Here is a 71,401-nt window from a genome sequence, read left to right as displayed (position 1 = left end):
TAAGAGCAGAATTTGTTTGTGGAGAGAAGATTATCCATATACCTCGCGAAGACGGTGTGTCATTGATTGTATACGGAGAGAAAGGTAGCCCAAAGTTGAACCTTATTAGTTGCATGAAGGCACAAAAAGTAATGAGAAAATGACGTTGCTATTTTAGCGCATGTGAAGAAGTTAGAAACCAAGGAGAAGAGCGTTGATGATGTACGAATTGTGAACGAATTTTCCGACGTCTTTCCAGAAGAGTTACCCGGATTACCATCGCCGCGATCAGTGGAATTCCAGATTGATCTAGTACCAGGAGCTGCACCTGTAGCTCGCGCACCTTATCGACTTGCACCTTCCGAAATGCAAGAGTTGCAGAGTCAACTACAAGAATTGTTAGACCGTGGATTTATCCAACCAAGCTCTTCACCTTGGGGTTCTCCTGTTTTGTTTGTAAAGAAGAAGGACAGATCTTTTCGCATGTGTATTGATCACTACGAACTCAACAAGTTGACGATTAAGAATCGGTATCCCCTTCCCAGGATTGACGACCTATTTGATCAGCTGCAAGGATCCAGCGTTTACTCTAAGATATATTTGCGATCCGGTTATCACCAGTTGAGGGTGAAGGAGACCGATGTACTTAAGACTGCGTTCCAAACCCGTTATGGTCATTATGAGTTTCTTGTGATGCCATTCGGTTTAACCAACGCACCTGTCGTGTTCATGGACCTCATGAATCGTGTATGCAAACCATACCTGGACAAGTTCGTTATCGTCTTCATAGATGATATCCTCATCTACTCCAAAAGTGAAGCGGAACATGAGCAACATCTCCGACTCGTACTGGAACTCTTGAGACAAGAGCAACTTTATGCTAAATTCTCCAAGTGTGAGTTTTGGTTGAAGAAAGTCCAATTTCTGGGTCATATTGTGAGCGATCAGGGTATCAAAGTTGATCCCGCAAAGATCGAAGCTATCAGCAAGTGGGAAACCCCCACTACTCCAACTCATATCCGCCAATTCCTATGCCTCGCCGGTTATTACCGAAGGTTCATTGAAGGTTTCTCTCTAATTGCACGCCCATTAACCGCACTGACTCACAAAGGAAAGAAATTCGTTTGGGCAACCGAACAAGAGTCAGCATTCCAAACCCCGAAGCAGAAGTTAACAACTGCTCCTATTCTATCCCTTCCTGAAGGCAGTGATGACTTCTTGTGTATTGCAATGCCTCCCGACAAGGTTTTGGGTGTGTACTAATGCAACGAACGAAAGTTATTGCTTATGCCTCTTGTCAACTAAAAATTCACCAGCGAAACTACACGACTCACAATCTCGAACTTGGAGCCGTTGTCTTTGCATTAAAACTGTGGAGACACAATCTTTATGTAACAAAAATTACTATCTTCACCGACCACAAAAGCCTCCAACACATCTTTGATCAGAAGCAACTGAATATGAGACAGCGACGATGGATCGAGAAGCTGAACGACTATGATTGTGAACTCCGTTACCATCCTGGAAAGGCAAATGTTGTAGCCGATGCTTTGAGCCGAAAGGAAAGAATGGTACCTCTTCGTGTCCGAGCCTTGAACATCACCATCCATTCGAATCTCAATAGCCAAATCCGAGTAGCCCAAGATGAGGCTCTCAAGGAGGAGAATATTTCTCAAGAACATTTGAACATTCTCGTCTCTCGATTCGAGGTTAAGGAGACTGGACTCCGGTACTTTTCCGGAAGAATCTGGGTGCCTAGTTATGGGGATTTACGAAGCCTCGTTCTAGACGAAGCCAACAAGTCAAGATATTCGATTCATCCAGGAGCCGGTAAGATGTACCATGACCTCAAGGAACAGTATTGGTGGCCAAATCTTAAGAAGGATGTTGGTACTTACGTTGGGAAATGTTTGACTTGTTCAAAGGTTAAGGCTGAACATCAAAGGCCATCCGGGTTACTTCAGCAACTCGAAATCCCGCAATGGAAGTGGGAAAGGATAACGATGGACTTCATCACAAAACTACCAAAGACGGCGGGCGGATACGATACCATATGGGTTATCATTGACCGTCTTACCAAATCTGCACACTTCCTAGCCATGAAAGAAACTGATACGATGGAAAAACTCGCTCAGCTGTACATAAAGGAAATTGTATCTCGTCATGGTGTGCCCTTATCGATTATTTCAGACCGAGATGCCCGTTTTGCTTCTAGATTTTGGCGTTCCTTACAATAATCTTTGGGAACACGTCTCGACATAAGTACCGCATATCACCCGCAAACCGACGGACAAAGTGAACGCACGATTCAAACTTTGGAGGACATGTTGTGTGTATGTGTTATTGATTTCGGAAAAGCTTGGGAGAGGCATTTACCGCTAGCCGAACTTTCTTACAACAACAGCTATCATTCGAGTATTAATGCCGCACCTTTCGAAGTGTTGTATGGCCGCAAGTGCCGTTCTCCTATTTGTTAGGCCGAAGTGAGTGAAAAGCAAATCACTGGACCCGAACTCGTTCATGAAACAACCGAGAAGATTGTTCAAATTCAAGCGAGGCTCAAGACGGCCCGTGATCGCCAAAAGAGTTATGCCGACCATAAATGAAAAGACTTCGAATTCAACGTGGGTGACCACGTTATGTTAAAAGTCTCACCTTGGAAAGGTGTAATCAGTTTCGAAAAACGTGGAAAGTTAAATCCGCGATACATTGGTCCTTTTGAAATCTTGGAGCGTATTGGACCCGTTGCTTACCGTTTGGATCTTCCGACACAATTGAGCTCCGTTCATCCTACTTTTCACGTGTCAAATCTGAAGAAATGTCTTGCTGAACCAGAAATTATCATACCACTTGAAGAACTTACTATCGATGACAAACTCCACTTTGTTGAAGAACCTGTTGAAATTATGGACCGTGAGGTTAAGACCTTGAAACGTAACAAGATTCCAATTGTCCGAGTCCGATGGAATGCAAAACGAGGACCTGAGTTTACCTGGGAACGAGAGGATCAAATGATGCAGAAGTATCCTCACCTTTTCCCGACTCCACCATCTACCTAAGCTTAAATTTCGGGATGAAATTTTCTTTATCAGGTGGGTAATGTAACAACCCGACTTTTTCGACTTTTATTTATATTTATTACTTTTATGAAACTGCGTGTTTGTGCGTACTGTGATAGATTATATTCTGGGGTCATTAATTATGTTAATTACTTTCGTTAATACCTTACAACATGATATTAAGTTCTTAACATGATCCTTGAATGCATTTACGACCGTTAGTGTCACTTACCGTTTAAAACGAGCTACGTATTTGGTACACGTTAAACTTTGGTCATAATTGGAATATTGTGACTACGTAAACATATTTGTTATTTATTTATGACAATTACCTAGCTTTATGGTTCCTTAATTATGCTTAGTGGTTACTAATGCTTACTAGTTCGTTTTAATGGACCTAACACCTTAATGGACCAAGTTAATTAAAGGCCCAATCTACTTAACTTAATGGACTCACTTAATGGACTAGTTAGCCCATTACTACATGAGACAAAGTCCATTAGACATTAAGACAAGTATTAAGCATGCTAGTGTACCATTACTTACATGTTTTAACATCTTTTGCCATGCCACCCAACATGTACAACCACCACCATGTACCACCATCCAATATCAAGCAAATGGTCCCCTCCCCTTGCTCCCTTAAACCGTCGGCCACACCCCCACACACCACCATCACCATTTCATTTCAAACACTCTCATTTCATTTCAAAAACACACACTTCTCTTCTCTCAAATTGTCTCTAACTTTTCTCTCAACTTTTCTTGAAGAACTTGAAGGTTTTAATTCTTTTTCTCTTCTTTTTCTTCCTTCAAAACCGTAAATCATCATCATCATTAATTACTTTTGGATTTTGCTTTTTATAACTTCAATCCTCATGTTATATTGCAACCTTTGATCACTTTTATGATAAAGAAGCAAGAATAAGGATCAAAGCTTTGTAGCTTTTGGTTCTACATGAACTTGTAACAAATTTAAGGATCAAATACTTTAAGATCCTCTTTATGTTCAAGTATTGGAACTTTAAAGTTCATTTCATGGAGATTCAAGTTTGTAACTTGATATCTTTTTATATAAAGGATCCTTACTTGAACTTGTTTATTTCTAACTTTTTTGTCATTTATGTTTGTGGATTTTGATTTGTATAAGTTACTTGGTCAAAGATTACTTGTTAACTTTGATCTCATAAATCTTGTAACCAAATCTAACTTTGAAAGTTCAAGAACAAGAAAGTTTAAGCTTACTAGTTTATAACTTTCACTCATCTAAGATTGATCTAAGTTCCATAACTTATGGTCATCTAACTTGTTAAAACAATAGTTCATTAATTTGTGCTCACCTTACTTTACAAAATCTAAGTTTCATAACTTATGGTTGTGTAAAGTTGAAAGTCTAAGTGTTTTGACTTGGGGTTTCACCAAGAACATGAGATCTAGACTTTTTAGTCTAAGATCTTTAATATCTAGTTAAGATCTAAGCTCTCTAGCTTAAGGTCTTGATTATTTAGTTTGATTCAAAGTTTATAGCTTAATAGAACTTGTGATTGTGTTGAAACTAGGAAATTGATGTAACTTTGGTTCATCATCTTGCTCAAACTCTTACATAAGTTGTATTTTGTTTCCTAGTCTTAACCTTGTGTGTTGATGGTTAAACCTTGGTCAAAGTGATGCAAACACATCAACGAGTTGTACACTTGAAGCTACAAGCATCAAGGATGAGAACCGTGATGAGCGTCAAGCACCAAGAATCCCACCGGAGCACGTACTTTCTGTTTTTCAGGGTCTGATCAGACTCTCTGGGCTACTGTAAATCTAATTTTCAGTTAGTCCGGTTCGAGTAGATGACTTTTCGTTTAGGCCTCACCTAAATCCGATATACGGTTTAGGATTTATAGCCTTCCGAAAGTCACTACGCCCTTGTAACATTGTGCTGAAATTTCTGACCTACTCGCACTTAAACCGTCGCCATGGTCAAACAAAGACGAGTTTGGTTCTTAAAATTGGTCAGTGATTAGAGGACTCATATACGGAGCCATGACCACTAGCCTCACGTCATTTCAGTTTGTATAGAGGTCGTAGCAGCTGAACGAATTCAGCCTTTGTTTCGGTCTCTATTATTGATTGAAAACTTACTTTACTTTTTACATATGATGTTGATGATGATGACACTTAAGACTTAAAATACGTATTTTTAAACCCGTTGGGACAATTTACTGACTTAGTAACTTTTAACTTAGGTTGACGACCTTTTGGACTGACTTACTTGCTTACTTACCTCGTATCGACTTTTACTGCGCATTCACTGTGAGTTATAGCTCCCTTTTTACTACAACTATTTTTGGGACTGAGAATACATGCACTTTTTATGTTTTACTTACTAGGAACGAGTACTTAAACTTTATACATGTGTGGGTTATTTAACGGCATAAACTTTCCCCTCAGCTCGGTAACGTTTAGTCATTGGTTTTTGAACCGGTGAACGTGAATCTTAGATATGGATCCATAGGGTTTGACATCCCCACTCGGGCTAGTCGCGCTAGCATTTAACGGGTGTTTAATACTTCGTAAATTTACGCACTCGCCAAGTGTACTTTTAGGGGGTGATATTTACGTTAAGTTAGTTACCAAGTGCCCACGGTTAAGCATATACTTTCATACTGTTTTGAATACGAAATCTCGTGGCCTACATTACATTACTGTTACAATTAAACTATAGCTCACCAACATTCGTGTTGACTTTTAAGCATGTTATTTCTCAGGTGCTTAGACGTTTGATGCTTCCGCTGTATTAGTCTCGCTGTTAGACTTTCTGTGTAGACTCCCGCTGCTTTTGTTTAGAGATGCCTCTGCATGAAACATTTACTTTGCATTCACAATCTATGTTACTTTTGAACAATGAATTTGTAATGACCTTTGAGTCTCGTACTTATGTTATTGCTTTCTATTCGTAGAAGCACACTATCGTTTGTAAAACATATGACGTCGATAAAGACGTTACCCCTTTTTATGAATGCAAACTTATTTTTAAAACAGCATATAGTGTTTGACATTGTAATGATCCTGTTGTTGATGATCCGTACACGTTGGTTTTGTACGGGGCGTCACATGAGTGCAGTCCAGCTAGGCCATGCGATCGCATGGCCATTACACTTCTGACCCATGCGATCGCATGGTGATAGGGGTGAGGCCAAGTCTATAAAAGTCGACCGAAATCAGTTTTGGCAATTCATTTTTCCTTCATCTCGCACAACTTACACACATATATATTATTAGTTATTATTAATATTAAGATTATTAGTATTACTCTTACTATTATTGATATTAGTATTATTAGATAGTGTTATTATTAGTATTATTATACATAAAATACTACGACGGAGTTATGAACGAGTCATTTCAAAACAAATTTTTCGAGCGGGATAGAGCTAAGGAAATTATGGGTTATAGCTATGGAGGTTATGGGTATTGTTCGGGGGTATGCTCGTGAGGTCAATCTAGTGTTTATCATTTCCGTTGCTTCTACATACTTTTCTGCAATATTGAATTACAATATTGATACGTGAGCATTCATATCTTATCTTTTATATATTAATAGTGTATCCCTGACTAGTGCTCGAGTATATATGATTATGCATGCTTGTATGCTTAGTTTCGTCGTTAAATAGTTTATGATAAATCATGAATTTAATACATATGCTACTGAGATAAGGTATATGATATGCATGTCGTTGGAAAGCTGGCGAAAAATTAATAACTTTTCATTTAGAAAGCGTATGGTTTCGATGAACGAATTAAAAGATATAGTCAAATGAATTATCATTAATTTTAATATTATTATTAAAATGGTTATTATTATTACTATCGTCGTTATTATCGTTGTTATTATTAATATCTAATAATTATTATTTTTATTATTATCATTATCGTTATTAATATAATATTATCATTAAAAATTGTTATTGTTATTATTATTACTATCGTTATTAACATTAAGGTTATTATTAATATTATCATTATTATTATTATTAATATTATTATTAGTATTATTATAATTATTATTATTAGTATCATTATCATTAAAACTGATATTAGTATCATCTAATTATTATGATTACTATTATTATCATTATTATAAATGCGATATAAAAGAGGACTAAAAGGTATTAAACAAATAGATTAGGAAATACTGAGTATAAGTATCATGATGAAATTAAAATATTGTAAGATATTGATTTAGATAAAAATATCATTTTCATTATTTTTATCATTATTATTATTATTATTAAAAGTATCATTAATATTAAAACTATCATTTTTATTAAAATTATCATTTTTAATAGAAATATCATTGTTATTATAAAATATCATTATTATTATCATTTTAGTATTATTATTATTATTGAAAATTATCATTTTGAATAGAATTATTATTTTTATAAAATATTATTATTATTACAATTAATATTAAAAAGTATCGTTATTATTAAAATTATCAAGATTAGAATTATTATTTTATCATAATATCATCATTAGTAAATATAAATATTATTATTATTAGTAGAATAATAATAAATATTATTATTATTACAAAATAATACAACTTTTAATTATTATTATTATTATTATTATTATCAATATTATTTTATCAAATAAATATGTGATACGAAGATATTTTTACCACACGAAATATAATTAATAATACATACCACTATATTTTTATGATATTAAGTGAACTTTATAAATTTTATTACTTAAGATATATAAAAGTATATTTTTATCATATATAAATTTTAATATAAATTTTTATTAATAAATGACTTTTATTATTTACTCTAATAAAATCTGATAAATATATAAAACGACTATATTTAAGTTATATAATAATCATATATAGATTTTGAAAGTGATTTTTGGATTAGATGACTTTTGTTGACTTTTGCATGATAATCTCGAGCATTAGGATTGTGATACACTACGACTTGACCTAAATTGTTAGACAGATATTGACCAACATATAAATATATATACTTAATATAGGTTCATGAATCCGAGGCCAATCCTGCACTTGTTCAGTGTCGTCATATGCATTATTGCTACGAAATACAGTATAGTGAGTTTCATTTGCTCCCTTTTTAAATGCTTTTGCAATATATATTTTTGGGACTGAGAATACTTGCGCTGCATTTATAAATGTTTGACGAAATAGACACAAGTAATCGAAACTACCTTCTATGTTGGATTATCGAACCGAATATCACCCCTTTAGCTTGGTAGCCTAAGAATTAGGGAACAGTACCACTAATTGTCGCGAATCCTAAAGGTAGATCTACGGGCACTAACTCCCCCATACTGGAAAATGGTATGCTTTAGTACTTCGAGTTTATATTATACAGACGAGAGGATTCTGTTTTGGGGATATTCTATATGCATCTTGTTAATGTCGTTACCAGGTGTTCAACATACGAATGATTTTTAAACACTTGCGAGTGTATGATTATTGAAGAAATGAAATCTTGTGGTCTATTAAAATTATGGAAATGATTGATTACGATAAACTAATGAACTCACCAACCTTTTGGTTGGCACTTTTAAGCATGTTTATTCTCAGGTATGAAAGAAATCTTCCGCTGTGCATATGCTCATTTTAAAGATATTACTTGGAGTCATTCATGGCATATTTCAAAAGACGTTGCATTCAAATCATTTGAGTTTAAAAATACTGTTGATAGATGAATGACAGATTAGTCAATTAGATTTAGGAAACATGATAATATCATTGGTATGCATATTTGTAAACTTTCGTTGAGATGAAAGTTTGTCTTTTAAAAAAAGAATGCAATGTTTGTAAAATGTATCATATAGAGGTCAGAACCTCGCAATGTAACCATATGTTATTGTATTCGTCCTTATGGATTAGGACGGGTCGTCTCATATCTTCCGCGGTCAAGTTATCATCTTTAACAGGAGCATTCTTGCAATATCTTTGATAATGCCCCTTTTGATTGCAACCCCAACAAATAACTTCACTTCGGTCTTTCGATGAATACCTCTTCTTGAACTTCCCTTTACTCTTCTTCACACCACGATCAACTTTCCTACCACAGTTGTCGGTACTTAACAAAAAACCGGATAACAATTCCCCCGAACTTCTCCTACGAGTGTCTTCACCGAGAATTAAATCCCTAATTCCTTCATACGCAAGCTTAGTAGTACTGGTAGAGCTACTAACCGCGGTAACCCTACCCGACCAACTTTCCGGTAATGATGAAAGCAAGATTAGTGCTTTTAGTTCATCATCAAACTTGATTTCAACCGACTCTAATCTTGAAACAATATGGTTGAATTCATTGATATGATCCGTTGCACTCATACCTTCCTTCATCTTCGTGTTGAACAATTGTCGCATGAGAAAAACCTTATTCGCCGCCGTAGATTTCTCATACATGTTGGAGAGCGCCTTCAAACAATTAAACGTTGTCTTTTCGTTCATAATATTACCAACAACGTTCTTGGCGAGTGCAAGACGAACCGCACCCAAAGCTTGACGATCCAAGAGCATCCAATCGACATCGTTCATGCCTTCGGGTTTGGTCTCCAACAAAGGTTGGTGAAGTTTCTTTTGATACAAGTAGTCTTCTATTTGCATCTTCCAAAAGGCGAAGTTTTTACCATCAAACCGCTCGATCTTTAATTTACCGTCTTCCGCCATCGTTCCCAACTCGAACCTTGAGCTCTAGATACCAATTGTTAGGATTATAGGACTCAAACAATAAGATTAATCACTCACTACGACAAACGAAAGACAATAAAATAAGAAAATTAAAGAACACGAGATTTAACGTGGTTATATGTAATCGAATGCCGATTACTTTAATCCACGGAGCAACTAGAGAGATTTTTATTGATATAATTCGTAGATACAACTGAGGGTTACATTAGGATGCTTTATATAGGCCAAAACACCTTGGAGAACAAGAAAAACATAAATTTGGAAACTTCTCGCCAGACGAAGCCGCGTCGCGCCTCAAAGGCTACTCTCCGGACAGTCGTTTTCCAAAACTGATGCTCTGTTTCACGTAGTAGGCCGCGTCGCGCCTTCCAAGGCCGCGGCGCGCCTCCCCTGTTCGTCTGAATCCTTTTGTTTTGATATCCTTCACATCCAAACAGTTTGTAGGTTTGCCTTAAAAAAAACATATTATTATATATTCTAAATTATTGTTGTACGAGTATTCGAGTGCTGGGAGTGGGAGCAAGTCTCCACCCCGTCCCCTCATCCGTCGCACGTCTCACCACTCCCCTCCCCCGTCGATTTGCTTCGTCCCCCCATTGTCAGTCTCCCATGCGACGCAAAAATGCAACAATCGACCGTTTGATTAAAAAAAAATTAAAATGTTAATGAAAGTAGCTGTTGGGAGTATTTTTTTTTTTTTAAATCTTTTATATATACATCCATTTTACTCAACTCATATTCACACAATCAAATCCAAATTCTCTCGCCAAATTCAATATATTGCTTTAAAAAATGAGTAGTTCCGACGAAGAAAGTTTGATGAACGCAATGAAAAATATTTTTGCTTATCGAAATAACGTAATGTTTTTTTTTTAAATTTTTAGGAATCGTATGTTTTTTAGTTTTTAGGAAATGTAATTTTTTTTTATTGAAAGTTGTTTCCATTTATGTTAATTTTTATAATTTTATCAATTTATGTTATATTTAAAATCATTAAAATAATAATAAAAATATAAACTGACATGCTCAACTGACAGAGGTCATCACTCCCCACTTTTTCTGACTCAGCAAGTCAGGCCTGACATGCCAAGTGACCTCAGTCACCACTCCCAGTGCTCTTAGTTACTCATACTTAACTAGAAAACAACTAAAGATAAATTGAATTGTCACATCTATTAGGAATCGATTTGGATGAAACCATATTTGAAAAACTCTTGACGTCGACAAAAGGTCGAAACGTAAAAAACCTTATCGGTCTCGGAAACGTGCATGTCATTGCTTTGCCGTTTTATGCTTTCGGCCTAACTATTGGACCTCGTAATTATTGGTCATGTATTGCCTATACGGGAAATTTAGTTTTTTTTTCTATATATGATAATGACGTCACGCTGAAGATATAAATAAAAATACAAACACCATTCGAAAAAAAAAAAAAAGGAAAAAGGAGCAATAGCTTCCCTCTTGTTTTAATATTAACGTTAATTAATTAATAAGTAGTAGTAATTTTATTTTATTTTTTACATAAATAAATCTCCGATTAAGCAATTGGCTATTGACGGAGGACATATTCATAAGTCAACTGTCAACATCTTGATAACTGCAACAGTGGTTGGCGCATGATTAGTTTATTAATCGAAATGCTTTATCGCTCTAAATATAATTTGTCATATAATTTGTCAAAACGTGCATGAACCATTTTTCAAACATAAATTATACTCCGTCCCATATTTATTGTCACCAGACAAAAAACACACAGTTTAAGAAAATTCCACTAACTTCATTTCTCCATCAATGAAATATCTTCTCTCTTTAGATCCACCAATGAAATATCTTCTTTCCTTTCCTTTCCATTTATGGAAGTGGACAATTAATTTGGGACATCCCAAAATGAAATAGTGGACAATTATATAGGGACGGAGGGAGTAGTAGCATAGTATATTTATTATCCTTTTTTCAAATAATTATAAAACTAGAGTAATTTCATCAAAAATGATAGCACCCAACAAAACAAGAAAACAAAACAAATTATACAATCAAACTGTAAGAAATAGGTATACGAAACTGAATAATAAATAATATTACAATAACCGAACATATTAAAAATAATATTAGATACTAGTATAAGGAACTCGTATGTTGCTATAGTGGCTTTCAAAGACAATTATCGTAGTAGAGAACCGGGCGTGTGTTTGACACAATTTTCTTAAACAGATTTTTCCTCTGTTCTCAAGGTACACCGGTCTAAATCAGCGTACTGCTTAATTTGAATTCTTGCCCAAAAGGTAACCTAAACGGGGAGACTTTGTTGTGACAAATAGTAAAACTCACGTATAAGAATGCTTATACGATTTGGTGTGTCTTTTTACAAATCCTAAAGGTCTCTATTTATAGTGGAAACCAAAACCTTAGGTTTGCTCCCACTACCGATGTGGGACAAGTATCAAACCTTCTAGATTTTGCACCAAACTAACAACTTTGAGATTCGAGATCTCATTCACCTTTAATCCGTTTTGGACACACATTTGGTTGTGCAGTGTATGTTCCAATTGCGACACCACAACGTACAAAAATGGGTCCTCAAAGGAGGTTGGGAATATATGTTGGATATGAAACATCTTCAATATTAAGGTATATTGAACCTATGACAGGTGACGTTTTTACAGCACGTTTTGCTGATTGTCATTTTAATGAAACATTGTTCCCTAGATTAGGGGGAGAAATGAAAAATAAAGAAAATGATGTTTCATGGTGTGAACCTCAATTAAAGTATCTTGATCCTCGCACAAAAAAATGCGAGACAGAAGTTCAAAAGATAATGCATATACAAGAACTTGCAAATCAATTGCCTGATGCATTTACAGATACAAAAACGGTGACAAAATCATATATACCAGCAGTAAATACTCCAGCTCGAATTGAAATTCCAAAAGCTGGCAATAACGTCACTCATGAATCTTTGCCACGTCAGAAACGTGGAAGACCAATTGGTTCAAAGGATAAAAATCCTCGAAAAAGAAAATCAGCTGATAATGAAGTAAAAGAAAGTGTTCAAGAAGAACCACAAATCAGTACTCCTACTGCAGAGGAGATTGATGATGTCAATACAGAAATTGCAATCAATTATGCATATTCAAAAATATTATGGAACCGAAATGAAATGAAAAATCTTGATGAGAAATTTTCATTTAATGTTGCATATGACATCATGAATAATGATGATGATCCAGAACCAACATCTATGGTTGAATGTCAAAATAGACATGATTGGGCTCAATGGAAAGAAGCAATACGAGCTGAATTAGAATCACTCAATAAAAGAAAAGTTTTCGGATCCATCATTCTCACTCCTAAAGATGTGAAACCTGTAGGATACAGATGGATTTTTGTCCGAAAAAGAAATGAGAAAAATGAAGTTACAAGGTATAAAGCTAGACTTGTAGCTCAAGGTTTTTCTCAAAGACCGGGAATTGATTATGAAGAAACTTATTCCCCTGTTATGGATGCAATTACTTTTAGGTACTTAATCAGTCTGGCAGTTTCTAAAAATTTAGAAATGCATCTCATGGATGTTGTGACTGCTTACCTATATGGATCACTTGATAGTGATATATATATATGAAGATACCTGAAGGATTTAAGGTACCAGAAGCATCAAATGCAAAACCCAAAGAAATGTATTCGATTAAATTACAAAGATCTTTATATGGGTTAAAACAATCGGGACGTATGTGGTATAACCGATTAAGTGATTACTTGATAAGCAAAGGGTATACAAATAACCTTACTTGCCCTTGTGTTTTCATTAAGAAAACAACATCCGGATATGTGATCATAGCTGTTTATGTTGATGATCTTAACATCATAGGTACAAATAAAGAGATCTATGAAGCCATTCAACTTCTAAAGAAAGAATTTGAAATGAAAGATCTCGGAAAAACCAAGTATTGCCTTGGTTTACAAATTGAGCATATGCCTAATGGTTTACTTGTACATCAAACAACATATACTGAAAAGATTTTGAAACGTTTCAATATGGACAAGGCAAAACCATTAAGTACTCCTATGGTTGTTAGATCACTCAATGTTGAAACTGATCCATTTCGTCCATGTGAAGATCATGAAGATATTCTTGGACCAGAAGTACCATATCTTAGTGCAATTGGAGCTCTTATGTATCTTACAAATTGTACAAGACCTGACATTTCTTTTGCAGTTAATTTGTTGGCAAGGTTCAGCTCTGCTCCTACCAAAAGACACTGGAATGGGATCAAACACATATTTCGATACCTTCGAGGAACTACTGATTTAGGATTATTTTATTCTAACGAATCAAAACAAGATTTGGTTGGTTATGCTGATGCAGGTTATTTATCTGATCCACATAAAGCTAAATCTCAAACTGGATATGTATTCCTAAATGGAGGTACTGCAATATCATGGCGTTCTCAAAAACAAACACTTGTTGCTACATCATCAAATCATGCCGAAGTGATTGCATTACATGAAGCTACTCGGGAATGTTTTTGGTTGAGATCAATGACACAAATCATTACTGATTCTTGTGGACTAGAACGCGATAAAAGTCCAACAATTATCTATGAAGATAATGCAGCTTGCATAGCACAGATGAAAGAAGGGTATATCAAAAGTGACCGAACCAAACACATACCTCCTAGATTCTTCTCATACACTCAAAATCTCATTAAGGACAACGAGATTGAAATGAGATATGTTCAATCCAGCAAAAACTCTGCTGATCTTTTCACGAAAGCACTTCCAACTGCTATTTTCAGAACACACGTTCATAACATTGGCATGAGACATGTTCAAAAGATGTAACAACCGAAGCGATGTCTACTTGAGGAGGAGTCAACTCCATGCTGCACTCTTTTTCCCTTAGCTAAAGTTTTTCCCACTGGGTTTTCTTTAGCAAGGTTTTTAACGAGGCAGTAACTTACAGTTGATCTTCAACAAACAAAATTGCTATCCAAGGGGGAGTGTTATAATATATAAATATATATATATAAATGGATAGTCAATTATTGATACACAAAAGTAATATTATTGTATTACCTAAACTTGTGATATTTTTGCTATAAATAGCCATGAATGCAAGCATTAAACTTGCACCATTTCTCACACTTACAAAGTGTTTCTTTCTTTCTCTCCATTATCATCTTTGTTCTTACACTTCATTATTAGTATTCTAAATCAAGAATCAAATCACTAAAGGTAGTTATAAGCCTACTGAATTATAACATCAAGAATCAAACCACTAAAGGTAGTTATAAGCCTACTGAATTATAACACGTTATCAGCACGATAATCTTAATACTAATTATGGTTGGCTCTGCCACCTAAATGATATATGGTCGGTTATACCACCTGAATAATATATGGTCGACACTGTCGTCTAATTATCATTTATGTTACTAACATTTATATTTCAATTATCTAACATTTATATGGCCGACACTGTCGCCTAATTATCATTTATGTTACTAACATTTATATTTCTATTATCTAACATTTATATGGCCGACACTGTCGCCTAATTATCATTTATGTTTACTAATATTTATATTTATGTTATATAACATTTATTAATGATTGCTTACATATGGTCGACACTGTCACCTACTTATCATTTATGTTATATTAAATTTATATTTAATTTTTATATACTTATGAATATAAAGTGACTATAATTTATCATGTTGTTTGTTTTAATAGAAAATGTCGAATCTGGAAAAGCTTAAATTTACTCCTTTAGAATCAACTGGAAACAACTACATGCCATGGGTTATAAAAGTAAAAATGCATCTTAAATCAATGGGTATTCTTGAAGCCATAAATGAAAACAACACTTGTTCTGAAAAAGAACAAGCAACGGCATGTTGCTTTATTCATCAACATATTGATGAATGCTTACAAAATAATTATGTGACTGTAGAAGATCCCCATGTTTTATGGGAAGGTCTCAAAAGCAGATTCAATAATCAAAGAGAAATTTTACTTCCAGCTGCTATGGAACAATGGAGAACATTAAGGTTCCAAGACTTTAAGAAAGTAAATGAATATAGCTCAGCTCTGTATAATACATGTTCACAACTTAAATTCTGTGGACATGAAATAAGTGATGCAGACATGATGGAGAAAACTTTCTCCACAATGAATGCTGCAAACATCACAGTGCAAAGAAATTTGAGAATGCTAAAGTTCAAAACATATCCTGAACTTAATTCATATCTCTTAGTTGCAGAGCAAAATGATGAGCTATTAATGAAAAATCAGCAATCCCGTCCTACTGGTACACTTGCAATCCCTGAAGCAAATACTGCAAATAATTATAAACAGGGACAAGGACGCGGGCAAGGTCGTGGTTATAATAACCATCACCATCATCATGCCAAAAGCCATAACTATGGTAGAAACCATCCTTATGGTAATGGTAATGGGCGAGGACGTGGTCGTGGTCGTTGCCGTGGTGGTCAAAGAAATAATAATCCACGAAAATATAAATATCAACCACAAAACAAGCCCACTAAACAAGATGTTGAAGAAAATTCTTCTAAAAATTCTGAAGAATCTTGCTACAGATGTGGTAGAATGGGCCACTGGGCTAATACTTGCCGAACATCTAAACATCTTGTTAAGATGTATCAGGATTCGCTGAAAGATAAAGAAAAGGAAGTAAACTTTGTGGATAACGTCGATCCAACAGTCACTGAGAAACCATCTGATTTATATGAAGATTTCTTGAATGTTTAAGTTGTGTGTCTTTCGAAAAATAAACGATTTAATATCGTCTGTCTTTGTCATTATGTTTGCTAAATGTTTCAGTACTATCTATTTGCGTTTAAAATATTGTGTAATATTAATGTACTCACTATTTATTTCTTATATATGAAGTTCAATATGAATTTTGCTGGAATACAACATCAATCAAGTGGTGGAGATCTCTGTATAGCAGACAGTGGAACTACACACACTATACTTAAATCCGAGAAATATTTTATTGATCTAAAACCAACGGAAGGAACTATACATACAATATCAGGACCTGCTAACTTGATAAAAGGTATAGGAAAGGCAAATTTCATACTACCAAATGGTACAAAATTTTTAATAAATGATGCCTTATTTTCTCCCAAGTCAAGCAGAAATTTATTGAGTTTCTCCGACATATACCTTAACGGGTATGATTATCAGTAAGTGACAACAGAAAATGAGAAATATTTAAGTATCACTGACAAGAGTCATGTGGTTGAAAAACTGCCAAGACTTAGTTCTGGATTACATTATACACATATAAATGTACCAGAAATACATATGGTAGTTAACGAAAAATATATTGATCCTGGTGTATTCAGTTTATGGCATAACAGATTAGGCCATCCAGGATCAACAATGATGAAAAGGATTATTGAATGTACTCATGGACATCCACTAAAGGATAGAAAAATCCATCATGATACAATGGTTCCATGTACATCTTGCTCTCTTGGAAAATTGATAACTAGACCCTCACCACTTAAGGTTGAGAAAGAATCACCAATGTTTCTTGAAAGAATTCAAGGTGATATATGTGGACCAATTCATCCACCATGTGGACCATTTAGATATTTCATGGTTCTAATAGACGCATCTAGCAGATGGTCTCATGTTTGTCTATTATCAAGCCGTAATGTGGCATTTGCAAAATTTCTTGCCCAAATTATTAAATTGAGAGCTCATTTTCCTGATTACACCATTAAAAGGGTGAGACTTGATAATGCTGGTGAATTTACATCTCAAGCATTTAATGACTATTGCATGTCTATAGGAATTGTTGTTGAACATTCTGTTGCTCATGTGCATACACAAAATGGTTTAGCCGAGTCATTGATTAAACGTTTACAGTTAATCGCTAGACCATTGATAATGAGAACAAAACTCCCTGTATCTATATGGGGTCATGCAATTTTACATGCTGCTGCATTGATTCGCATCAGACCAAGTGCAAGTCATAAATATTCCCCCCTACAACTTGCTTTTGGTCAAGAGCCAAATATTTCTCATCTTAGAACATTTGGTTGTGCAGTGTATGTTCCAATTGTGACACCACAACGTACAAAAATGGGTCCTCAAAGGAGGTTGGGAATATATGTTGGATATGAAACATCTTCAATATTAAGGTATATTGAACCTATGACAGGTGACGTTTTTACAGCACGTTTTGCTGATTGTCATTTTAATGAAACATTGTTCCCTAGATTAGGGGGAGAAATGAAAAATAAAGAAAATGATGTTTCATGGTGTGAACCTCAATTAAAGTATCTTGATCCTCGCACAAAAGAATGCGAGACAGAAGTTCAAAAGATAATGCATATACAAGAACTTGCAAATCAATTGCCTGATGCATTTACAGATACAAAAACGGTGACAAAATCATATATACCAGCAGTAAATACTCCAGCTCGAATTGAAATTCCAAAAGCTGGCAATAACGTCACTCATGAATCTTTGCCACGTCAGAAACGTGGAAGACCAATTGGTTCAAAGGATAAAAATCCTCGAAAAAGAAAATCAGCTGATAATGAAGTAAAAGAAAGTGTTCAAGAAGAACCACAAATCAGTACTCCTACTGCAGAGGAGATTGATGATGTCAATACAGAAATTGCAATCAATTATGCATATTCAAAAATATTATGGAACCGAAATGAAATGAAAAATCTTGATGAGAAATTTTCATTTAATGTTGCATATGACATCATGAATAATGATGATGATCCAGAACCAACATCTATGGTTGAATGTCAAAATAGACATGATTGGGCTCAATGGAAAGAAGCAATACGAGCTGAATTAGAATCACTCAATAAAAGAAAAGTTTTCGGATCCATCATTCTCACTCCTAAAGATGTGAAACCTGTAGGATACAGATGGATTTTTGTCCGAAAAAGAAATGAGAAAAATGAAGTTACAAGGTATAAAGCTAGACTTGTAGCTCAAGGTTTTTCTCAAAGACCGGGAATTGATTATGAAGAAACTTATTCCCCTATTATGGATGCAATTACTTTTAGGTACTTAATCAGTCTGGCAGTTTCTAAAAATTTAGAAATGCATCTCATGGATGTTGTGACTGCTTACCTATATGGATCACTTGATAGTGATATATATATATGAAGATACCTGAAGGATTTAAGGTACCAGAAGCATCAAATGCAAAACCCAAAGAAATGTATTCGATTAAATTACAAAGATCTTTATATGGGTTAAAACAATCGGGACGTATGTGGTATAACCGATTAAGTGATTACTTGATAAGCAAAGGGTATACAAATAACCTTACTTGCCCTTGTGTTTTCATTAAGAAAACAACATCCGGATATGTGATCATAGCTGTTTATGTTGATGATCTTAACATCATAGGTACAAATAAAGAGATCTATGAAGCCATTCAACTTCTAAAGAAAGAATTTGAAATGAGAGATCTCGGAAAAACCAAGTATTGCCTTGGTTTACAAATTGAGCATATGCCTAATGGTTTACTTGTACATCAAACAACATATACTGAAAAGATTTTGAAACGTTTCAATATGGACAAGGCAAAACCATTAAGTACTCCTATGGTTGTTAGATCACTCAATGTTGAAACTGATCCATTTCGTCCATGTGAAGATCATGAAGATATTCTTGGACCAGAAGTACCATATCTTAGTGCAATTGGAGCTCTTATGTATCTTACAAATTGTACAAGACCTGACATTTCTTTTGCAGTTAATTTGTTGGCAAGGTTCAGCTCTGCTCCTACCAAAAGACACTGGAATGGGATCAAACACATATTTCGATACCTTCGAGGAACTACTGATTTAGGATTATTTTATTCTAACGAATCAAAACAAGATTTGGTTGGTTATGCTGATGCAGGTTATTTATCTGATCCACATAAAGCTAAATCTCAAACTGGATATGTATTCCTAAATGGAGGTACTGCAATATCATGGCGTTCTCAAAAACAAACACTTGTTGCTACATCATCAAATCATGCCGAAGTGATTGCATTACATGAAGCTACTCGGGAATGTTTTTGGTTGAGATCAATGACACAAATCATTACTGATTCTTGTGGACTAGAACGCGATAAAAGTCCAACAATTATCTATGAAGATAATGCAGCTTGCATAGCACAGATGAAAGAAGGGTATATCAAAAGTGACCGAGCCAAACACATACCTCCTAGATTCTTCTCATACACTCAAAATCTCATTAAGGACAACGAGATTGAAATGAGATATGTTCAATCCAGCAAAAACTCTGCTGATCTTTTCACGAAAGCACTTCCAACTGCTATTTTCAGAACACACGTTCATAACATTGGCATGAGACATGTTCAAAAGATGTAACAACCGAAGCGATGTCTACTTGAGGGGGAGTCAACTCCATGCTGCACTCTTTTTCCCTTAGCTAAAGTTTTTCCCACTGGGTTTTCTTTAGCAAGGTTTTTAACGAGGCAGTAACTTACAGTTGATCTTCAACAAACAAAATTGCTATCCAAGGGGGAGTGTTATAATATATAAATATATATATATAAATGGATAGTCAATTATTGATACACAAAAGTAATATTATTGTATTACCTAAACTTGTGATATTTTTGCTATAAATAGCCATGAATGCAAGCATTAAACTTGCACCATTTCTCACACTTACAAAGTGTTTCTTTCTTTCTCTCCATTATCATCTTTGTTCTTACACTTCATTATTAGTATTCTAAATCAAGAATCAAATCACTAAAGGTAGTTATAAGCCTACTGAATTATAACATCAAGAATCAAACCACTAAAGGTAGTTATAAGCCTACAGAATTATAACATTTTTTACATAAATAAATCTCCGATTAAGCAATTGGCTATTGACGGAGGACATATTCATAAGTCAACTGTCAACATCTTGATAACTGCAACAGTGGTTGGCGCATGATTAGTTTATTAATCGAAATGCTTTATCGCTCTAAATATAATTTGTCATATAATTTGTCAAAACGTGCATGAACCATTTTTCAAACATAAATTATACTCCGTCCCATATTTATTGTCACCAGACAAAAAACACACAGTTTAAGAAAATTCCACTAACTTCATTTCTCCATCAATGAAATATCTTCTCTCTTTAGATCCACCAATGAAATATCTTCTTTCCTTTCCTTTCCATTTATGGAAGTGGACAATTAATTTGGGACATCCCAAAATGAAATAGTGGACAATTATATAGGGACGGAGGGAGTAGTAGCATAGTATATTTATTATCCTTTTTTCAAATAATTATAAAACTAGAGTAATTTCATCAAAAATGATAGCACCCAACAAAACAAGAAAACAAAACAAATTATACAATCAAACTGTAAGAAATAGGTATACGAAACTGAATAATAAATAATATTACAATAACCGAACATATTAAAAATAATATTAGATACTAGTATAAGGAACTCGTATGTTGCTATAGTGGCTTTCAAAGACAATTATCGTAGTAGAGAACCGGGCGTGTGTTTGACACAATTTTCTTAAACAGATTTTTCCTCTGTTCTCAAGGTACACCGGTCTAAATCAGCGTACTGCTTAATTTGAATTCTTGCCCAAAAGGTAACCTAAACGGGGAGACTTTGTTGTGACAAATAGTAAAACTCACGTATAAGAATGCTTATACGATTTGGTGTGTCTTTTTACAAATCCTAAAGGTCTCTATTTATAGTGGAAACCAAAACCTTAGGTTTGCTCCCACTACCGATGTGGGACAAGTATCAAACCTTCTAGATTTTGCACCAAACTAACAACTTTGAGATTCGAGATCTCATTCACCTTTAATCCGTTTTGGACACACTTTTGCTCGTTGTAAAGTCCTCGTCAAAGGCTACAAAACACACTAACTAGTCATTAATATATAACACTCTATCATATATTAAATTGTGTCCAAAGTTAGTGAAAACACACTTTTTAAACACATTTTTTCCAACACAAACTCGCAGCTAGAAAGCGAACATACAACCCAAACTAAACAACGAACCCTAAAAGCTATCTTATAGCGAACCATGACGAAACCTAGGCAAAAGCACCAAGCAACACAAAAACGACTAACAACCTAGTAAACAAACCAACCAAATTAACAAACTAAAGACAAAACAAAGACAAGACAATCCGAAACAACCCTAAAACAAAACTAACAAGCTTAAAACCACCCTGAGATATCAAACAACACCAAGCTTCCCGTTTCAATCAAAGCCTTCATACTCTTTGTCCTCGGTTTCTGAAGTTTCCCTTCAACTTTTTCGAAAAGAATTGTCTTGCTCAATCTTGACGAAACGGAAAATAATTTAGGAGAGACATGATGAAAATACTAAAACCGAACCAACCTCAAGAGTATCCTTAAAAACATCTTTATCACCAAAAGCAACGTCATCAACATGATCCCGCATAGCAAAAGATCCCCCGTCACTTGACACCTTCATCTTACTCTTATTCTTGTACACCACGTTCGTCCTTTTATAAGAAGAACCCGAGGGAACCTTCAAAGAGGTCTTACGGTTTCGTAGATTAGCAACTTCACAAATATTACTAATGCAAGGAATTTCATTTATGCACAACCGGTCCGACCTCAATAAACATCAGATTCTTCAACTGTCACCCAAACCATCACCCACATCTGAAACATGAAACTGATCATATGAAGCAATAAAAGTCACACCATCTGCTATCACCTCTACTTCCCCGCTCTTTTCGCTAAGACCCACCCTCACAACATTTAAAGCTGCTTGAATGTTCTCAAGATAACATGATTAAACCCTCTAGACCGGAATATCATTGTCTGGGATGTCATTACCTGGAGAAACTTCTACGTCTACACACTGATTAATCCACACAAAATCGCACAATTTGAAGCCGTAATAAAATCCAAGTATATATATCTGATCAAACATATATATTCCGGTTGGAAAACACATTCTTGATTGCAATAGAAAATGTGTTCATTAGGCGTCAACGACATTAACCTCCGGTTCGTAAACCGTAGATAACCCTAGCCAGGATGATAATCTCTGGAGGGTGGTTAACGATTTGCCTGGTGTCCGATCAACGTGATCGATCGATGGCAAGGGAAAAAATCCTATGAGGATCCGTAGGTAAAAACCCTAGCTCGATAGTAGTCCTACCGTGTTGAGATGATTGTGGTAAGGAAGTCGAGATTAGGCACAAGAATGGAGGTCGTATGCAGCGGAGGAAGTGTTCATGATGTAGGTTTTTACCCTATATTTATAATTGGGAATTAAGGTTTATGTGACTTGTGGACCAAGTTAACGTATAAGTCCTAATTGAAAAACCTTACGTCATGAAATCATATGGTCAATGCACGCCAAATTGTTAAACTCATTGACCCAAATATGGGTATTGGATAACGGGATTATCACCAAAAAGCCCAATTTTTTTTTTTTTACCTTTTTTGTGTGAGAGCCAAAAAAATTATTTTGCCAATTCGCCCTCGCAAGGAGCAAGGTGCCTTGCTCCCTTGCGCCTTGCGACCTTGGTTCCACCTGGGAGCAAGAAGCAAGACATCTTGCTCCTTGCTCCCGGGTGGAAGTAAGGACGCAAGGTGCCTGTTGCTCCTTTGCTTCCACCTGAGAGCAAGGACGCAAGGTGTCTCTTGCTCCCTTGCTTCCACATGAGAGCAAGGAGCAAGGTGTCTTGCTTCTTGTTCCTTGCTCCCAGGTGGAAGCAAGGGAGCAAGAGGTACCTTGCGTCCTTGCTCCTAGGTGGAAGCAAGGGAGCAAGAGACACCTTGCGTTCTTGCTTCCACCTGGAAGCAAGGAGCAAGACACCTTGCTCCTTGCGAGGGCAAATTGACAATTTTTTTTTTTGGACTATCACGCAATAAAGGTAAAAAAATGGGTTTTTTTGGTGATAATCCCATTGGATAACCCTGAAGCAACCAAATAAGCTTCGGTAAAAAAATGGGTTTTTGAGGCCCTCGCCCATGCGAGCACACCCTCACACTTGCAAAAAGCTTATGAGTTTTGAGTTTTGCAATAACATTTCAACAAATACTTTGTTATTGTTATTGAACACATTCGAGTGGAGCCCTAAAGCCATAAAACACAACTTGCACCATTGTCAAATACAAGATTAATAATTTATTAATGAATTATTAATTTCAAAGTTTATGACTCATTTTATTACTTATTTAAATGATTGCTACGTAATACAATTAATCAATCGGTTATTTGTTGTCAAATATACACGCATGTTGCCATGTAGGTCCTATCAAAAAATCATAGACTTTAAAATATAATCTATTCAAATTTAGTATCATCATTCATCATAACCATGTATATACATGTATATAAATATAAAATGCCCGGCTTACAAAGGCACACACACTACTTCACAACAAAAAGAAGAAGGAAAAAAAAAAAAAAAAAGATGTATAATGAAAAAGTGAGTGATTGCCATTTTTTATTAAGAGGTGGCAGAAATGAAGATTATAAAAACAGCAACTTTTGTTCATCTGATATGCAGAGTTTGACAAGTTTATGTGAGGTGATTCTAAAGCCACTTCCTTTGAATTCACTTGATCATGATGATGATGATGATGATGATGATGATGATGATGATGATAACATCGATCATAGCGAAAAAATGAAACAATCAATCCAATTATTCTCTACTCTTTCTGCTTCTCAGTATCCAATTCCTAATAAGGTATTATACAATTACAATTAATATTTATTTATGATAAAGTTTTGATTTTTATATTTTTTATGAAAGTGAAGTTTATTAAAGTGATGAAATTTGGATTCAGGTGGCTAATTTAATGGTGAAAAGGGGATTCTTTGAAGCAGTAATGGTTGTTAAATTGGTTTTGAAGTTACTTTCAAGCAGGCTTGGTACACTTTTTGTTGCTGGTTCTCTTTGTTATTCTGAAAAATGGCCATACATAAACAAATTTTCAGAAATTTCTTTGGATAAAAGGGAACAAATTGTGCAGAAATGGTTAAAACATAGTTTATTAACGCCGATCAGGCTCGGATTTATGCTCATCAAGACTCTCTGTCTTTTAGTTTTCTTTTCTCAGGTGAACTTTTTTCCATTTCTTTGTGGGTTGTTATTGATTGCATCACGGGTAGAAAGACATTTTTTTTTTTTTTTTTTTTTTTAAAAAAGGTGAAACTTTATTAATGAACCACAAAGCAAAAGGTTATACAACACCTAAAATACAAGTAAAACTGAAACAACTAACAACCACCAACAACTAAAAAGCTAACCAAAGCAAGATCAAAAAACAACTATACGTTAGAGCATTCAATAAACATCAACCTAACCGACTTGAGAAAGACATGTTTAGTTGAGTAATAAATGAATAAAAAAGATGTGTAAAAGATAAAAATTAGAAATTGTAGTTCTGGTTTATCCTTGAAAAGAATTTTAAACTTAAAATCATACCCTAGTAGGAAATCCATCTGACACTTGTAAACATATGTTGCTTATCAGTTATCACTCCATTAGGTGGCAAAATGGGTGGGTCAGCCAGTTTGGTAACGTGCAAAGTAAACTATGAAAATGAGATGAAACTAACCCCTCCCGGACGATCGACAAAATAGAAACCCTGCCAAGATACATTGAACTGAAGCATTAGTATATATAATTATGTAAAGTTAGGTTTAAGACATTTATGATACACATTTGTTTTTAACTAACAACATGACCGCACATATTTGATATATCAAAATCACTATGGACATAAAAGATGATTTTGAAACACCACAATTCAATTTGGTGGTCTTACTACCTTTCGTCATCATCATCAGTTCTAACATCATCTTGTGTTAAATATGATGCAAAAAATAAATATATGTTATATCTAAGACGGTTTGTTAAAATAATATGATAGAGTTGGTTGAATGTGTTATAGCTATACTTTGGGTGACTTCAACTCCTTTGACCCATTTCTTTTTGAGCTATTTTATATTTTACTCATTTGACCCGTTAAACAAAAAAGGATCCATATTGACCCAATCTTAAGTTAATGACTTTACTGTGACATCTTTACCACTATAAAACAGCAAAATTAATTCTAATATGATACGAAGGAAAAGATATTGGATGGCTTAAAACAGATAGTGTAGCCTATTCTCTTATAACTGAGTTCATTATGACATTTCAGCTGACATCATCTTCTTGAAATTTTCCAACAGGTTGATGAAAAGGCGAATAATCCTTCATGGGAAGCAATTGGTTACCATCCAACCATTAAACAAAAACACCCCAATGATAAAAAGACAAAGCCTTTACTAAAAGGAATGGTGGAAATCATGAATGAAACTGATGAGACACTTGTGACTTCGCTCATTCAAAAAGGTCTTGATGTGACCGAAGAACTTAAAGAAAACGTTTGCAAGATAAATTGTGACGTGGTAATCGTTGGGTCTGGTTGTGGTGGTGGTGTTGCAGCCGCCCAACTTGCTAAATCGGGAAAGAAAGTGGTGGTTCTTGAAAAAGGAAACTACTTTAGTCAAACAGACTATTCACAATTAGAAGGACCATCGTTGGATCAACTTTATGAATCGGGAGGAATACTTCCTACACTTGATGGGAAAGTAATGATCCACGCTGGATCAACGGTTGGTGGTGGGTCCGCCGTTAATTGGTCTGCAAGCATCAAAACACCATCATCTGTTATAACAGAATGGGCAGAAGACCACAAAATTAAGTTTTACAAGAGCCATGAATATGCTTCTGCGATGAACAAAGTTTGTGAAAGAATTGGTGTTACTGAAAAGTGTAAAAATGAAAGTTTCCAAAATCAAGTTCTCCGAAAAGGGTGTGAGAATCTTGGTTTGAAAGTGGATGATGTCCCTCAAAACGCTTCAGAACATCATGATTGCGGTTCGTGTTGTTTCGGGTGCCGATCAGGAGATAAAAAAGGAACCGATTCGACTTGGTTAGTTGATGCTGTGGGTAACGGTGCCGTCATCATTACTGGATGTAAAGCTGAAAAGTTTTTAATAAAAAAGAACCAGAAAGAAGAAAATGGGAGAAAGCAGAAATGTTTAGGAGTAATCGCACAAGTTTTAAACAAGAAAATATATAAAAGGTTGCAGATTGAAGCTAAAGTGACCATTTCTGCATGTGGGTCATTATTGACACCACCATTACTGATATCTAGCGGGCTAAAAAACCCGAACATTGGTAAGAATCTTCATCTTCATCCAGTTCTAATGGCGTGGGGTTACTTTCCAGAGTACGAATCATCAAATCTGTCGGGTAAAAACTTTGAAGGGGGGATTCTGACAACTATGTATAAATCAGGGTCAGAAAATTACATTTTGGAAGTCCCTTCTTTAGCACCTGGAACATTTGCTGCATTATGTCCATGGGTGTCGGGAAAAGATTTTAAAGAACGAATGCTGAGATACTCACGAACAGCTCACGTGTTCTCATTGGTTAAAGATTCTGGATCCGGTGAAGTGAAAACAGCAGGAAGGATAAACTATAGTTTCAATAAGTCAGACTTAGTCAACATCAAGACAGGACTAAAAGAAGCGTTACGCGTGTTAATTGCGGCAGGGGCAGTTGAGGTGGGTACTCAAAGAAGTGACGGCCAGAGATTTAAATGTAAAGGCGCTAGTGAAAACGAGATTAATGAATTTTTGGAGACTGTAGATGCAACAGATGGGCCGATGTCGATGGTGAAAGATTGGAGTATTTATTGTTCGGCTCATCAAATGGGAAGTTGCAGAATGGGGAAAACCGAAAAGGAAGGTGCGGTTGATGAAAATGGAGAGAGTTGGGAAGCTAAGGGTCTTTATGTTTGCGATGCGAGTATTTTACCAACGGCGGTTGGTGTGAACCCGATGATTACTATTCAGTCGACAGCGTATTACCTTGCAGAAAGAATTGCAAAAGTAGTTAGATAAAATTTGTGTTAGTAAATTGATGCTGCTAAAATGTTTGTTCAATATTTTGTGAAAAATTGAAGGGTTATATAATGATGGTTTTCACATTGTGCCATCAGTTATATATAGAATAAGTAAGATGTCTCATATGATTAATAGTTTTAATGAATTGGGTTGAGATTTGTTGTGTGTTTGAAGAATACTTTACTTAAGTGTTGTTTGTTTTTCAGTTTGCACATCTTTTAAAGAATTGGGCTGTGATTTGTTGTTGTTTGTTTTTCTGTAAGATAAAATAATGTCATTATTATTATTCAAACATAAAAACAATCAGTCTTCACTATTTAACATACAAACATTTAGGTCACATCTTCTCTACAGACATGTGGGATTGGGTTTTGTTATTGTTGTTGATGTTTCTCTACAGACATGGTGTGCATATCTTCAGACAAAAACATCATCTTACTTTACTTAGCTACTTATTGAGTCACTCTTAGTAGTTGTTTATTTTGAACTTATTGAGTAGCATTGTCTACACGCCTTGTTAAATCAATGAAGACTCACCACACATATGGAAGAAAAGTCTCATAGACTCTTTTTCAACACACCGTGTGATGTAGCCCCTAACGCTAAGTGTAATTAATGGTTGAGTAGACGTTTAGATAACGATTAAGGGCAGTCTCATTAGTCATTTATAATGATCTAGTAGTTTATCTAATTTATCAATTCTTAATTATTGTTTGGGTCAGGGGGTACAAGTGGGCAGGACCATTTATGCAACTAGTTGATGTTGTTAGTCGTGGTTTGCAAGAATACCACGAGGTAAGACACTATAAACCATATTATCTGTGTATACGTGTATTAACAACGACCCTCCAAACCTTGGATCATTGACTTTGCCCCCGCTTAGGTTAGCTGTGTTTCCTTAAATATGGGTTTAATGTGTACTTGCTAAGGTTAGCTCTTGTTTATTCCAAGCAAGTACAGTCCCATGGTTGCGTTAAACTTATTAAGAAGTTTGTTTAGTAATAAAGAATATCACCATGATCTTAGTTTTGAAATGTTACTAGCATTGAAAATACTATGTAGCAGGCAGTTTAATTATATTGAAGAAGGAATAGTGTACCTTCACAAACTGGTTTGGAAATTACAAATTCATTACAACTGGTTATCTGATTTTAATTAGATAATATCATATAAATTATAAATCCATTTTCAAAACACACCTGCTTGAGGACTTCCGCTTCTGCAAATTACGCAAACATGCTCTGGACTTTTAACTTTTACAGGCTTACTCCATCAAGCGAAAGGCAATATTTAAGAAGCTTTAGCTTCATTTGAGAAGGCTTCGATGTTTATCCAGATCATGTTCCGAGCCTGATATCAACAACCATTGTTCTCAGAGACCTTAGTGATCAATCGCTTCCAGCAGGGCTGGTCGCGAGGAACTAACTACCTAGAACGAGGTGAAAAAGACCCTTAGGCCCTAACGAATAATATAATCTATTTGCGAAAAGGCCCTTTTGACCTTGCTATAATGCTAGTGGACTTTGATTTCTTCTTTTTCTGGGGCATTTGATTGTTGTTTTTGGGCCTATTGTGCTTTGTCTTTGCTGCTTCAGTTGTGTTTCACACTTCTCAAATATCCGACTATGTCTGTATATGTAAAAAAAATTGGGCCCCTGAAATTGGGCCATGAGCAATCGGTCACTTTGTTCCCCCTCCGGGCCTCCCCTGGTTTCCAATAGCCAAAAGCTTATTAACTGATGCACCAAGGCTTGACACAACAAATCATAGTGCATGGTGTTTAATCTTGATCTGGTTTATATGGCTGGGAATGGTTCATCAGCCTTAGAAGCCGCTGAATTGCAAACATGCTTGAAGAATTCGCACCTGTCGAACCATTCAGATGAAACAGAGCCTCCAGATTGACCCCATCTGTTTAGACACCCCCAAAATCAAAGATTGGATAGCACCTGATGATATTTTTCTATAAAATGGAAGATTAACAGGAAACCATAGACACCACATACAGAGGATACTTGTATCATGATTACATTGACAAATGAATAATTTGAGTAACGATTTTAACTGCAACAAAAAACAACATCATGCAAGGAAATTAAACTACTTTTTGCTAAGATCAATACCGGCTTTCTTTGCAACAGCATCTAGCCCATTTTTCTCTATCGTCTTTAATGCCTTGGTTGACAAACGCAACTTCACGAAACGTTTTCCAGCCTCCCACCATATTTTCTTGTATTGTAGGTTCACAAATTGCAACTTCTTCGTCTTATGGTTCGAGTGAGAAACCAAATTTTTCCTGTTTGATTTCTTTCCAGTAAAAGGGCAGATTCTACCTGAAAAATATCAAGTCTTAATCAACATACTCAAATATATGTGAAAAACTTTTTAGGTTAACAATGAAAAAATCACAAACATTGCATATGTTATATTGTCAAGGCCAGCCATATCAACTTTCAGTGTGTTTTTAAGTTTGTGTTTGAAAAGAGATTACATATCAATGTGATAATAAAGAATCAGCACTAAAACAGATATACACGCGTAATTTTACATTATAAGTTTATAACCACTTTTCATACATCAAATTATCCAAAATATAATCAGTACTAAAATCAAACAAAAAATTTTGCACAATATTATTATTGTGAAGGTCAGCCAGATCAACTTTGAGTGAGTAATTATGTTTGTGATTGAAAAGAGATTACATATTACTGTTACAATAAATAATCAGTACAAATAGGTACAAATTATCCAAAATGTGATTATGTTCACAATAACAAAGGGAAAAATGCACAAGTAGGTACTCTAATTATACACAGTTTCTGTTTAAGGTATAAAAACCTGAAAAAAATTGAAAACTTAAGATATCGAACAATCCTTCTAAGTTCTAAATTTCTAATCATACTTATTTTCATGTACTAAACAATATTCGGAACTTTAAATGTTTATCAAAATCGCGTGTAATTAAAAAGAAATTTTGGACAAGCAGAGTACACTTTTGTGCAATTTTTCCGTTTAACAACCCATTAAAGCTTGCTATAATCCGTTTAAACAAACATCTAAAACTATTGAATTTAACTCAATAAACAATAAGATTAGTTTACATACAAATATTCATGTATGTTGAATTTAACCCAATAAACATTCAAGAAAACGAAAGTTACAACATTTTGTAGCATATAAAAATTCAAGTATGTTGAATTTAACCCAATAAAAAATCAAGAAAACGAAAGTTACAACCTTTTGTAGCATATAAAAAATATATAATCAGATTACTAAGAACTAAAAATCTATAAAAGTTAAAGCATACATGTACATGTTACATTTTATAATACATACAAAATTGCAAGTATGCTACAGTAACCCAATAAACCGAATTTAATCAAGAAAACAAAGATACAATCTTTTAAGCATATTATAACAAATTAGTACTTAATCAAACTAATAAACCAACAGAAATAAAAAGGGAAATTGAAATTTACGAGCAACAGGTTGAAGAGGGAGCTTAATTGTAGAAGAAATGGTGGTGGGTTGTAAAAGACTTTGATTGAATGTAATCTTGAGACCACTCAATTGTGAAGTAACAAACCCTAATTCTGATGAAACCCCATTTGAGTTTGACTTCAATTTTATGGCATAAGATTGTGGTCTTGACAAACATAGAGTAGAAGCTTGTACAGATGACGCTGTTACTAACGCCATTGTTTCTTTTTATCGTTGTTTTGGTTCCTTATCTTCAAGATTTTATAGTTATATCTTCAAAGAATCAAAAAGGTGTATCAAGTTTCTGAAGATTTTGTTTTAAACATTACCTCCCTATAAAGTTTATGAAATACAAAACTGTCTAGTTTTTTTTACAATTTTCCAGTTTTGGTCCCTTGTTGGTCGAGATGGTGATACAATTACCTAAAATTTGATTTTAAATCGACTAAAATAATGTCAGGTACGTGTGAGGCAATGCATTTTTTGTAAAAATGTACTCGTATCATTTTTAGATTAGGATTTTCTTTGTGATGGTTCATGTAGGCTTAGGTCTTTCATCGGAGGCCTTTTGAACGGGGGCAATAAGTCAATCGTATAAGTTTGGGTGACACTTAATTGGCTCATTTGACGACTCAGTAACACAAGTATATTGACATATAATATGATATCTTTGCCACATAAACTGGTTGTGTTTGTTTGCTCAATAAAGGATGTGTGTTTTGAAAATCTTTTTTTTTTTTCTCTGCAAGGTAACTAGAGCCAGCCAGTTTTTCATGAAAAACGCATGATCGTTTTCAATTGAGTCATCTTTCCTCCCGCTCTTTCCTTATTTTTCTTGTTTGTTTTCACTGAACCTCCGTCGGGTGTTGAGTGGTGTCTTCCCCTTCCTAATACTTAATACATAGTTCCGTCTCTGGAGTCTAAAGCTTAAACAATAAACATGGCATAGCAGTAAAGTAGTAAGTTGGCCTAGTCTCTCATCTACTCCCCTCGCTTGTAAGCACGATGGACCCGCTGCCCTTGCTCGATAACTTAAACATTATTTCAATAGTAGACATGACTCGCGCATTGCAGGAACATTTTTCGGTAACTTACAATTATAATATACATAGAGAAAAATTAATACATTTTATTAAATTAGAAGTAAGGAACATTAAAATATAATTGTTACATACATTATTGTTTCTAATTTCGTTTGAAAAAATCGTTCGTAAAGGGTCGTAAATTGTAGAAAAAATATTTTCATTTGCGCGGACATTTACACAATATTGGTTTTTTTAGGTTAAGTCTTATAATACATGGCACTTTGTTTAATACCCTAATACGACCAAACATCACCGTTTTGATTGAAACGACAGCCGTTAAACCACATAATGACCACATTCTCCACGGCATATAATGTATATGAATGCGTGTTGTTACGAGAAGTAATTTCGCTCGATAATTAAAAATTGTTTCAATAGTAGAGAATTCGTTTGCAGCAATACATGATTCCGCTATATATATTTAATTCTTTTTTCGTAGTTTACAATTACAATACAAATATCGAAAAAACGTAAAATCCTCATCATATAACAATGATAGAATGGAGATCTTGACTAATAATTTGAAAGGTAAGATTAACATTTTAGAGAGTAATAAAATAGAATGAGAAATGATACTCGGAAGTAGACTGATAGCATTTTCAGTAAAACAAACGAGTAACATAGTTCTAGTAGTTCTAGAGCAAGTTTAAGTTTCTCTTTGGTCATGATAATGGTGAAGGATTATTCAAATGCTGCGAGCAAATGTTAAAAAAGGTCCAACTGATGATATTAATCAACTACGAACTTTATTTTCAGCTTCATAATACAATTGATGATCAATTAGGAAAGTTTCTCTGACCCAAAAGTAATAATTATTGTATTCTTAATGTAGGGATGTAGTCATTAGATAAAATGAATTAGCCTTTAGCACTAATCAGACAACAGCCCAAAACAAATTAGTCTTTGGCACTAACCAGATCTTAATATTGGTAAGATCTAACAAGATTTTAATATTCACCCAAAGTGATAACTACAACGACAGCAACCACATGTAGAAAAGGGCAGCAGGATTAATTGATGTGTGAAAGTTAGGAAAATTCAAAATTTTGTTATACATCAACGAAAAGTAAATCTCAATCAACTGAAGAACAATAAGAAGATTCAACAATATTGAAGTCATAAACAAGCATCGACTATATCACATGGAATACAACATGTAAATCTCAAATTTCAACTTAGTTTGAGGTAAGAAAAGGCCTGCAAGTTCTTTTTAATGTTTTAATGTAGGTGATATCTTCAACAACAGGACATCATACGCTATAACGACCTTTTGATGTTCTAGTCTTAGAGTCATCCTGCATTACCATATTAGCTGGCATAAGAGACGATTTTAAAGCAGACAAATACAAGTAATGATTACAGCAAAACTATTACAGAGGGAAGACCCGAAACACTTTTGTCCAAATTTAGTGGTACATATGATTATAGAAAAATTATTTCAAAATTAATCTACCTTCTTTACAATAACGATTTAAGGCCCTTCAAAGAATCTAAAACACTTTAGGCAACTTCCACCCGTGCAATTATACCGGGCAATTGAGACCCATACTCTCAAATTTGGGTCAAATGGGTCAAGCTTTCGGGTCAATTGGGTCTTCAAAAATTTAGGCCTGGCAATGTAAACCAAAACTTAAAAAGAGAGGTCCAATGAGTTTTTCTCCAACCTATTGGGTCTTCTACAAAATATAAAAGAACGGGTCAAATGGGTATCAAATCCCAAAGTTCAATAAATAGAGACAGGTCTAGTGGGTCTTGTGAATGGGTCAAACGGGTCGAATATAACAAGTTTCATCCGTCAATCATTTACGAAAGCATTAATGGTTATATCATTTATGATGTATATTAATATTTTCTTATTTATATAATAAATAATAATAACTAAAACAATTTATTAAATGAAAAAATCAAATGTAAAAGTATATGACCCGTTTGGACCTATTTGAGCCAATTGATCCATTACCCGTTTCGACATGTTACCCAAACCGACCCAACTCTGACCCATTTGACATTTTTACCCGTTTAACCCATGCCCATTTCAAACCAGGACCGTTTTGACCCGTTACCCAAACCGACCAAACCTGACCTGTTTGCCAGGTATACGGTGCGATACACATTTCCTTTCAGCTAACATTCTTTTCATTTATATGAGCCATTACATTATGATTAAAACATAACCAAAATGACCATTCCTGAGTAAATGAACCAATATCCCAACCTCGACAACCCACCCAAACTAATAAAAAAGCATTTAAGGTGAGGAATAATGCGGTTTACATGGAAGTTGTAGGTAATCTTGTCGGTCACATCAATAATTTCCTTCCATTTCCTTCCAATGCTCATCTACATATCACAAGTAAAAAAAAGGTGTTACTGCGAATAAATCTTAAAACAAGGATGTACCTTTACAATGTGACATATTGATTATTTGATCTCTTATCAGTGGCCTATTTGTAACAAGTTACAAATAAGTCAAAGACGTTTCATCCTTGTTTAATGCTTTCATTCCCGACAACAACAAACATCAAATCTTTATAAATAAAAGATCATTTCAATTGATGTCACAAAAGTTAAAGCTAATCATTAAGATTGCAAGATAGGTGAAATAGTACTCTACAAAAATGTGATATGGGTTGAATCTAATGATGAATTGGGCGGGCTTGAAGTTTCATATCATCTAAGAGTACTTATTTTAATGCTCACTAAGGGTAGTTAGGTGTTTTCTACATTGCTGTCTAAACACTAATAGGTTCACTTACTATAATTATTATATTAACATCAAAACAACAATTTCGTTATGTACATTTTTTGTTGTATTGACAAACCTTTATCATGTGTTTTTGTTATCCTCATTTAATTGTTTGCATGGTTTCCTAACCGTTTATTTATCATCCTATAGTGGTTGTATATGCAAACTAGCTTCAAGCAGCTGGGACAAGTGACAAAATAATAAACCAGAAGAACAGAAGTGTATATTCAAACATTAATTGAATAAAAAATAATTTAAGATCCGTCTTCCTTTTCAAAGCAGATAAGAACAAATACACTAAATACAGAGCATAATCCTATAATGAATCAGAGTGCATGCTATGTGACCATTTTCCTTGTGCAAATCTAGCAAAACAAAGTGATATGAATAACATATTAATAGTACCTGAACAGCCTCGTTAGCTGCATTCTTAGTCCATAAAGAAAGCTTATCCTGCCTTTGACGAACACTAGCGACGACACCGCATATTTCATCAGCATCATCAAATTGCTCACCAATCAACGCCATTAACTAAACAGAAAAAAACATATATCTCAAAATCAGAAGATATCAACAAACTCAGAAAGATAATAATAACCTTCAGAACTCCTACGTGACCCAAAACAACGTTATCACTCACATTATTTCAACAAATCATATTAGAAGAAAAAGAGAAAAAGTACATACAGTTTCACACCACATAGTCTCGAGGCCAGCTTTTCTGCTACTGGTAACTGTCCACTTACCCCCATTAGCACATTCGGGATCTTCCCATTTGGGCTCAATCCCAGCTTTGAATAAATGGAAATCAGCATTTCCTGGCAGCTTGCTAGGCTTAAATACTTGATCATACAAACTGCAACAACACATAAACACCTTATATCAACCTTTCAATTTCTTTTAACCATAAACAAACTCAAGTAATGTTAACTTCTAGTACAACTATAATGGTGTTATCAACTTATGATTCTACCCAAGCGCACATCTTTGCTCAGATGCATTTATGTTGTTCTGTAAGGTTCCAAGTTTTTTTTTTCTTATAAACTTTAAGCCATATACAAAGCTAGTAAATCAAAAAACACATAAGGAGAATTTAGTAAGAAATCAATATCAGCTCAGCTAACAGCTCCAAACCATAAAATAAACCACAACAAAGGTCTTGTAAACTTTGAAACTCGAAGAACCGTGTAAAAATCGATTTTTCGAATAAAATACTTTTTTACTCCGTATTTATCATTTATGTTTGTATGTATATGTCAGCTGGATTCATAAATTCCTAATCTCCAGATCACATTCTATTACTATTAGATTCAAATCTCATATGTTTCAATTCTATTCTATTAAGAACTTAAATAATCACATAAATACAAATTCGAGTACAATAATAAATAAATAAATAAATAAAACATTCAAATCTACGTATGAAAACAGATCAAATAATACATCTAAAAAAAACTTCATTACAATATATACAAAAAATTATATAAATATATAAACAAATTGAAATTAGGGTTTTACCACCAAAACTCTTCAACAGTATCAAAAGTGTAGACATTACGAAGATTGTTACCCCAAGCAGCACCCTGTTTAGGTTTCGATTGATTATCGAACCAAAAAGTCCACTTCTTATCTAATTTATGTGGCTGTTGTTCAGCCGCCGCAGCTACGCTAACATCCACCGTTGCGCCGTCACTCGCCATGATTCCCGGTTTTTCTATATCTTTTTTTTTTTTTCCCTTTCAAGAGGGGAATTGCAGTTTTTTGTTACGGAAGTAAAGAGTTTATATTAGCGGCCCAAGTTATTGGCCTATGGGCCCATTAAGCATGTTTTAATAGAATTTGGTACAAAGTTCTTTTTCTTAAATAACCCGAAATGTCGTAGGTTTTTTGGATATTTTGTAAGGTAAAATATTTAATTAGGTGGACCTTTTAAGTTGTTTAGAGAGTGATTTTTTTATTCAGATCATTCTAGTTATCATGTGATTGTTTCGTATCATTTGTTTTAACGGCGATTTTTTGACATCAGTAAATCATTTAATTCAACAACCCTCATCATTTGCACGTAACACATACGTTCGGGCGAAAACCCGACCCGATCGACGGTACCCGGAACACTCCATTCGGGCAGTGTTATGGGTAGAGATCTGTGAACGAATCTGGTAAAACCTCCTATACGGTTAATATATACCACCATCATTATTGGTGTTTAATTGGTTTAAAGAAAATCATGTCATCCTTAATGATCGAACACATGACCTCTCTCTATCCCATGACTCAAAAGACATGGGGGAACCATTGAGCTATGCCCGCAAGTTCTTGTTTCATATCATTTTACAGGTCAACCGAGATATGCTACTAGTGCAGCTTGAACCTAAGACCTCTTTTGAGGATATCAGATCTCAAATCATTAGGCTATCATATACTCGTATAATTAGATGGTGAACCTAATTATGTTACTCCTATTAAACATTAAAATTAAAAGTTAATTAACCAATTATCATTAAGTATTTAATTCATTAATATATCTTTTTACAAATTTTCATTTTATTTTAATATAACAAACACTTAATGACTATGCTTTGAACATAGATTGTTATTGACAAGGACACATTATATACAAACCTGTCATTAGGAGCACATGTAACTAGTTTAATACATAACTAGTTACCATTTCTCTAAGCTGGCACTGTGGCACATGATTACAATTTTTCAACAAATATATATGGCCCCATTATTATTGAGTATAGCTAATAGCTAATAGCTATGGATATATATTACTATATGTACATATATATCATATCCTATTTTGCAACGTACACAGGTACAATTCCTGCAAAACTGTACTACATTTGATCAAATCCAAGATTGGATTGGGTAGTTACATCTGAATGAATTCATTCCACTTATATGTGCAAATATATCAGATGCATCCAATTTATCTTCTTCCTTCACTACCACCTGCATGTTCATTAAACACACAATAGTAATTTAGTATTAACCAATAGTAACTTTCTCAATTAGTATATTGTGATAATTGTTTCTTAAAGTTTGAATCTTTAATGACATTTTGTTCTTACATGCATAGATTTCACATCTTCTTCTGTGTCTTCTTCATGGGGGTTTCTAATGTGATGCTCCCCAAATTCGTCGTTCTTGGCAAATCTTCCTCTCACTCGAGGCCTGCTGTCTGCTAGTGTTTTTCGGCATGCATACTGTAAGAAGATTTGGGGTTAATTAGAAGATTATAAAGACACTGAAAGATTAGTGGGATAATTAGTACCTTGATTTTCTTGCTGAAGTTTCTTTCATGTCTTTTTTTCATGTATCGGTTAATCTTTTCTTTTCGTTCTTCGCTGGTTAGTTTGTTCGCCACTCTAAAAGTCTCCGATTCCAAACTTGTGATTTCTGGAGGTGCTAATGCAGGATTACAGCTTGAACTTCCATTGTTGACTAGATGTTGGCTGTCATTACTAAGTGCCTTTAATTCCACAACACAAGTTTCATAAAGTTAGAACATCTATGGAAACAAGATCAGAAATCTTGAAGTCGATCTTATTAATTATTAAGGGTGATGATTCGTACACCACTAAACATTCATTATAATATTGTACTGTACAGCCTTCTAAAGTTGTACAGATAAAATTTGGTGGTGTGCGGATCACTGCCCAATTATTAAAGTACCTGGAGTTCAGTAGAATTATACGGACGTGAGAGGGGATCCTGGCAAACGATGCTAGCGCTATCGCCTTGAAAATCTAGATCATGTGTTTGAATCTCGTTAGGCAGCAACATATTTCCATTGAAAATACTACAACTTTCAACCGATAAAAGGGGATTGGTGTTCGTTAATGGGAGGTACGGATGATCAAGAAAACAATCGTTATGTGATGAAGAGTTGTTCGTAAGCATACATTTGGAAGGTTGCATAGAAGATAGGCAGTCGTCTTCACAAACTATGGGTCCCATCATTGACAAAACATTAGTTTGATCATTTGTATGAGAGTATTGAGGAATCGGCCCATTATTCGTAAGTGATAAATTGTTTTGGAGTAGAGATAGGTCAAATTGATCTTGATTACTAAAAGGATATTGAGGGAGGTTTGAAAAATCTAAAGGGAGCGAAATATCATTTTCTATAAGTTTTTCGTCAAGCACGGTGCCGAAGTTACAATTGCCATTATCGGTTGCAGGTGCAGTAGTGCTGACAGATGCAGGGTATTTGATCATCTCATGAGGAAACGAAAGATCTTTAGCGTAAGATGATTGTTCTTCGTAACAACAATTCGACGCAGATGCAACATCTGAGTTCTGTATGGTCTCTTGGAATAATTCCGATTCGCAAAACTCCAATATTTGAGCACTCAAAGGACTAGATGCTTGTTCCTAGTATCACAAAAACAAGGCTTTTAATTAAAGGAAAAAAAAACATCAACATATGATTAATTACTAGCTAATGTAACAACCTTAAACCATGTTTTAGATTTCATATGAGTGATTAATCATCATAGATCGGCTTTAATACCATGAGTTACACCTAACATCATCGTTGATGGTGACAGCGATATGGGTACCAAAATAAGAGATATTTGTGATTACTACGTCGAAAATGACATATTATAAATAGTTTGGTAAAATGATTGAATTTAGGCATGCGGGCAGAGATGTTTTCTTTGTAGACGTCGATGTACTGATAAACGACAAATTAAAAGAATCATTAAATTTGTCTCTAACCTTATCCTCTAAGTTATAAGATCGACTAGTGAATCTACGACTATGTTACTTGCATGTATTTATCGTAACAAATTTAATCATGTACCATTGGAGGCTGGTCAGGCGGATGTACAACGTCGTGCAACATTCTTTTCGTTATGAAAAGAATTAAGAGTTGTGTGAGTAATCAAGATGAGCAACGACAACCTGTAGCTCCTGAAAACAGTGTCTTGTAGGCTCCAAGTAAACGTCTGAAACCATCCAAAACTCCATGTAAAATATTTTCAGATTTAAAATAATATAAAAGACAAAAACAGAGAAAATAACAGAAAGTTGTTTGTGGAGATAAAAAAGGAGTGTTGTAAGGATGAGAAAGACACACACGAGTTTGATGGAACAAAAGTACGTTAAATTAATGTTGAATGAATGAAGGTTGGTTATATAAGGTCATATGTATAATGTCCGTACATTATATATGTTCTCCTATAACTTCTCCAAACCACACATTGACCATGTCACGTGTGAGTTTGTCCCATTAGGCATCAACCTTAAACCAATTAGTCAAACCCATTCAACTTAGTTGAATTTTGTTGACCCATAAAATTATAAAAACTATTTATGGAAAAAGAAATAATCAAAATTGTCACATTTAGGAGCATTTGGTTCGATATTCTCATAAGAGGTTTCAGGTTTAAGCTCACAAGTAGTATATCTTATCTTGTGGTGGTCAGGAAAAAGGGTCGAAAACGGTCATAAGATAACTCAGTTAGACAACGTACATTTAAATAAAAATATATCCGTTCTCCTTGTAGCCTGAATAAGGAAAACATTATTCAAAAATATCCGAAGATAACCTAGTGGTCGGAATCATGATGGTGGTCTCATGGTCAAACCTAACTAGCACCGTAGTATGGAATGTCGTGAAAAATGGCCGGAAACGGTCACGGAATAACCAGGTTAGACCGCATATATCATAGTAAAATTACTCTCCTTCCCAAAGTAGCATCAAGTGAAAAACATTATTATCAACCCGTAATCCATAATAATAATAATAATAATCGTAACAACATGAAAAACAGGTAATCAATTTCCAAAAATGTGGACCCACTGAAGTTTAGCCACTTATGTCCCAAACCATACTTTAGGTGATGAAAAGATATGGGAGCATAAAGTGTACAAAAATTACAATAAGCTAGACACCACTTCTTTTAGTTATAAGTGCGAAGCTAGCTAGCCATGTCTATATAATCTTGCTTTGTATCACTTGGTTAAGTTGTCACAAACAAAAAAACTATCTTCTTTTGGTAATTCCTTGAACTCGCGTGTAATCATATGGAAGCTAAAAGGAATCGACAGTTCACGAGGTTTTGTTCCTACAAAGATGGTTTTGTTGTCGTGATCTCGCATCTCGCCCAATCATCAACCCCTTCGCATATCTTCCATTTATCTCTTCTTGGAAAGATTCTTTAGGTTTGGAATCTTGATTTGTACGTAGCGAAATGAAGAATGACTAGCTTCGGTGTTCTATATATAGTATGAATTGCCAACAAGAAAGCAATGGTTCTTAAAATGGTAGTCTATGTAGGTATAAATTCCACAAACTATGTCGAAAGTGCTGTTTTATTAGATCATATGACATGACAACACTTAGAGATTTTGTGTAATAAAAAGGGTGCTTGAAAGGTTAAACGTCTAACTCATTCTCACTGTGTGTTGAATTTTGACTCAACGATAAATACGTAATTCACTGAATATTTTTGAAAGAACATTCATTACGAATGTTAAGTTATAAACTCATTAACAGTTATTGAACGAACGCCAAGTTGAATGTTAATGAGTTTAACATTCGTCAGTTGTTATTCTTTCATTGTATTTCAGGGCCGGTATCGAAAAGTTAAGTATCTAGAACGAGGTGGAAAAAAAAAAAACCTTAAACGTAACGAATATAATATAAGTTATTTCAAAGAGACAGTTAGGAACTAACGAATAATATAAAAAATAAAAAATTTTATAAATAAAAAAAGTCCTTTGGGCCTTGCTGGAATGTTAGTGGGCTTTTAATGGCCTTCTAAGCCTTTTGGCATTTTAAAATCACTAGACACAACTTTTAACACAATTGAGTCATTAAAGAAAATTAGAAAATGAAGAATAATGGTTATACAGGCCATCTTCTGATAATTAAGTATTCTACATTAGCAACTTGTATCTCAAATCAGACAGAAGTATAGAAATTGATATTTCATCATGCCTTTAGTTCATCTAAATATTGTACAAACAATTGATGAATCTTGAAATGGGCTAAGAATGATACCGAGACAAATGAGTGAAGCCCCACAGCTGCATTAAGAAGATTACACAAAAAGCCAATAAAAAAGTTAGTCCATATAACTCGACTGGAATAGGGATATTTGGCTGTTGTTATCTCTTTTTTTTACGAGCTCAATAATTGGAGTATTACCTCAACGTTCTTTACCTCAAAGTCCTCGTTATGAGCTAGACATCGATTTCCAAATGTATCGCACGTCCCACTAGTCCCACTTAGCCTTTGTACAAGAAGAAAGTATATCAGTATAACAGAGCATATAATACATAAAATAACAATATTATTATGTAGTAAAGGGTAATCATCTTACAAATCTCCATCCAAACGTAAGGCAAAACTTCCTCCTCCTCCAAATGCTAGCATGTCGTTTAAACACATGAAAAAATACCGATTTGCCCCTTGTCAAGTAAAAAAGAAGTACATAATAATTAGCCTCAACACAGTATTCGCATCACGAAACCATCACAAGACCCAAGATTAAAAAACAGTTTGGGCGATTTTAATCAACATGACCCAAGATTTGAAATAGCCACACATTTCATCAAAATACTTACCGGTTGATCTAAACAAGGTTGGTGGGCCATATAACGTTGTGAAAACAAAGGTTTGATATGTGCCCTGCCATACAATTAGAAAACATAGATTAACCAAAGAGCAAGTATAATAAACCTTATCGTTCAATCTCTTTAACAAACTAACTTGATATTTCCTCGTGGGTGTAGGCGTTAGCGGGCAGTTTAACAGCCCGCCAAACACAGCACCTTTAGTATCTCCAGTAATCTGCATAAAGAACACAATCCATGTCACAACTCACACGTATATTCATATACAACAACAACAACAACAACAACAACAACAACAACAACAAAACCCAATACAGTAGTGTATGGGGAGGTGAGATGTAGACAATTTCATATATTCAAATACCACGTGTATTCATATATTCAAATTATTACACGAAAAGACTATTTCAAGTAACAGATCACATCTTACCAGCAAACAAGGACCAGAAAGGTCACAAGTGCTCCGAATAAGCGTACGAAGTGATATGCCATGTTTTAAGGTACTGCCCTTCATTTCAAAACAAAAGGTAAACAAACACATGTATACATGTCAAAACTCAATTAATAATTAATAATATGCAAAAAACTGGTTTTGTTATTTGATCAATAAGGAGATACATTTAAGGTAGTTTACCTATAAAGCAAAAGCCATTGGCAACCTTTGACTATATTTGGAAGGCAAGATTCGAAAAATATGTAAAGTTCTGAAGATATGAATTCAGAATCAAGATTGATGTTTGGGAGTTGTTTTCTCGGTGTTTGAAGATCAGTGGCATCTTCAAACACTTCAGAACTGTTGGTGCGGGTGCTTTTTCCTGAACCATGGTCTTTATTTTCTTCTTTAGTATTTGAATTTTCTAGAGTCTTGCAACTTATACTCTTTAGGCTACTTGTTGTAAGTGACATGGTTGGTTCAGTCGAATGAAAAAAGAATGAAAGTATCGATGATATATAACTGGCATCTTTAAATGGTAACCTGGTCTGCATATAAACCAAACTGTTAAATATCAGTTATCTGTTAACAGCTATCTTCAAATTATTATGTTTTCATATACTCCGTAGTTTACAGAAAACGGAAACAAGTAATGATCATCATATTTTCATATGAAGAAAGCACATGTTTATCTCACACAATAATCAAACGAGTAAACGGAGAAAAAGTTTCATATTCAGGCTACCCGGAGACGGGTGAGTAATTTCTCTGAAATGTATATGGATCTCTCTATATAGTCGGCCGGCCTTCTAGAAGCTTCGCCAGAAGCGACTAGTCTATTTGGCAAGGTTCGACTTGACTAGAGCGGATCGCATCTAGTTTAATGATCCTTCCCAATAAAACGCGGCATTTTCAAATTCTGATCGTTTTTACGCAACCTAATCAGGTTATCTTAAAACGCACGACCCTTTCCCTAACTATCCAAATGTGCTGGTGAGATTTGAACATGAATATATCATTCATCGGGACGTCAACTATTAGGGCATTCTTTATATGATTTTCTCGCACGATAATATCTGTTAATATGTTCAAATCACCAAACACACATACACATACAAATATTTGATCTGAAATTGGTGGAACTAAATTATCAATTATCAATTACATTAATCAAGATTGCTAAATATTGGAAATCATAATATATAGAGACAAATGTGTTATGTCTCTAACAAATACTCTACCATTAGTTGCTAACTTGAATGAATCATACCTTACCCATTAATTAAATACAAAGTACAATTAAATAAAAGATGACATACATAATAGTTTATAGTTTTTTTTAGAATTGAGCGTGTGAGCCAAATGAATCGAAAAATTCATGTTTGGTTCGGGAAGGGATCATGGCATAACCAAAATCAAAATCAAAATTAATATCTAAATCGAATCAATGCACATATGGGAATGGATAGAGATACATAGAGATTACCTGATCATCATCAGATGATGCAGAGGAATGGGAAGAAGAAGATGAAGATGATGAACAATAAGAATGATCAGAAAATAAGAGGGGTAGCTTTCCTTTAAATTTATTTTTCCATGAAGGCATTTTCAAAGATTACAATAAAAACAGGATTTGATTGTCGTTTTTATTAGTTACTCCGTAATAATTTTAGAACCCTAATATACAAAGCCAAAAAATGTACTTGATGGTTTTTCACGCATGCACAAATTTATGGGGTGATTCACACACCACACTTTTATCTCCTAAAATTATAGTTATGTCAGAGTTGAACTTATATTATTATTAAAAATATAATTAAGAGTAAAACAGGTAATTCGGTATATATGAATTAAAAATTAGTGTGTGAGAATATCTTCCAAATTTATTAGTAAAAAAAAATATAAAATATTACTCCGTAATTAATCAAATAAAGATAAAGAAACAAAAAAGGTAATGAAAATAGATAAGTCGTTGTAAATAAAAGTCAAACTTGTTGAACCAAAAAAAACAAAAAAACAAAAAAGTCAAATGGATGACTCGTAAGGCCACTCCCTATCGTAACTAAACTATTCATCCTCTTAACCTTCCACATCAGCGCCACATCAACACCAATATCCTATAACTAACTGATAACTAAACACTCCCTATCATGGCTAAAACAATACTCCTCTTAATATACAACGTACAAGCAATAAAGCATCAAGTCCAACAATAAAAAGCACTGGGACCCGCAATTCCTATAACTCATCTGTTAAATCCATGGTGAAAGCGGGTAACTAACGCGGGTAACTAAGTGGTGATTAGTTACTAGTAATGAGCCGGTAAGTAGGTGGTCTAATTGTAAATTGTAATATAAATAAAGTTATCCAACCCCAATTCATCTACAATTTTCACCAGATTTTTATGCCAATGAACATTGGCGGTTTGATTACAACTTATTTTCGTTACCATTTTCCAAATCACCCTCGCACTAATTTCTGTTTTAAGTACCAATTTTCAACTAGCCACTTCACGTCAGAAGCAACAAACTTGCATCCATTAGCCTCATCACACAATGCAACCCATCTCGCAGAATCAAAAGGTATAATCAGTCAAAAATTTGCTTAATTTTTAACTATTGTTGTTAAATTAAATGCCAATGATCGTTTAATTGAATGTATTATTCAACAATCGAAATGTTAATTCCACCAGACTGTAATATTTGTAGTGCACTCCAGGTGTTTGCTTTTATGCCTGTACCAACTATGTTTTTTTTTTTTTTTATGGTTAAGCGAGGAAACCCAAGCACATTGGTTCCCCATAGAAGGTAAAACCTCGGGTAATCAAGACCTCGAGCGCGAGACCTGGTACCGGGTGAGTTGCGCATTATGCCCACCCTGTAGTCAACACTCCCTTTTTGAACAATTTGCATAGCCAGGAATTGAACCCTTCTAATTATTCGAATTAACAATAACAATAAATGATTGCAGTTTTATACCGTGTATAAGAAAGATCGTATTTTTCGAATTAACTTTAGGTGTTTAAAGTCCTTTGTAATATAAGATGATTCATTTCATTTTCTCAGGTTTTTTATCGACATCCATGGACGTTATCAATATTGAGAACGTAATCAAACACATGAAATCTTGCTCAAACTTGACACAAATTGAATGTATCTATGCGTGGATGGTCAAGAACAGCTTCAATCAAGATTGTTTCATGATTAACCAGTTCATTACGGCCTGCTCAGGCTTTCATCAAACAGATTATGCAATCAAAGCCTTTTCTCAGATGGATGGTCCGAATATATTTGTGTATAACGCTGTTATCCGATCTTGTGTTTGTTGCTCATCTCCCATTCAAGCTCTTCAATTTTATGCAAAAATGTTGACTGCTCGAATTAGTCCCACTAGCTATACATTTTCGTCAGTTATAAAAGGTTGTGGTTTACAACCACAATCGAGATTTGGAGAAGCTATTGACGGGCATATATGGAAGTTGGGGTTCAAATCTCACGTCTATGTTCAGACTGCATTGATTGATTTCTATTCGAGTTTCGGGAAAATCTTCGAATCGAGACAGGTTTTTGATGAAATGGTGGAGAGGGATGTTTTTGCTTGGACTTCAATAATATCGGTTCTTGCACGATCGGGAGATTTAGTTTCTGCTACACAACTTTTTAATGAAATGCCTCAAAAAAATGTAGCTTCGTGTAACTCTTTGATTGACGGGTATGCTAAAATAAAGGACGTTGAGTCTGCAGAGTGTTTGTTTAATACTATACCTGAAAAGGACTTAATTACATGGACAACTATGATACATTGCTACTCCCAAAACAAATTTTACCAACAAGCATTAGTAACTTATAAAGATATGATTGCGCACGATATTATCCCTGATGAATTTACCCTGACGACTGTTATCTCAGCCTGCGCGCACATCGGGGCACTTGATTTAGGTAAAAAGATACATCTTTATATCAAAAAACATCATTTGTATGTTGATGTTTATGTCGGGTCTGCATTGATTGATATGTATGCAAAATGTGGCTCGTTGGATCAATCTCTCTTGGTGTTTTACAAATTACCTAAAAAGAATCTTTTTTGTTGGAATTCGGTTATTGAAGGACTAGCAGTGCATGGCTATGCAAACGAAGCGTTAAAAGAGTTTCATCATATGGTGAACGAGAATATAAAACCAAACGGGGTTACTTTTATAAGTGTCCTTAGTGCTTGCACACACGCGGGATTAGTTAAAGAGGGAAGGGGGTATTTTGTAAGCATGACACGTGATTTTCATATTCTTCCTGAAATTGAGCATTACGGTTGCTTGGTTGATTTATTATGCAAGGCTGGTTTACTCGACGATGCACTGCAAATGATAAGAGAAATGAGAATGGAACCGAATGGTGTGATTTGGGGTGCGTTATTAGGCGGATGTAAGCTTCAAAAGAACTTGAAAATTGCTCAGATTGCTGTTGATAAGTTGATGATATTGGAACCCGAGAATAGTGGGTATTATACGCTTTTAGTTAACATGTTTGCTGAAGCTAATAGATGGGGTGATGTAGCTAGAATAAGGACAAATATGAAGGATCTTCAAGTAGAAAAAAAGAGCCCGGGATCAAGTTGGATTGAGATAGATGGCAAGATTCATTCGTTTTCTGCTTCTGATAAGTATCATGAATCTTCTGAGGAAATTTATGTCCTGCTGGATGAACTATGTGGGAAGTTAGTACGCTCTCCATGTCAATCTGACCACGTTTTTGATTCGTAAATATTAGCTCGTTGTAAGCAGAAATGTCATTTATTGGCACAAAACTTACGGATTTGCATGATTATGCAAAGTTTCTCCATGGGTATAGATGATCAACATCTATTACATCTTAAACGACTGTAAACTGTAAAAGTGACGGAAACAGATTGAACAACTGGCCCACAGAAGGCCTTGACGGGCCATACGTTACAATTTACGCGCGCCTGAACCATCGTGTCAAAATCTCCATATGGGTCTAGCATTTCGGTTCCCCTAACTTTTTAGATTTTTGTTTTTATAATTATTCTGTATTCTTTATTGTAAATAAATAGCTAGAAATTGGGGATTCTTGTAATCACACAGCTATCTTAGGTAAGGAATTTCTTATTTCAGATACAATTTTAGAAGTCTGGCTTTTCACTTTTGGCTGAACCTGCTAAATATAGTAGTCATATATAAAATAAAATTGAACACGTGTGTACTCTAAAACTCTTGAATCTTGATAGCAACTATGTAGGCCTAAAGGACATCCTAATTATCTTGTTCTTCATGAAAGTTGTGCTATTCGTACAGAGTGTGCCGAGCTTAAAAAAACTGATCGCAATGGCAGTTTGTATCCAAGATGACTCAATGTGGTTATAGTGAGCTAAAAACTATTTTGAAAAGCTCTTTGGTTTGTTTCTGCTTGAAAGGAGAAGTTGATGCCGCTCCGGGATCGACTTGGCCCAATTGACGAGGGCAGTTACTAGTGTTTGACTTTTGATAGTCAACATGCTACAGGAGTTCAAATTCTAATTGCAAAAACTTGAAGCTGATCAAAAGGAGCTTACAATCAAGTATAATGGAGATTGTTTATGGTTTGCTTTGATTATAATCTCCACTTTCAGTATGAAAGATTTAACTGAAGGAAAATACTCCACCAAATATCCAAGATAAAATGGGGCAGAACTCAATTAAGAAGGGCTTTTTGGGCCTGCATTGGGCTCTTTTTCTGGTTTGATAGATATAATCAGGTTAGTTTCTATTTTCTATCCATTCGTTAATAAATATGGCATTGTTTGAATGTTTGGTGATGCAAGTTGCAAGGTTCAGTAATTATGTCTGTCATGCAGCCTCAGATGAGATTAAATATTATTAATTGACCAATCACACAATTCATGCTCAACTACTTTCACTTTACCAACACAGTAAAATTGTTGCAATAATAGATAGATAGTTTGCTAAACTTGATGACAGTTGGACCAAGAGAAAGGACATGAAACATTTAGGCACATATTCCATGAACCAACAGCAACATATGTCCTGTCATTGATCCATAATAGATAACGACGATTAACTACAAGACATAAAACATGAACGCACATAACGAGTATAATTGACCAATAATGCTCAACTTGAGTATGTCATAGACTCAAAGGTCAAACCTAATAAAAGTATTGCTCTGAAATAATGCTTCTTTTAAGGATAGATGTGTTTTTTATTCATAGAATGGTGTCCTAAACTTGTACAACTGAATAATACAAAGTAAAAATTGATTAGACAATAGTTAAGCAAATATATAAAACAGGTGCAGTGATGCGTGATGAAGCCTATTTAATTAGGCAGAACATAAGCATTCTTAGTTTTGTCAATATATAGATAGAATTTGAGTTAGTCATCTAATGATGTTTATATGTATTTTGCCAACATATTGGTTGTTTAGAGTTAAATACTTAAATATGATTTAATACTTAAATATGATTTGCCCACAGTGTCAGGGAATCGATTTAGGTAGTACAAAGTAAAACGAATATTTGCATAAACTAATAAATTAAAATCCTATGGACTCATGGAGAACACAAATCCTTAACTAAAGTAGATTTGTTTGTTTGATTATTTAAAAAGCTTAAAGTATTAAAAAAGGAAAGAAAAAAAAAAAAAAAAAAAAAAGGCAGATAAAAAATATTTAAAAAATAGGTTGATGAGATTTACATGACAGTGGAAATGTGGAATCATCTTTACATTCAGGTGAACACATGAGGGGCACCATCATAAAAGAAGCCTAAGAATTGAATGACTTTGAATTCATCTCATGTGAATATGTGATGTAGGTTGGTAAAAATTCACATTTAATACTTTTTCATTTTCATGAAATATATAAAAACTGTTATAGTATACTTGTTTAATTTATCATCATGAATGAAATAAATGGTAAACGAATAAGCTTTTTTTCCATGCTATCAGGGAAGAACGAATATTTTTACTCCGTGACACAACCGAGTTATCATGTGACCATATCGCACCTTCTCCATAATCACCTAAAATATGTGTTAATATGTTTGAACCTGAGAATCTATCTATACTATAAGGATATCATTATCCAAATTACTAGGCTATGTTATGATGGTGTCACCAAACTAATTGGGAGTAAAATCCTATGTATATGGATTGATTTTGAAATTAATCAAAACGAACAGCTTATACAGTTATACATAATAACTGTATACGAATATAATATTAGAATTTATAATACCTTAATAAACTATACCCAAAATTATAAACTCATACTCTAAAAATTGATAAACATATGAGGTTTTTGATAGAGAGTGCGGGCAATTTTTTAATTAGATGTATGCGATAAAGTTGTTTATTCCTTGACCGTTCTCAACTCTTTCTTATTATCTCACAAGATCTGCCGTCAAGAAGTCATTTCCTAATGTCAACATTGCTTCCAGCCTACATATTCTTATGAATCCTTTAAAATTAAGTTGAATGGTTTAAATGTATGTATTTCTTTTATACGGAGTAACTTGGGAAGAGCAGAATTTGGTTGTTTATTCATGTAGAGCGTGTTTGTGGGGGACATTTGAAGTTAATAACAACATATCTCGTTTTCTTTCTCTTTATAAAGAATAATTTGAATTTGAATTTGAATTGTCTAAACAATATGGTTTTGTTATTATACTATCCAATTAAGTACTGAATAACACCAACGTTTACTAAACAAGTCCACCACTATATTACTCCGTAATGTGTTTTGGCTTTTTAGTAGAAAGTGAAATTTATAGACTTCTTGCTTATAGATATATAAAAATCAAAATGATCGAACATGATAAACAAAAATTAATATGACAACACTATACGTTTACGCGTTCAAGTTAATCGGGGATGATCTATGTTTCTTGACTCAAAAGCATTTCACCCAACTGAAGAATAATATTGGTGATCATTTCGACATTTTTTCTGGTCATCTCAAATTATATATCTAATAAGATTCGAACAAACTTTTAAAAAGTAAACCATTATTATCGGTTTCGCCCTAATGTCAGTCTATTGTGAGCAGGATGGTTGGGAGTGGTGTTATTATAACATCACACAGCCTTTTGATTAAACCATTGTGATAATGGTTTAGACCAATTAACTTGAACATTGAATAAATGAACACTAGTTGTATTCATTCACATGTTATATTAAACCAAATGGCTTGTTGTAAATTGTTTACGCTTTTCGAGCTTTAATGGTCCATTGGTTTTGTTGTAATCGATTTATATGATTCATCATTTATTAGCGAAGTCATCCTAATTTTAATGGTAATCGTTATTTAAGAAAGAAAAAAAAAACACATGGTATATACAAGGGCGGAAGTAGTAAGGGACAAGCGGGGCACCCGCCCCCCGTGGATTAGAAATTTTAGTCAAAAAATTTTAGATTTTTTGATTTTGGCCCCAGTGAATTTTTTTGGGGTTCAAAAGTCTTCTTATTTGACCCAAAAACTTCTATATTTTGCTTAAAAATTTTTATATTTTACTCAAAAACCTCCCTATTTTACCAAAAAACATTCATATTTTACCCAAAAAATTGTTATGCTTTTAAGGTTTTTTTTTTTTTTTTTTGGCCCTGGTAAAAAGAATTTCTGTTTCCCACTGTCTACATATATAACTTTTTTTCCTTCAAAAACTAAGAAAACTACTGTAATAAATAGTATACTAGTGAAGTTAAAGATTATATACTCCTACCCTCTTTACATCCAATATCCTTCCTTCATATCCTCATAAAGTTAAATATGGGTGGTAGGCCCAAACTCAAAACCTAGAATTATACTTCAAGAATCAAACCCATCGCTTTACCAAAGATCAAGAACCCCATCAAATCTCTCCCAAAACCCATGATTTAATCAACTCAAAAACCTTATTTTAAAATGTATACTCAGTTACCCAGAAAACCCCTTTCCCTTATCTCATTGTTGTTGTTAATTCTTATTATCACTCCACTTGTTAAGTCTGCACCAGACAACACAAACTTAGTATACAAAGGATGTGCAAAACAAACTTTTCAAGACCCAAATGGGGTTTACTCATCTGCACTTTCTGCCATTTTTGGGACCTTAATTCAACAATCTTCAAAAGCAAAGTTCTTTAAGACAACAAGTGGAAGTGGGCAATCTTCAATTTCTGGTCTTTTTCAATGTAGAGGTGATTTAAGTAATCTTGATTGTTACAACTGTGTCAGCAGACTACCAATCTTGATGGACAAACTTTGTGGCAAAACTGTGGCTGCAAGATTGCAACTTTTAGGTTGTTATATGCTTTATGAAGTTTCAGGGTTTGCTCAAATATCTGGAATGGAAATGCTTTATAAAACTTGTGGGTCAACAAATAGTGGTGGGGTTGGGTTTGAAGAAAGAAGGGACTCTGCATTTACAAGTTTAGAAAATGGTATTGGAAATGCAAATGGTGGATTTTATACAAATGTTTATGAATCTGTTTATGTTTTGGGTCAATGTCAAGGTGATTTAGGAAGTAATGATTGTGGGGAGTGTATTAAAAGTGCTGTTCAAAGATCTCAAGTTGAATGTGGGAGTTCAATTTCAGGTCAAGTTTATTTACATAGGTGTTTTGTTAGTTTTAGTTATTATCCTAATGGGGTACCCAATCCCAAACAATCTTCGTCTTCTTCATCATCATCTTCTGATTCATCTCCATATTCATCATCTGGATCATCTTCTTCATATTCTTCACCATCTTATTCATCATCAGGTATGGCTTAATTAAGTACAATTAATGTCACCTTTTAAGTATGTTAAATTTAGTCTTAAATGTTAAAATGGGAGTTTTTTTATAATTGTAGAGACAGGGTCAAATACTGGGAAAACAGTGGCAATTATCTTAGGAGGGGCAGCAGGAGTTGGGTTTATAGTAATATGTTTACTATTTGCTAAAAATTTAGCCAAGAAACATGATGGTGAGTAAAAGTTAGAAACTTTATCATCAAAATGATTTTGTTTTATTTTTCTCAACTAATGGTACTAATTTTTTTTATTGTTATGTGGATTAGATTATTGAAAGGTGGAGGAGATTGGTATTCATCAAAGGAACCAAAGATCCAATTTTTGAGGTGGGTTCTTTCTTTGGTCTTTTTCAAATCCATGAGGCAAATAGTTTTTTTTGGTTACATATTTAGAAATAGGAAGTATGCTTGTCTTGTTAATGGTGTTGAAGATGGAAAGAATGTTTGTCAATGGTGGAAAAGATGAAAGAAAGATGTAACTTTTTTTTAATTTATGTTTGTTAGACATTGGCCCTTTATGGCTTAAAGCCATGTGCTTGTTTATCCTTTCCATCTTTTTCTCCCAGATTGCCTTTTTATCTTCTCAAGTTGTTTTATTTTTTAAGGGACTAAGATAATAAAGTACAAAAGTCTTAGACCAAATCGAAATTAGGCGATGTCAAGATTCACTGTGATTACTAGTATGATGACATGGTGAAATGAGAATGGGGGCGTGTTTCGAAACCCAACCTCTTTCGATAGTTGAAAAAATTGCGATTTTAGGCATATGATTAATAATTTTGTTGCCCATCCCATGGAACCAATCACCATTTACATTTGGGCATTCTTAAATCCAAATCCAAGACAACACATGGAACATATAATGTATCAATGGGTTGGGTAAGAAAGAAATGTCATCAGGAAATCAAAGTTTCAATCAAGTACTCCCAAAAACATAATTGACTCAAGGTTATCTGTATGGTAACTAGAGTCTTAAACTGTTGTAAGTACCAATGATTATGATTCCAGATAGGGTTGTAGAACTCGGAATTACTTAGCGAGTACACGGTTTTTGCAACTCGGGGAGTACTCGGCGACAGTCAAACTCGGTCAATTTGACAATACTTGGGGTTACTCGGAAAATTGGTTTAAAACTCAGCCAAAACTCGGGATTACTTGGAACATCAGTCAAAACTCGGTCAAAGTCAAACTTGGTCAGCATCTGAGTTATGCCAAGTTGCTGAGTACTCCCTAAAAAGTCAGTCCTGATTGAGTACTCCAAGTAGCGATTTTTGCAACCTAGGATTCCATATTACCAAGTAGGAGCATTTTATAGGGCCGGTCAACGTTCTAACTTCTAAGGTACCAGATTTCATAAGCAGGTACGTATCTAGGAAAAGTTTATAGTGTAAAAAAATACATCAGACAGAATGTTTCAAGTTAGTTAACCTGAGTCTGCTACTAATTTGACCTATTTACTGATTTTATTTCCACAAATCTCTCATTAGTTCTATCACTACCTTGTTACTCCAACTCGCAAGGATTCTGACAATACCTTAATCCAAAATGAACCTGTAACTTCAATCACTTTAATGGGGCATAGCAATTATACAACGTGGATAGCGGATACTGTTAGATCGTCCAAACATTTTTGTTCTTTGTGTGTGCCGGTAGCATTTCGACTTCAAAGGCTATGAATTTGCCCAGTTTATCTTCAATCAGTTCAAACACTAATTGCTAAAACTGATTAATGTTATAGTACATATTTTGCATATAAATTAATGTTATAGTACATATTTTGCATACAAATTAATTAGTAGGCCTAAAATGCATTCTCCACGAAGATTCAATCCCTGGTTTCTTGAGCAAGAGCTCTAATTAAAAATTAACAATAAGTTCAAATAGTAGACAAGCATGGAACTTGAACGTTCAGAAAAAAAAAAACAAACTTGTGCTCAAACTAAGACCATCTTTATTCCCGAAGGGGATGATGGGCGTGTTGCTGGGTGGGGTGGGGTGCTTGATGAGCGTGCTGCCATACCCCTCAACACACAAGCGTTAAAGATGGTCTAATGCTAAAACTGGATTTCCAAACTTAAAAAAAAAATAGAATAAAAAATTAAAATCAGTTTCAAGAATCCAAATATTATTTAACAAACGTTAAACCTGTCTTATTAAGTGTAAGTGTAAATATGAAAAATGACAAGTTGGGAATGTTATCAACTTTCAATTATTTTGCCTCTAGGTGTGTGGTCTTCACATAGTGGTATGGATGACAATGGACGAAAAAGTTTTTATACTATGGGCATTGGTGGATAATCAACTAATCGATCAATCACATGTGTAGGCGTTCAATGAGCTCGGTGTACCTCTCACGTGATAGTAAACGGCAGCCAGCTATCTAATATTGAGTGGGAAACTCGATCCCGAGAAGGAAAAAAAATTAAAAATTAACCACATTTGGTTACCCTACAAGTTACAACCAGTTTAAAGCACAGCTTCCAAAAGGCTTAAAAATCAAACGAAAATTAGTTTCCATATACTGACCCCACAAGAATCTTATCATCCCACTCACTTTAACCCAATTGGATATCATCCGTCCACGTCAGCATTAATGGCTAAAAACCCACGACGTTGTATTTCACTGCAGCTTCCATCAATCAAAACCACAACCACTCCAAACCAACCATCAACCACCAGAACCACCACCGGATCAGTCACCACTCACCATGGCTGCCGTTACCACCACCACCGCCATCACTTCCCTATTTTCCAAATGCAAAGCAAACTCAATATCAAAATCATTGATTTCTGATCCCATCTTTCTTAGATTAACATCAACAGTATCAATGTTACAAGTTTCATCATCCTTATCTCATTTGAGAATTGATCCAATTCCGATTTCCAGTAAGCATCCAGCAATGAAAGTATCGGCGTCGGTGGCTCAAGAAGAGGCTGCAGTATCAGTGACGGCGGAAGAGGTGGAAGAACAAGTTTCCGGCAACGGCGGAGATCAAATTGAGGAAAATAGTTCGGTAAATAAAAAGCTTTATTTTGGGAACTTGCCTTATCTTTGTGACAGTGCTCAGCTCGCCGGAATAATTCAAGATTATGGTATCCCGGAACTTGTTGAGGTATAAATGTAAATCTTTATGTATACCCATTTGTGTTACTCATATAAACATTGTAAAAATTGAATCTTTTATATATTTGGTGTTAAATATGTACTATAAAAGATCAGGTTTTGATTTGTTGGTTGATATGGTTACAATGTTAATATGGTATTAATGAATTAAGGTGATTATTAGGTACTTTACAACAGGGAAACAGGTAAGAGCAGAGGGTTTGCATTTGTGACAATGAGTACTATTGAAGATTGCAAAGCAGTCATTGAAAATCTTGATGGACGGGTAAGTTCGAAAATTTGTTCAGGGTTTCGCCATTTACCCAAAAAGCATTTACTCATTTAGTCGACCCGGTTTGACCCGTTACCTAACTCATGTTACCTAACAATCTTGCCACCTCTAATTAAGAAAGTTGATAACTTTTTGCAGGAATATGGTGGTAGGACGTTAAGGGTGAACTTTTCGGACAAACCAAAGCCAAAAGAGCCTTTATATCCAGAGACCGAGAACAAGCTATTTGTTGGAAATCTTTCGTGGTCAGTTACATCTGAGAGTCTTACAGAGCTGTTCAGTGAACATGGTAACGTAGTTGGAGCTAGGGTTTTATATGATGGTGAAACAGGAAGGTCTCGTGGTTATGGCTTCGTTAGTTATTCAACGAAATCAGAAATGGAGACAGCTCTTCAGATTCTTAACGGAGTGGTAATAACTAATAACTTTAGCTAACATTAGGAGTTGGCGTTAACTTATAAGTGGGCCGATTTGGGTTGTATATTTTTATCTTAAACGGGTCAAATGAGGGTAAAAAGTTAGAATTTACTAATGTGTCTTTGCGAAAGGATTTAGATTCTTATTGTGATAATACTGTTTCTAAAGTATAATAACACATTCTTACATCAGCTAAAGAGTGTTTGCTGGTTGACTGGCCTGACCCGTTTCAATAAATTATATAAAATTGAAAGTTTCAACCCGAAACTTGTTTGACCCGTTATCCAACCCGTTCAACCTGTTAACCTTAACTACATCCCCCTGCACCATGTTTCAAGGTATTTCACAAAAAATGATTGCGTGCTGTATTTTAACAGGAGCTAGAAGGACGATCACTGCGGGTTAGTCTAGCACAAGGTAAAAAGCAGTAAGACTCACCAAGATTTAATACTTCAAGTTAAAGCACGAATAGGTATCGGATCCCAGATGAATTGTTGTATGCTCAATACTCACATTTGATGTGTATACGACATCCTTTTAGCATTGTACCAAGTCCCTTTGTAGAAAACGAGGAAATTAATCAGGAACCAAATTGTTTATTGGGATAGCAGTTTCCTTAGCTCACAATTATTATCTATTTTGTTCACATTTTGTAGCATGGCATTCATAGTATGATGCTAGATTTGTACTCATGTGTTATGATGACTGGAGTAATAAATGAAGAAATTGGAACACAAGGTTACTTGATAACTTGTTACTAATTGGGGTGCATTTGTTGACATCTATGTTCACCAGGGAATTTAGAATGTGATTGGAATGTATTACGTAGTATGTTATTTGAGTCTTTATTTTATTGAATCTTGTTGGCATCTGCATGTTTAGGACTGACTTTACAGTGTATGAATGAGGTTAGAACTTAGAAGATAGAAATGGTATAATTAAAGTTTGGATAGAAGTTTGTGTTTGATACACAAAGATTATTATCGCATTAACTTAAGTATGTTCGTTAGATGAAGATTCAAAGATTCTAAACGATGTCGCTCATCTTGTGAAATTTGTGAATAGTAATCACCATATATTAGTAACTTAGCATACGAATAAGATGGAAACCATTGTGAGATACTGTAGATCAGTTATACTTTAAGTATACACCCATGGATATGGAGATTTGTAAGTTTTTTTTTGGAATATTGAACAATAAATTTGGGACGGAGGGAGTATCTATTTGTTACTTTTCAATGTGTCTAAACTTCGTTTTTACAATTTATCCTTGTATAGTGTTAGTAATGTTCCTGACTTCTTTTACTTCTTTGTGACTTGAACTCATTGCACAATAAATAACATACTTGAAAATAGTCAAAACATAGGACAACTAAATCAGAAGATAGTTCAGTAAAAATCAAAATATATGCACCTTTATGTTATATATTATATGAAAATAAAAGAAATAATAATAAAAAAAAAGAACTCGAAACAGTCAAATCAGCCAAACTGGACCAACCTAAACCTGACCAAACCATCCAGCAAGACGGTTTTCTTGATCTGATCTGGTTTGATATATGTTGAAACTGTAAATGCTCTGGTTTAATATATGTTGAAAGTGTAAATGCTGATTTAATTTGAGATTTAGTCGAAACCGGACTAGATCGGACCATAAACACCCCTAGTTGTGAGACCGTTTTGATTCTTGATTTAGGCAACACTATTGCCCATATTGCACATACTCGTCTCAATGAACCTCAAACTCATGATTGAAAAGTTACTTTGGTCAATTAGGCTATGTTTTAGCTAAAAGTAGAATAAGTCAAATAGAACGAATTGTCATACAAATATACAAATTGGAAGTTGTTAATTTATAAACACCTATCTCGATGGTTTTACGCAAAGATTAAAGATTTAGACTAGTGTTGTGATACAGCAGTTTTTGTAACCATCTATAAAGAAAGTATAATAAAGCGTGTGCAAGTCGACTTATGAGCACATGAACGGGTGACGTGTGTGTTCAATTCAAAGTTTTTAAGAACTTTGAAGCTGAGGAAATAGAAGAATGTTTCAGTGTTCAGTTCAATATTAAAGTATAAAATAATATTCTATGATTTTGTGCTAATATTATAAATTAATTTAATGAGATGGTAAACATAAAAATAAATAAACAAAACTTGCATTGTTAATGTAGAAAAAGATTACAAATTATAAATTACATAAAATAGGAATCTTACAAGAACAACTACAAATACACTAAATAATAATTTCCAAATCTATAGTCTAATACGTGTTTTAGATGTCTCAATATAATTGCGCGATTCTATAAAATTTAATCTGGATCAATGGGAGGCAAAAACGGATAGTTTTAACTGACGTTGGAAGAAGAACTAGCGTTGTACACTTTATCAAATGTGAAGGACGATTCATGTAATTTTAATAAGAAAATGAGTACCCATATAATTATATTATATTATATTATATTATATTATATTATATTATATTATATTATATTATATTATATTATATTATATTATACTTATATCTAAAAGACATAGACAAAACTAGTTGTGGAGCTCTCGCTTCGCGCCGGGGGCTCCGTTTTGAATGCGAGTTAAAAAAAAAGTCTTGATCTATTTTGTAAAAAAGAATTTTTTTCGACATAACATTGAAGGGTTGTTCCTTTTGTGAAAGTTGATGCTTTTAGCGTTCGGGTTTTTATTTAAAAAAAAAAGTTAGTAAAGTGGGGGTTCGATTTGTATTTTAATAAAAGTTAGGGGGTTAAGTTTGTGAAAACTGAATATTAGTAAAAAACAAAAAAAAAAGTTAGTAAAGTGGGGGTTCGATTTGTATTTTAATAAAAGTTAGGGGGTTAAGCTTGTGAAATTTTGGGAAAAATATACGTATAAAGTGGGGGGTTCGATTTGTATGTTAATGAAAGTTAAGGGGTTAAGTTTAGATAAAGTGAAAGAAGTTAAGGGGTTAAGTTTGGATAAAGTGGGAAAAATGAATAGTTAGGGGTTAAGTTTGTGGAAACTGAATATTAGTAAAAAACAAAAAAAAAAGTTAGTAAAGTGGGGTTCGATTTGTATTTTAATAAAAGTTAGGGGGTTAAGTTTGTGAAATTTTGGGGAAAATATACGTATAAAGTGGAGGGTTCGATTTGTATGTTAATGAAAGTTAAGGGGTTAAGTTTAGATAAAGTGAAAGAAGTTAAGGGGTTAAGTTTGGATAAAGTGGGAGAAATGAATAGTACTATTCATTTCCACTTTATCATTTAGATATAGGTATAATGAATAGTACTCAAGGGTACTTTCGACTTTCCGCGTTTTTTTTTTTTTAAATTGAACAACAAAACCCCCACACTTTATCCAAAAAATCAAACCCACCCCCCCACACAGGGGGATAAAGTATCAAATACTCATTCTCATAAAAAATCTTAAACAAACTCCACCCAAATATTCAACGGGCCATATCTTCGCGCTCGCAACGAGTTAAATTTTTCCGCCACCATCGTTAAACTCGAAATAATTTTAGGAACACAATGTCACTAGCTATACGCAAAACGGACGCTTTTTAAAAAACGCTAAATATTTGGGGTACTTTTCATACACGTTAATTCTCCGTTAAATTTTTAAAAGTCGACAATTCCATAGCGAAACGCGGAGATGCACATATATTGTTAATTTAAAATAACATTTAAATCTTTCACGGGTTGTACCTTTTAGTTCGACTCGAGTTGCGCTTCAACGACATCATCGTTAACCGCAAAATGATTTTACAAACTAAACGCAATAAAATACATTGAAACCGAACCCCCGCCGCGAAGCGAGGGCTCGAACGCTAGTTTGAGGTAAAAAGGGAAATGATATTTCCACGATTTTGATACATCCAACATTAATATAAGTAACTTCCTAAAATACCCTTGAACTAGTAAAGTGGACGGCGCTTCTGAAATGTCCCGTTCTTATTGATTAAAAACGTTCCATATTAATTGATTTCGTTGCGAGGTTTTGACCTCTATATGAGACGTTTTTCAAAGACTGCATTCATTTTTAAAACAAACCATAACCTTTATTTCATCAATAAAGGTTTAAAAAGCTTTACGTAGATTATCAAATAATGATAATCTAAAATATCCTGTTTACACACGACCATTACATAATGGTTTACAATACAAATATGTTACAACAAAATAAGTTTCTTGAATGCAGTTTTTACACAATATCATACAAGCATGGACTCCAAATCTCGTCCTTATTTAAGTATGCGACAGCGGAAGCTCTTAATAATCACCTGAGAATAAACATGCTTAAAACGTCAACAAAAATGTTGGTGAGTTATAGGTTTAACCTATATATATCAAATCGTAACAATAGACCACAAGATTTCATATTTCAATACACATCCCATACATAGAGATAAAAATCATTCATATGGTGAACACCTGGTAACCGACATTAACAAGATGCATATATAAGAATATCCCCATCATTCCGGGACACCCTTCGGATATGATATAAATTTCGAAGTACTAAAGCATCCGGTACTTTGGATGGGGTTTGTTAAGCCCAATAGATCTATCTTTAGGATTCGCGTCAATTAAGGTGTCTGTTCCCTAATTCTTAGATTACCAGACTTAATAAAAAGGGGCATATTCGATTTCGATAATTCAATCATAGAATGTAGTTTCACGTACTTGTGTCTATTTTGTAAATCATTTATAAAACCTGCATGTATTCTCATTCCAAAAATATTATATTTTAAAAGTGGGACTATAACTCACTTTCACAGATTTTTACTTCGTTGAGAAGTAAGACTTGGCCACTGTTGATTCACGAACCTATAACAATATATACATATATATTAAAGTATGTTCAAAATATATTTACAACACTTTTAATATATTTTGATGTTTTAAGTTTATTAAGTCAGCTGTCCTCGTTAGTAACCTACAACTAGTTGTCCACAGTTAGATGTACAGAAATAAATCGATAAATATTATCTTGAATCAATCCACGACCCAGTGTATACGTATCTCAGTATTGATCACAACTCAAACTATATATATTTTGGAATCAACCTCAACCCTGTATAGCTAACTCCAACATTCACATATAGAGTGTCTATGGTTGTTCCGAAATATATATAGATGTGTCGACATGATAGGTCGAAACATTGTATACGTGTCTATGGTATCTCAAGATTACATAATATACAATACAAGTTGATTAAGTTATGGTTGGAATAGATTTGTTACCAATTTTCACGTAGCTAAAATGAGAAAAATTATCCAATCTGGTTTTACCCATAACTTCTTCATTTTAAATCCGTTTTGAGTGAATCAAATTGCTATGGTTTCATATTGAACTCTATTTTATGAATCTAAACAGAAAAAGTATAGGTTTATAGTCGAAAAAATAAGTTACAAGTCGTTTTTGTAAAGGTAGTCATTTCAGTCGAAAGAACGACGTCTAGATGACCATTTTAGAAAACATACTTCCACTTTGAGTTTAACCATAATTTTTGGATATAGTTTCATGTACATAATAAAAATCATTTTCTCAGAATAACAACTTTTAAATCAAAGTTTATCATAGTTTTTAATTAACTAACCCAAAACAGCCCGCGGTGTTACTACGACGGCGTAAATCCGGTTTTACGGTGTTTTTCGTGTTTTCAGGTTTTAAATCATTAAGTTAGCATATCATATAGATATAGAATATGTGTTTAGTTAATTTTAAAAGTCAAGTTAGAAGGATTAACTTTTGTTTGCGAACAAGTTTAGAATTAACTAAACTATGTTCTAGTGATTACGAGTTTAAACCTTCGAATAAGATAGTTTTATATATATGAATCGAATGATGTTATGAACATCATTACTACCTCAAGTTTAGTAGGTAAACCTACTGTAAGTGACAAGAAATGATCTAGCTTCAAAGGATCTTGGATGGCTTGAAAGTTCTTGAAGTAGGATCATGACACAAAAACAAGTTCAAGTAAGATTTTTACTCGAATTAAGATAGTTTATAGTTATAGAAATTGAATCAAAGTTTGAATATGAATATTACCTTGAATAAGAAAGATAACCTACTGTATATAACAAAGGTTTCTTGATCTTAGATGATTACTTGGAATGGATTAGAAAGCTTGGAAGTAAATTAGTAAACTTGAAGGGATTTTTGAAGTGTTCTTGAAGTGTTCTTCCTATGATGATTATAGCTTGATTCTTGAAGTGATTTTTGATGAAGATAATGATTAACTACTGGAAAAATACGTTCATAATAGTGTGGGTGTGTTGAGAGAGAATTAGAAAGAGAATTGGAAGTGAAATGGAGTGAATGATGAGTGGTAATTGGTGAGTGGTGAGTGGGGTTAAAAGGAGTTCTAGTTAGTTGACTAGCTCATGGTAGAAGTTAAAATTGATTAGTCATACATGACATAATCAAGAGTGGAATCCCATGCTAGTTCCTATTGGTATATACTCATAGTAAGTACGTTTTGAAGCTGTGTATAATACGGGTAAGAATACGACTAGAATTCTTGATGAAAGAAAAGAATGGGAAAGTAACTGTAACCATTTTCGTTAAGTATGAGTGTTTTAATATATGTCTTGAAGTCTTCCAAGAGTATTTTAATACATCTAAATACACTACATGTATATACATTTTAACTGAGTCGTTAAGTCATCGTTGGTCGTTACATGTAAGTGTTGTTTTGAAACCTTTAAGTTAACGATCTCAATTAATGTTGTTAACCCATTGTTTATTATATCTAATGAAATGTTAAATTATTATATTATCATGATATTATGATATATTAATATATCTTAATATGATATATATACATTTAAATGTCGTTACAATGATAATCGTTACATATATGTCTCGTTTCGAAATCCTTAAGTTAGTAGTCTTGTTTATATGTATATAACTCATTGTTAATATACTTATGGAGATACTTACTTATCATAATCTCATGTTAACCATATGTATATCCATATATATATCGTCATGTCGTTTTTACAAGTTTTAACGTTCGTGAATCGCCAGTCAACTTGGGTGGTCAATTGTCTATATAAAACATATTTCAATTAATCAAGTCTTAACAAGTTTGATTGCTTAACATGTTGGAAACATTTAATAATGTAAATATCAATCTCAATTAATATATATAAACATGGAAAAGTTAGGGTCACTACAGCTTCGCTGCGGGGTTTGAACGACGTGCTACCAGCAGTATCGTGTTTATGTGCAGGCAATAGTTGTTAGCATTTTTTGTTAGTAATATCATGGTTGCTATAGTTACTGAAGCAATACTAAACAAAATATCCTTGGTTAGTACAATTAATATATATATCCTTGGATTTCATCTAACGGAATAGTGAGATCTTCTTTAGCAAAACATTTCTTCAAATTCGAGACGTGGAAAGTGTTATGTACAGCTGCGAGTTGTTGAGGTAACTCAAGTCGGTAAGCTACTGGTCCGACACGATCAATAATCTTGAATGGTCCAATATACCTTGGATTTAATTTTCCTCGTTTACCAAATCGAACAACGCCTTTCCAAGGTGCAACTTTAAGCATGACCATCTCTCCAATTTCAAATTCTATATCTTTTCTTTTAATGTCAGCGTAGGTCTTTGTCGACTTTGGGCGGTTTTCAACCGTTGTTGAATTTGGATGATCTTCTCGGTAGTTTCTTGTATAATCTCCGGACCCGTAATCTGTCTATCCCCCACTTCACTCCAACAAATCGGAGACCTGCACTTTCTACCATAAAGTGCTTCAAACGGCGCCATCTCAATGCTTGAATGGTAGCTGTTGTTGTAGGAAAATTCTGCTAACGGTAGATGTCGATCCCAACTGTTTCCGAAATCAATAACACATGCTCGTAGCATGTCTTCAAGCGTTTGTATCGTCCTTTCGCTCTGCCCATCAGTTTGTGGATGATAGGCAGTACTCATGTCTAGACGAGTTCCTAATGCTTGCTGTAATGTCTGCCAGAATCTTGAAATAAATCTACCATCCCTATCAGAGATAATAGATATTGGTATTCCATGTCTGGAGACGACTTCCTTCAAATACAGTCGTGCTAACTTCTCCATCTTGTCATCTTCTCTTATTGGCAGGAAGTGTGCTGATTTGGTGAGACGATCAACTATTACCCAAATAGTATCAAAACCACTTGCAGTCCTTGGCAATTTAGTGATGAAATCCATGGTAATGTTTTCCCATTTCCATTCCGGAATTTCGGGTTGTTGAAGTAGACCTGATGGTTTCTGATGCTCAGCTTTGACCTTAGAACACGTCAAACATTCTCCTACATATTTAGCAACATCGGCTTTCATACCCGGCCACCAAAAATGTTTCTTGAGATCCTTGTACATCTTCCCCGTTCCAGGATGTATTGAGTATCTAGTTTTATGAGCTTCTCTAAGTACCATTTCTCTCATATCTCCAAATTTTGGTACCCAAATCCTTTCAGCCCTATACCGGGTTCCGTCTTCCGTAATATTAAGATGCTTCTCCGATCCCTTGGGTATTTCATCCTTTAAATTTCCCTCTTTTAAAACTCCTTGTTGCGCCTCCTTTATTTGAGTAGTAAGGTTATTATGAATCATTATATTCATAGATTTTACTCGAATGGGTTCTCTGTCCTATCGGCTACCACATTTGCCTTCCCCGGGTGGTAACGAATCTCAAAGTCGTAATCATTCAATAATTCAATCCACCTACGCTGCCTCATATTCAGTTGTTTCTGATTAAATATGTGTTGAAGACTTTTATGGTCGGTATATATAATACTTTTGACCCCATATAAGTAGTGCCTCCAAGTCTTTAATGCAAAAACAACCGCGCCTAATTCCAAATCATGCGTCGTATAATTTTGTTCGTGAATCTTCAATTGTCTAGATGCATAAGCAATCACCTTCGTTCGTTGCATTAATACACAACCGAGACCTTGCTTTGATGCATCACAATAAATCACAAAATCATCATTCCCTTCAGGCAATGACAATATAGGTGCCGTAGTTAGCTTTTTCTTCAATAACTGAAACGCTTTCTCTTGTTCATCATTCCATTCAAATTTCTTCCCTTTATGCGTTAATGCAGTCAAGGGTTTTGCTATTCTGGAAAAGTCTTGGATGAACCTTCTGTAGTAACCAGCTAGTCCTAAAAACTGGCGTATGTGTTTCAGAGTTTTCGGGGTTTCCCACTTTTCAACAGTTTCTATCTTTGCCGGATCCACCTTAATACCTTCTTTGTTCACTATGTGACCGAGGAATTGAACTTCTTCCAACCAAAATGCACACTTTGAAAACTTAGCGTACAATTCTTCCTTCCTTAATACTTCTAACACCTTTCTCAAATGTTCACCGTGTTCTTGGTCATTCTTTGAGTAAATAAGTATGTCATCAATGAAAACAATGACAAACTTGTCAAGGTATGGTCCACACACTCGGTTCATAAGGTCCATGAACACAGCTGGTGCATTAGTTAAACCAAATGGCATGACCATAAACTCGTAATGACCGTAACGTGTTCTGAAAGCAGTCTTTGGAATATCATCTTCTTTCACCCGCATTTGATGATACCCGGAACGTAAGTCAATCTTTGAATAAACAGACGAGCCTTGTAGTTGATCAAATAAGTCGTCGATTCTCGGTAGTGGGTAGCGGTTCTTGATGGTAAGTTTGTTCAACTCTCGGTAGTCGATACACAACCTGAATGTACCATCTTTCTTCTTGACAAACAAAACAGGAGCTCCCCACGGTGATGTGCTTGGTCGAATGAAACCACGCTCTAAAAGTTCTTGTAATTGGCTTTGCAGTTCTTTCATCTCGCTAGGTGCGAGTCTGTAAGGAGCACGAGCTATTGGTGCAGCTCCTGGTACAAGATCTATTTGAAATTCAACGGATCGATGTGGGGGTAATCCCGGTAATTATTTCGGAAATAAATCGGGAAATTCTTTTGCAATGGGAACATCATTGATGCTCTTTTCTTCATTTTGTACTTTTTCGACGTGTGCTAGAACAGCATAGCAACCTTTTCTTATTAGTTTTTGTGCCTTCAAATTACTAATAAGATGTAGCTTCGTGTTGCCCTTTTCTCCGTACACCATTAAGGGTTTTCCTTTTTCTCGTATAATGCGAATTGCATTTTTGTAACAAACGATCTCTGCTTTCACTTCTTTCAACCAGTCCATACCGATTATCACATCAAAACTCCCTAACTCTACAGGTATCAAATCAATCTTAAATGTTTCGCTAACCAGTTTAATTTCTCGATTCCGACATATATTATCTGCTGAAATTAATTTACCATTTGCTAATTCGAGTAAAAATTTACTATCCAAAGGCGTCAATGGACAACTTAATTTAGCACAAAAATCTCTACTCATATAGCTTCTATCCGCACCCGAATCAAATAAAACGTAAGCAGATTTATTGTCAATAAGAAACGTACCCGTAACAAGCTCCGGGTCTTCCTGTGCCTCTGCCGCATTAATATTGAAAACTCTTCCGCGGCCTTGTCCATTCGTGTTCTCCTGGTTCGGGCAATTTCTAATAATGTGGCCCGGTTTTCCACATTTATAACAAACTACATTGGCATAACTTGCTCCGACACTACTTCCTCCGCCATTACTCGTTCCGACACCATTTGTTCCTTTCGTTCTATTAACCCCTGGTCCGTAGACCTCACACTTCGCCGCGCTATGACCATTTCTTTTACACTTGTTGCAAAATTTGGTGCAGAACCCCGAGTGATACTTTTCACACCTTTGGCATAGCTGCTTCTGATTGTTGTTTTTGTTGCGGTTATTATTGTTGTTGGGATGATTGTTGTAGTTGCTGCTGCTGTTGTTGTTGTTGTTGTTGTTGTTGTTGTTGTTGGGCCGTTTGTTGTAGTTGCGATTGATGTTGCGATTGTTGGGATAATTGTTGCGACTATTGTTGTAATTGCTGTTGTTGTTGTATTGGTGATTCTTATCACCGTTTTCCTCCCACTTTCTTTTGATTTGCTTCACATTGACCTCTTCAGCAGTCTGTTCTTTAATTCTTTCTTTAATCTGGTTCACTAGTTTGTGAGCCATTCTACATGCTTGTTGTATGGAGGCGGGCTCGTGTGAACTTATATCTTCTTGGATTCTTTCCGGTAATCCTTTCACAAACGCGTCGATCTTCTCTTCCTCATCTTCGAATGCTCCCGGACACAATAGGTAAAATTCTGTGAATCGTCTTTCGTACGTGGTAATATCAAATCCTTGGGTTCGTAACCCTCTAAGTTCTGTCTTGAGCTTATTGACCTCGGTTCTGGGACGGTACTTCTCGTTCATCAAGTGCTTGAATACTGACCACGGTAGTGCGTACGCATCATCTTGTCCCACTTGCTCTAGATAGGTATTCCACCATGTTAACGCAGAACCTGTGAAGGTATGCGTAGCGTACTTCACTTTGTCCTCTTCAGTACACTTACTTATGGCAAACACCGATTCGACCTTATCGGTCCACCGTTTCAATCCGATCGGTCCTTCGGTACCATCAAATTCCAAAGGTTTGCAGGCAGTGAATTCTTTGTAGGTGCATCCTACACGATTTCCTGTACTGCTAGATCCAAGGTTATTGTTAGTATGTAGCGCAGCCTGTACTGCGGCTATGTTTGAAGCTAGAAAAGTACGGAATTCCTCTTCATTCATATTCACGGTGTGTCGAGTAGTCGGTGCCATTTCCTTCAAAATAGTCAAATGGACCAAGTTAATCATACAGAATATTAAGAGTAGTTAATAGTATTTCGTAGCATAATATGAACTCATTTATAAAAGTTTTTTCTTCATATTAGCGTTTTATAAGTTTAAATTCGGGTAGTACCTACCCGTTAAGTTCATACTTAGTAGCTAATATACAATTCAACTACTACAATTCTATATGAAAAACTGATTATAATAATATTTCGCGTTCAAACTTTTACACAATATTTTACAAACTTACAATACCGCTTATTTTACATATAGCATGAAATATAGCACATAATAAATTTGATACAAGATGGTTGTGAAGATAATTCTAGCTAGTACACAAGTCGTTCAGCAAAGGCAATAAAGACACGTAATTCATACGTCCAGAAACAAGTCATGCATTCTGGTTTTACTAGGATTACTTCCCATCCTTGGTCTTGTGGAACATAACCGTTATGGCCGTTGATAAGACAGCGTGTTGTAACGTCATCAAAGGGACGAGGGTTACGTAATGTCCAACAGTCCCGTAACAATCTAAAAACCTCATTTCTTACCCCAATTACCGACTCCGTCACTTGTGGAAACGTTTTGTTTAATAGTTGTAGCCCGATGTTCTTGTTCTCACTTTGGTGAGAAGCGAACATTACTAATCCGTAAGCATAACATGCTTCTTTATGTTGCATGTTAGCCGCTTTTTCTAAATCACGAAGTCCAATATTCGGATATATTGAGTCAAAATAATTTCTTAACCCATTGCGTAAAATAGCATTTGGGTTCCCCGCAATATATGAGTCAAAGTAAACACATCGTAACTTATGGATTTCCCAATGTGATATCCCCCATCTTTCAAACGAAAGCCTTTTATAAACCAAGGCATTCTTGGAACGTTCTTCGAATGTCTTACAAACTGATCTCGCCTTAAATAGTTGTGCCGAAGAATTCTGACCGACTCTAGACAAGATTTCATCAATCATGTCTCCGGGTAGGTCTCTTAAAATATTGGGTTGTCTATCCATTTTGTGTTTTTATACTGTAAAATAGAGAAGAGTTAGATTCATAAAAAAAAATACTTATTAATACAAGCAATTTTTACATATATCATAAAGCATAAGCACACTATATTACTTATATTACACCACACGAATACAACTATCTTATTCCGACTCGCTTGTTTCTTCTTCTTCGGTTTTGGTTCGTTTTGCCAAGTTTCTAGGGATATATGATGTTCCCCTAATACGAGCCGTCGTTATCCACATTGGTTTAGAAAAACCTGGTGGTTTAGAGGTTCCCGGGTCATTGTTATAACTTAAGGACTTCGGGGGTTGACGATACATATAAAGTTCATCGGGGTTGGAATTAGATTTCTCTATTTTTATGCCCTTTCCCTTATTATTTTCTTTTGCCTTTTTAAATTCAGTTGGGGTAATTTCTATAACATCATCGGAATTCTCGTCGGAATCCGATTCATTGGAGAATTGGTAATCCTCCCAATATTTTGCTTCCTTGGCGGAAACACCATTGACCATAATTAACCTTGGTCGGTTGGTTGAGGATTTTCTTTTACTTAACCGTTTTATTATTTCCCCCACCGGTTCTATTTCTTCATCCGGTTCCGATTCTTCTTCCGGTTCCGATTCTTCTTCCGGTTCCGACTCTTCTTCCGGTTCCTCTTCGGGAACTTGTGAATCAGTCCACGAATCATTCCAATTTACATTTGACTCTTCATTATTATTAGGTGAGTCAATGGGACTTGTTCTAGAGGTAGACATCTATCACATAATATCAAACGCGTTAAGAGATTAATATATCACATAATATTCACATGTTAAAAATATATAGTTTCCAACAAAATTTGTTAAGCAATCATTTTTCAAGTAAACACGGTCGAAGTCCAGACTCACTAATGCATCCTAACAAACTCGATAAGACACACTAATGCAAAATTCTGGTTCTCTAAGACCAACGCTCGGATACCAACTGAAATGTCTCATTCTTATTGATTAAAAACGTTCCATATTAATTGATTTCGTTGCGAGGTTTTGACCTCTATATGAGACGTTTTTCAAAGACTGCATTCATTTTTAAAACAAACCATAACCTTTATTTCATCAATAAAGGTTTAAAAAGCTTTACGTAGATTATCAAATAATGATAATCTAAAATATCCTGTTTACACACGACCATTACATAATGGTTTACAATACAAATATGTTACAACAAAATAAGTTTCTTGAATGCAGTTTTTACACAATATCATACAAGCATGGACTCCAAATCTCGTCCTTATTTAAGTATGCGACAGCGGAAGCTCTTAATAATCACCTGAGAATAAACATGCTTAAAACGTCAACAAAAATGTTGGTGAGTTATAGGTTTAACCTATATATATCAAATCGTAACAATAGACCACAAGATTTCATATTTCAATACACATCCCATACATAGAGATAAAAATCATTCATATGGTGAACACCTGGTAACCGACATTAACAAGATGCATATATAAGAATATCCCCATCATTCCGGGACACCCTTCGGATATGATATAAATTTCGAAGTACTAAAGCATCCGGTACTTTGGATGGGGTTTGTTAAGCCCAATAGATCTATCTTTAGGATTCGCGTCAATTAAGGTGTCTGTTCCCTAATTCTTAGATTACCAGACTTAATAAAAAGGGGCATATTCGATTTCGATAATTCAACCATAGAATGTAGTTTCACGTACTTGTGTCTATTTTGTAAATCATTTATAAAACCTGCATGTATTCTCATCCCAAAAATATTAGATTTTAAAAGTGAGACTATAACTCACTTTCACATATTTTTACTTCGTTGAGAAGTAAGACTTGGCCACTGTTGATTCACAAACCTATAACAATATATACATATATATTAAAGTATGTTCAAAATATATTTACAACACTTTTAATATATTTTGATGTTTTAAGTTTATTAAGTCAGCTGTCCTCGTTAGTAACCTACAACTAGTTGTCCACAGTTAGATGTACAGAAATAAATCGATAAATATT

At 34.6% G+C, this 71,401-nt stretch overlaps 8 protein-coding genes across 8 annotated transcripts; 4 read left to right on the top strand and 4 right to left on the bottom strand.

Moving 5' to 3' along the window:
* The first annotated feature begins 24,176 nt into the window (after positions 1–24,176).
* Positions 24,177–27,876, top strand: LOC139861096 (long-chain-alcohol oxidase FAO1-like). Its single transcript, XM_071849399.1, has 3 exons — positions 24,177–24,500; positions 24,601–24,873; positions 25,994–27,876. The coding sequence occupies exons 1-3, from the start codon at positions 24,222–24,224 to the stop codon at positions 27,713–27,715; spliced, it is 2,274 nt and encodes a 757-aa protein (XP_071705500.1). The 5' UTR covers positions 24,177–24,221; the 3' UTR covers positions 27,716–27,876.
* Positions 27,877–29,661: 1,785 nt separating this feature from the next.
* LOC139862682 (large ribosomal subunit protein bL28c-like) lies at positions 29,662–31,466 on the bottom strand. Its single transcript, XM_071851306.1, has 2 exons — positions 31,198–31,466; positions 29,662–30,051 (listed from the first exon to the last, which is right to left on the bottom strand). Exons 1-2 carry the CDS (start codon positions 31,415–31,417, stop codon positions 29,819–29,821), a joined length of 453 nt encoding a protein of 150 aa, XP_071707407.1. The 5' UTR covers positions 31,418–31,466; the 3' UTR covers positions 29,662–29,818.
* Positions 31,467–33,313: 1,847 nt separating this feature from the next.
* LOC139862240 (eukaryotic translation initiation factor-like) lies at positions 33,314–36,758 on the bottom strand. The gene is made up of 5 exons (XM_071850813.1): positions 36,548–36,758; positions 35,717–35,885; positions 35,435–35,560; positions 34,558–34,623; positions 33,314–33,578 (listed from the first exon to the last, which is right to left on the bottom strand). The coding sequence occupies exons 1-5, from the start codon at positions 36,727–36,729 to the stop codon at positions 33,534–33,536; spliced, it is 588 nt and encodes a 195-aa protein (XP_071706914.1). The 5' UTR covers positions 36,730–36,758; the 3' UTR covers positions 33,314–33,533.
* A 1,124-nt stretch (positions 36,759–37,882) lies between these two features.
* On the bottom strand, positions 37,883–39,963 carry LOC139864730 (uncharacterized). Its single transcript, XM_071853301.1, has 5 exons — positions 39,846–39,963; positions 38,711–39,412; positions 38,310–38,507; positions 38,107–38,241; positions 37,883–37,987 (listed from the first exon to the last, which is right to left on the bottom strand). Exons 1-5 carry the CDS (start codon positions 39,885–39,887, stop codon positions 37,883–37,885), a joined length of 1,182 nt encoding a protein of 393 aa, XP_071709402.1. The 5' UTR covers positions 39,888–39,963.
* A 1,965-nt stretch (positions 39,964–41,928) lies between these two features.
* Positions 41,929–44,664, bottom strand: LOC139864729 (uncharacterized). Its single transcript, XM_071853300.1, has 8 exons — positions 44,545–44,664; positions 43,260–43,606; positions 43,056–43,128; positions 42,762–42,842; positions 42,617–42,680; positions 42,373–42,460; positions 42,198–42,282; positions 41,929–42,076 (listed from the first exon to the last, which is right to left on the bottom strand). The coding sequence occupies exons 1-8, from the start codon at positions 44,662–44,664 to the stop codon at positions 42,038–42,040; spliced, it is 897 nt and encodes a 298-aa protein (XP_071709401.1). The 3' UTR covers positions 41,929–42,037.
* Positions 44,665–45,542: 878 nt separating this feature from the next.
* LOC139862856 (pentatricopeptide repeat-containing protein At1g06143) lies at positions 45,543–48,281 on the top strand. Its single transcript, XM_071851488.1, has 2 exons — positions 45,543–45,640; positions 46,124–48,281. The coding sequence occupies exon 2, from the start codon at positions 46,141–46,143 to the stop codon at positions 47,812–47,814; it is 1,674 nt and encodes a 557-aa protein (XP_071707589.1). The 5' UTR covers positions 45,543–45,640; positions 46,124–46,140; the 3' UTR covers positions 47,815–48,281.
* Positions 48,282–51,841: 3,560 nt separating this feature from the next.
* LOC139864728 (plasmodesmata-located protein 2-like) lies at positions 51,842–53,305 on the top strand. Its single transcript, XM_071853299.1, has 3 exons — positions 51,842–52,808; positions 52,900–53,013; positions 53,118–53,305. The coding sequence occupies exons 1-3, from the start codon at positions 51,971–51,973 to the stop codon at positions 53,303–53,305; spliced, it is 1,140 nt and encodes a 379-aa protein (XP_071709400.1). The 5' UTR covers positions 51,842–51,970.
* Positions 53,306–55,459: 2,154 nt separating this feature from the next.
* On the top strand, positions 55,460–57,450 carry LOC139862288 (28 kDa ribonucleoprotein, chloroplastic). Its single transcript, XM_071850863.1, has 4 exons — positions 55,460–55,952; positions 56,127–56,228; positions 56,373–56,645; positions 57,029–57,450. Exons 1-4 carry the CDS (start codon positions 55,548–55,550, stop codon positions 57,080–57,082), a joined length of 834 nt encoding a protein of 277 aa, XP_071706964.1. The 5' UTR covers positions 55,460–55,547; the 3' UTR covers positions 57,083–57,450.
* Positions 57,451–71,401: the final 13,951 nt, after the last annotated feature.

This window comes from Rutidosis leptorrhynchoides, chromosome 8, assembly GCF_046630445.1.
Source record: "Rutidosis leptorrhynchoides isolate AG116_Rl617_1_P2 chromosome 8, CSIRO_AGI_Rlap_v1, whole genome shotgun sequence".
NCBI lineage: Eukaryota > Viridiplantae > Streptophyta > Magnoliopsida > Asterales > Asteraceae > Rutidosis > Rutidosis leptorrhynchoides.
The sequence above is the reverse complement of the archived record's forward strand: the minus strand, read 5'-3'. Positions and strand labels throughout refer to the sequence as shown.

What these genes read in the sequence shown, in the direction of transcription:
- LOC139861096 (XM_071849399.1), top strand. Translation starts at nt 24,222, where the DNA reads ATGTATAATGAAAAAGTGAGTGATTGCCATTTTTTATTAAGAGGTGGC. An exon ending in AGTATCCAATTCCTAATAAG is followed by an intron (nt 24,501 to 24,600) that starts GTATTATACAAT and finishes ATTTGGATTCAG; the next exon opens with GTGGCTAATTTAATGGTGAA. An exon ending in TTTTAGTTTTCTTTTCTCAG is followed by an intron (nt 24,874 to 25,993) that starts GTGAACTTTTTT and finishes ATTTTCCAACAG; the next exon opens with GTTGATGAAAAGGCGAATAA.
- LOC139862682 (XM_071851306.1), bottom strand. Translation starts at nt 31,417, where the DNA reads ATGGCGTTAGTAACAGCGTCATCTGTACAAGCTTCTACTCTATGTTTG. An exon ending in CCCTCTTCAACCTGTTGCTC is followed by an intron (nt 30,052 to 31,197) that starts GTAAATTTCAAT and finishes GATATTTTTCAG; the next exon opens with GTAGAATCTGCCCTTTTACT.
- LOC139862240 (XM_071850813.1), bottom strand. Translation starts at nt 36,729, where the DNA reads ATGGCGAGTGACGGCGCAACGGTGGATGTTAGCGTAGCTGCGGCGGCT. An exon ending in CAGCTAACGAGGCTGTTCAG is followed by an intron (nt 34,624 to 35,434) that starts GTACTATTAATA and finishes TGTGATATGTAG; the next exon opens with ATGAGCATTGGAAGGAAATG. An exon ending in AGATTACCTACAACTTCCAT is followed by an intron (nt 33,579 to 34,557) that starts GTAAACCGCATT and finishes ATGGTAATGCAG; the next exon opens with GATGACTCTAAGACTAGAAC.
- LOC139864730 (XM_071853301.1), bottom strand. Translation starts at nt 39,887, where the DNA reads ATGTTGCACGACGTTGTACATCCGCCTGACCAGCCTCCAATG. An exon ending in ACTTCAGCAAGAAAATCAAG is followed by an intron (nt 38,242 to 38,309) that starts GTACTAATTATC and finishes ATCTTCTTACAG; the next exon opens with TATGCATGCCGAAAAACACT. An exon ending in AAGATGTGAAATCTATGCAT is followed by an intron (nt 37,988 to 38,106) that starts GTAAGAACAAAA and finishes ATGAACATGCAG; the next exon opens with GTGGTAGTGAAGGAAGAAGA.
- LOC139864729 (XM_071853300.1), bottom strand. Translation starts at nt 44,664, where the DNA reads ATGCCTTCATGGAAAAATAAATTTAAAGGAAAGCTACCCCTCTTATTT. An exon ending in CAATGGCTTTTGCTTTATAG is followed by an intron (nt 43,129 to 43,259) that starts GTAAACTACCTT and finishes AATGAAGGGCAG; the next exon opens with TACCTTAAAACATGGCATAT. An exon ending in TTACGTTTGGATGGAGATTT is followed by an intron (nt 42,283 to 42,372) that starts GTAAGATGATTA and finishes TCTTGTACAAAG; the next exon opens with GCTAAGTGGGACTAGTGGGA.
- LOC139862856 (XM_071851488.1), top strand. Translation starts at nt 46,141, where the DNA reads ATGGACGTTATCAATATTGAGAACGTAATCAAACACATGAAATCTTGC.
- LOC139864728 (XM_071853299.1), top strand. Translation starts at nt 51,971, where the DNA reads ATGTATACTCAGTTACCCAGAAAACCCCTTTCCCTTATCTCATTGTTG. An exon ending in ACCATCTTATTCATCATCAG is followed by an intron (nt 52,809 to 52,899) that starts GTATGGCTTAAT and finishes TTATAATTGTAG; the next exon opens with AGACAGGGTCAAATACTGGG. An exon ending in TTTAGCCAAGAAACATGATG is followed by an intron (nt 53,014 to 53,117) that starts GTGAGTAAAAGT and finishes GATTATTGAAAG; the next exon opens with GTGGAGGAGATTGGTATTCA.
- LOC139862288 (XM_071850863.1), top strand. Translation starts at nt 55,548, where the DNA reads ATGGCTGCCGTTACCACCACCACCGCCATCACTTCCCTATTTTCCAAA. An exon ending in GTATCCCGGAACTTGTTGAG is followed by an intron (nt 55,953 to 56,126) that starts GTATAAATGTAA and finishes GGTGATTATTAG; the next exon opens with GTACTTTACAACAGGGAAAC. An exon ending in TTCAGATTCTTAACGGAGTG is followed by an intron (nt 56,646 to 57,028) that starts GTAATAACTAAT and finishes GTATTTTAACAG; the next exon opens with GAGCTAGAAGGACGATCACT.